Below are 62,083 nucleotides of genomic sequence, written 5' to 3'. Positions count from 1 at the left end.
GAAACGAGCTCCGTAGCTCGATTTGAAGTTGAATGCTCCATTTTCCCCTTTCTCTCATCTTCTCCATCTTTTTCTTTCTTTCTTTCTATTTCTTTTTAATTTTGAGAGAATGAGCTGAACATGGGACATTAATTCCTTGACTTAGCCTATAAGTTGTTGGCTAAAGTTTACTTAAGCCCTTAAAGTTGCCACCTCCTCATTTCTTAATCCATAACTTTTCCTTCGTCCAATTTAGTCCACTAATCCTTTAATCATTCGATTCTCGATAAATTCCGTATTATTTATTTTCCAAATAAATAACATTAGTCTCATACCTTAAAATATCACTTTCCAATAATGTATTTTGGCAATTTTGGCCAAAAACGCTCAAGTTTCCATTTTGAGCTAACTTGCACTTTTTCTCACTTTTTCGTCAAATTTTTCATTTTAATGACTATCGATAACAACTTTATCGATATTATTTTCTTATATTGAGAAAATAGAGTAAAACACAACTTCTTCCGGAAGTTTGTGGTTAAAAGTCCACTTTAGTCCTTAAAGTGGCTAATTTGCACTTTAACCCTTATTCTTAACTAATCGTCAAACTATCTTCTAAGACGCTTTCATATACTTACGAAACTTGACGATCGTTTATTAATAATATTTCACGGACCTTAGCGTGAATATTATTAGTTCGGGCTTTCCAACGTATTTTATTTTTATTCTACTTCCTTTCTTTCTAATTCCGTTCAAATCCAATTCATCGCATATTTATTTTCCAGTTAAAATTATTATTTTATGATAATTCCAATAGACCCTCTTCGGTCTAAGTCCTTATTATCCAATCCTAATCTGATTTTCTCGTTCTTAATGTTTACGATTATGCCTCGTGGCACTACACGTAATACCTCAAAAATTTAGGTTATTACAATCTTCCCCCCTTATAAAAATTCGTCCTCGAATTTTCATAATCTTCTAATATCACTTAACCAATCCTTGTTCAAACCTTATCATTCACTTCCTTCCACACTTCCGCTGCGATACTCTGATTAGTTATTCACTAACTGTTGACTTTACAATTAGGTTTATACGGTCATCTCGATATACTTATCGAGTAACTTCTTATGCTAACAATCCTAACCATCTTGTTACTTCTTGATTCATAACTATTATGAATCAATTCTCTTTATTCGACCTTTCTGAACAACATATGTTTGTTCGTAGGGTTCTTATCCCCTGACGTAACTAACTTCTATGTTTGATTTCCTCATCCTAGAGGTAAACGTTTTTCGAGTTTAAACGTGGCCGCTATCACTTTACATGTTTGTAAAGTAGCGTCGTTGTTTTTGTATTTAATATACAAGACCGCTTTAGAGATTTGCAATCCAAATCTCGATATATTGCGATTCGCATTACACTACTCGTCATTCTATATACTTGTCGTGTTACATACGTATGTCTTCATATAGGCCTAACAAGGTGATCAGTCTTGTTTTATGCCTCTATATACAGAGTCCCTGTCTGAGCTTACTTACGTTTGAAAACTCATCCGTTTAAAATCACGATACTTTTCATTTCTCAAATCATGTCATAATTGTGCACCGGTGTGATGACTTCTCTCATCACAAGAGTTGCAATGACACTCCTCTTTTTTTTTTACAGACATACACAATGTATATGATGCATGTTCTAATAATGAATGCAATATGGATGTAGTGATGCAATTCTATTCGTGTCAATGCGATGCTTTTATGATTCGTGTCCGGGCACAATTATGTCTTTTCAAAACATTTCATTTCGATCAAATGCTTTTCTTTTCACAAAATGGGTTTTACGTAAGTTTCTCTCGACATAAGACTCTGCACTATCTATCGATTATCGTTCTATCGTTAGCAATTTATATACATCTTTTGCATATGAAAAGATGTAGTTCTATTCGTCTGCTTCCGACGTCGTTCGAAGAGTACACCCTAAGCGTTCGCGTTTACACTAGACTAGCTTAAAAGGTCTGGTTGCTATTGAGCTTCTAGCGTTCGGACTTCACGATGTTCGCTTCGACTACGTAGTCTATCTGGTTGTATCTAACCAGAAACTATCACGAGAACTATGTCATTCAGGAGACACTTGATTCGTGTCATCCGTGGTATCCTATCACATGGGATGTTGCATCCCTCGTGTTTTGACTTTGTTCTCCTTACTGGCAACATACATCCGTCATTGCGAGTGTATGGAACTTGCAAAGTTGGAACTTCCTTGTTCCGACGACGAGCTAATAGTGCTAGCTGCATAGCCTTTCGGTCTTTTCATTTTTGTCATTCTTCTCGATCATCTCCTATTATATTCTTCGTATTAACTTTCATCATATCTTCTTGTCTATGTGATACACTTCGTTTACTCATTCTCGATGAGTTTCTCAATTCATTCAACTCTTCTTGTCATGTGCTGCCTTTGGCAATGTCTCTATTTCCACGCCTTTTACTTATCTTGATTAATGACTCTCGAGTCTGTTAACCAACTCTCTTCCATTTACTCTTGTCTATCTTCTTACTCATGCAGAGAAGTTTGCCAATTCTTATGGCACTTACTAACATCCTTTATAATATTCACGATATCATCATCATATTGATCACTATCTTGCTAGAATCCTCTTTGGCATCTCATAACTTATTTGCATAAATCTTCTTTAGACTTTGCTTCCCTTCTCACTGTATCCTTACTATTCGCAACAAGGGGAATTCGTCCTTTAGGTTACTATTAACTATTGCATGAACTCTTGGGTTATGCTTATCATTAACATCTTACTCATTTATCCAAACATGTGATAATCATACTTCATATATTTACTTCTTATTTGACCTTCTTCAGAATGGACTAGTGCATTTTTTTTTAATTGTATAACACTGTTGACAAGCTGAATAACTTCTCTCTATCAGTCTGTGTCAGTCTTTCCATAGATTGTGGTCCTAATCCTTCCACGATTCTTGTATAGACTCACACTTAATCTATCATTAAGTCGTGAGCGAATCCACTTAATCTATCAAACTCGATAACCTATCTTTAGACTGGTTTGTCTCCTCGAGTTAACGATATTTGCTTTTCTTGCTTGTCCTTAATCAAAGCAAACAGTAAAAAGAATTACCTAAATCGGGTCACTAACTCCATCCACACTGTTTGACCCTTTATCGGTCCAATTACTTATTGAAACCAATCTTTGGGACCTTTCATCGATATTCCTATCAATTTTACCGTTTTCCTTTCGTTTGCTTGAAGTCTACGAGCAATTTGCTCCGCTCTATCTAGAATATCTAGTGCATCGCTCGATCTATCAATCTCTTTTGGATACCACTTCATGTATGCCAATATTAAATCTCTATCTTGTTTTTTTTTCTTCTTCTTCATATAGATATTGTCCTTGTATCACCGTCTTATTATCACCTTTGCTACCAACAGATTAACATTGATGTTGGGTTGTTGCGACACTCCTGGTGCATGTACATTCCCAATTGACAAATTTTAGGTTTATCTTGACCTCTGCCTCGTCCGCGGTCTCTACTTGCCGAATGGACTGGGTTGTATTCACCTTCACTACTTATAGTCTTTTCTCGGGCTACACGCACTTGCTGTGAAACAGCACGCGCGTGAGTAGTTCTTTGTTCATAGTATGGCGGATATATAAAGGAATCACGATGAATTCCTTAAAACATAGCACATACTAGTCATCACAAATAACCGTCATCCGCGTAAGTTGGATCCTTAGGGATATCTCCTTCCTTTAGGCCTTCTATGGTTACGTCTCGTGTTATAGGTCTTATGAGTGTTCCACTCATTGTAGACTTAACAAAACATCAAGCATATACTCGTATCGTATATGTTTTATGCGTATTACTATCGTGGCTATAGTAATCTATGTTAACTGAATCCAAAGAAAATCGGTGTCCCCTAGATTTTCTTTGGTTACGTCACGTGTCTTAAGTCTTGCGAGCATTCCGCTCACCATAAACTTAGTAAAGCTTAAGTAGCGTTTAATCATAAGGCACAAATCCTATCTATAATAATCATTCACAATCATACATTTCACTTATCGCATAAATTATTACAGGATTACATACCTGTGAGCATATCACTCTCCTGAGTGAACGCACTGCAAAACAATTCATATCTTATTCAATAATATACTATCCAATCAATTAATTCAATCATAATCCATAACAATATTCTTATATCCTATGAGTCTTTAGAGTATATAACTCTTCGCAGACTATAGATACTCGAAAGCGTATTGCTTACTCGAGTAAACACAAAACGAAATTTGTGCTGATGCACACTCCTAACTCGACTCCTAATAGCACATATAGGAGGGGACGTCTTTATAAAACGTTTGAAAAATCGATGAAAAAGATGATAACGTTCAAAAGACATGACTGGAAATTCCTATAATCCGCAGTAGTTCCTACGAAGTAACTGACTTTTTCCTATACTCCAATCACAAAAGAACAATGGCCTAGGAACACTAAACCATTGCTCTGATACCAACTTTGTCACGACCCAAATTTATGAGTCGCGACCGGCGCTAGGGAATGGGAGTGGTAGCTCCGAAACCCGTAGCAAGCCTAAAAACCTGTATAAATTTTTCGCAAATCATATCATATTTTATATATCAAAATACATGTGACCCAATTTTACAAAAAACATCAGAGTTAAAACGCATTGTACAAATACATAGACAAAAACATCTAGACTACTGCGGACCGCTAGAATGAAAACCTTCTTTCACTTCTTGTGCAAATGACTTCCGAGAATTAAAACTTCGGAAGCTTGACTTTTCAAATCATATCATGCTATCCCTGAAAAATGGGAGGAGCAACGGGGTCAGTATAAAACTGAGTGAGTTCACCAAATTACACGCAATATCACATAAAAGGGTTAAAACATTTGAAAACCCATTTTATATATAGAAAATACTCTTTTGAGATCATATTGCATACTCTATTTACTTTCCTTCATAACTCTTTGTTTATTTCATAAACTTATAGTTTATACGTATTTGGCATCTTCGATTTCTTGTTATGGTGTTGATATTTTTCTTTCTCGTTTTGTTGCATTAGTTTTCAACAGAATCTTAATCTTAGTTTATATCATCATGATTCTAAGTCGAATTAAATCATTGGCAAGTCTCTTGTGACTTGATCCTTATGGTTGGGTCCCGAGATAGTTCAACCGAGTTACCTTCAACCATATGGTACAGTCCCGAGATAATTCAACCGAGTTACTTGTACCATTTCTCAATCCCAAACGATCGATAGGAGTCCCGAGATAATTCAACCGAGTTACTCCTTAGACACGGGTCCCGAGATAGTTCAACCGAGTTACCTTCGTGTCTACATTCGGACTCTGCACCCTGCAGGTCTTTTGAACTTAATTGTCGATTCATATGATTCCTATTGACATTTAATAGGAGTGTTTGTTCACATAGTGTCTCGATCTTGTTTCGTATTGATTCTCGATGTATCACACTTACTTTTTATTTCGTATGAGTTCCGAGGATTATCATCGAGAATGGATGAGATACAGGTCCCGGGATAATTCTACCGAATTCAACCTTGTATCTCAGTTCTTATTATTTTGTGTACCGTAGTACAATTCTCATTTCACGTTTTTGTATTTTTCGTTTTGTTATATTGATCCTTTATGGACCATGGCATGCACATTACAACTACAAGCATACATCTATAACACACGCACGTATGGGTATTTATTATGTTTGATAGTACATATCGGAATGTGCTATATTTCCTTATTCATATTTGATTCGATTCATGTCATTTTACTTTACCCATCCCCGGTGCCTTAACATTTATGTTATTATCAAAATAACACATTACGATAAAACATCATTTCCAAAGCATACATACGTATACATTTTAAAAACAAACATTTCAAATATATAAATATTCATATAGCTTTTCGTATTAAAATACGTAGCTTTATGAATATTAGCGAGTAATTTAAAGTGTACTCACCACTTGCTATCCATTTACTCTAATCAAGCAAAGCGTTAATCTCGATTCAAGAACTTTGAACTCCGTCGATAGTCGCCTCGTCGAATCTACGCAATTACGATAATAGCGCAATAAATAACAATTCTCATCTCCAATTTTCTATTTAAAGGTTGTTTTGTAGCTCACTTTGGCTATCAAAACGCTTATCTAAAATAATCCGACCTCTAAACAAAAGTGACATTCTTATAGTTTAGAACGTCGCCTACAACTTTTGTTTAGGTCTCGGACCATGAAATGCACTCGAAGGTGTCGAAAACAAGCTTCGAAGTTAAAACCTCAAGCTGTCCAGAATAACAGTTCAGACTGCACACAAAAATGTTTTGCCTCAGATGACCATCTTAGAGGCAGAATTAGAGAAATATTAAAACTAGACAATTGTAGTTAACATCCCAAAGTTTCCGTACCAGCAAACGGAACTTAGTTTGGAATCATACAGCCCGAGATATTGCCTTTGCAATATCGCTGTTTGCAAGACGTTTTATGCAAAACGTCAATTCAATTCGGAACTTAATACACAACAAGACTAACCTATTGATACCGAATTATAACCTCAACATAATTCAGACACCTCGATCAAGCCATCTCTTAACAAATTATTCAATTCATTTCAAACCATTTTTCTACTTGTCTATGCAAATATACGTATCGGCATAACCATCGTTGTGCATAGCACGGCTGCCTACACCGACTATAGCCAAAGATTTATTCAATTAACCTATCAAATGGCCATATTTTTCTCTGAAAATTTTATGTCACTTATATAACATATATTTCTAAGTGCATACCAAAAATTAGGCCAAACTAATGTGTTTAAGGTCCTCAAATAATTAACTTACAGCAGCAGCCTTACACAATTTACAAACAGAGCACTAGGTGCTATTTAATTTTTATCTCAATATCCAAATTATGAAAAATTCTGAAATTTTTTATACACCAACTTAACTCATATACTCAGAACATATAAAAATTCCAGCTCAAACAAACATTTCTAAGTGTTTCAAAAAATTCTAGTTGTAGACAGCATCAATTCAACACTAAACCAGAAAATCCAACTTTAAACTTAACCAAAACTCCACTCAATTCAATCAATTCATTACCACAAGTCTAAAATTATGAATTTATACCTTTGTTTGATGGTATAACCCTTTGGCTGAATGAATTCCTCCATGAACAACCATCAAAATTCCATAATCATAGCTCTTAATCATCATACACCATGATCTCCTAATTGCCGAAAATAACAGCCCACAATTCATCAAAATTCGTCCAAAATTAGCCATAAAAATCGTGAATTGATGCTTACCTTGAGTAAAGGCTTGAATCCCGAATCCATAGCCACCGAAATCATCAAATTTGGTCGAGAAACGAGCTCCGTAGCTCGATTTGAAGTTGAATGCTCCATTTTCCCCTTTCTCTCATCTTCTCCATCTTTTTCTTTCTTTCTTTCTATTTCTTTTTAATTTTGAGAGAATGAGCTGAACATGGGACATTAATTCCTTGACTTAGCCTATAAGTTGTTGGCTAAAGTTTACTTAAGCCCTTAAAGTTGCCACCTCCTCATTTCTTAATCCATAACTTTTCCTTCGTCCAATTTAGTCCACTAATCCTTTAATCATTCGATTCTCGATAAATTCCGTATTATTTATTTTCCAAATAAATAACATTAGTCTCATACCTTAAAATATCACTTTCCAATAATGTATTTTGGCAATTTTGGCCAAAAACGCTCAAGTTTCCATTTTGAGCTAACTTGCACTTTTTCTCACTTTTTCGTCAAATTTTTCATTTTAATGACTATCGATAACAACTTTATCGATATTATTTTCTTATATTGAGAAAATAGAGTAAAACACAACTTCTTCCGGAAGTTTGTGGTTAAAAGTCCACTTTAGTCCTTAAAGTGGCTAATTTGCACTTTAACCCTTATTCTTAACTAATCGTCAAACTATCTTCTAAGACGCTTTCATATACTTACGAAACTTGACGATCGTTTATTAATAATATTTCACGGACCTTAGCGTGAATATTATTAGTTCGGGCTTTCCAACGTATTTTATTTTTATTCTACTTCCTTTCTTTCTAATTCCGTTCAAATCCAATTCATCGCATATTTATTTTCCAGTTAAAATTATTATTTTATGATAATTCCAATAGACCCTCTTCGGTCTAAGTCCTTATTATCCAATCCTAATCTGATTTTCTCGTTCTTAATGTTTACGATTATGCCTCGTGGCACTACACGTAATACCTCAAAAATTTAGGTTATTACATCGGGTCTAGTACAATCAGTGGCATACCGAAGGCTGCCAATGATGCTCGCATAATCAGACTGTCGTACACTATCACCAGTGTTCTTAAAAAGTTTTACACTTGGATCATAAGGTGTACACGCAGGTTTACAGTCGAAGTAGTTATATTTCTTTAGAATCTTCTCAACATAGTGAGATTGATCTAAAGAAATTCCTTTTTCAGATCTAGTTATCTTTATGCCAAGAATGACATTCGCTTCACCTAGATCTTTCATATCAAAGTTGGCACCCAACATTGATTTCACAGCATTCACAACATGAATATTTGATCCAAAAATCAACAAGTCATCAACATATAAACATATGAAAGTACAAAGCTCATTCTCATATTTATAATATATACATTTGTCACTTTCATTCACTTTAAAGCCATTTGAGATGACAAGATTATCAAATTTCTCATGCCATTGCTTAGGTGCCTGTTTTAGACCATACAAGGATTTGTCTAACTTGCACACTTTCTGTTCCTGTCCATGTATCACAAAGCCTTCAGGTTGGTCCATGTAAATTTCTTCCTCCAATTCACCATTCAGAAAAGCAGTCTTAACATCCATTTGGTGTACTACCAAATCATAAAGTGCAGCGATCGAAATCAACACTCTAATGGATGTTATTCTAGTAACTGGCGAATAGGTATCAAAGAAATCAACGTTTTCACGTTGTCTATAACCCTTAGCAACGAGTCGAGCTTTATATTTATCAACTGTGCCATCAGGTTTCATTTTCTTTTTCAAAATCCACTTGCAACCTATGGTCTTGCAACCGGTGGGTAAATCAGTTAAATGCCAGGTCTTATTGGACTCCAAAGATTCCATCTCATCATTTATGGCTTCTTGCCAAAGATCAGCATCTAAAGAAGTTAGAGCTTCCTGGAGGTTTGCAGGATCCTCCTCTAAGGAATAGACTTGGAAATCAGGACCAAAATCTTTCGTGATTCTAGCTCTTTTACTCCTTCTGATCTCTGGTTCTATATCATCTGTAATCTCTTTATTCCTGACAACAGGAATATTAACAGATGATTCGCCCCCACTATTTCCTAATTTAAAAGGAAATTTCTGTTCATAAAAATCGGCATCCACGGATTCAATAATCACTCGTGCAGTCAAGTCATAAAATCTGTATGCCTTGCTATTGACTGCATACCCAATGAACACACATTCATAGGCTCTACTTGCTAATTTTATTCGTTTTGGATCAGGAATCCTAACATAGGCCAAACAACCCCATGTTCTCAAATAAGACAAATTTGGTTGTCTTTTCTTTAGGATCTCATATGGTGAGATCTTACTGTTTGATTTAGGAACTCTATTGAGTACATAACAAACAGTCAGTAGGATTTCGCCCCACCAATAAGAAGCAGCACCTGAATTCAATAAAATAGACATTACAGCTTCTGTTAGTGTTCTATTTTTTCTCTCGGCTTTACCGTTCATTTCAGGAGAATATGGCGCTGTTCTTTCATGTACTATGCCATGCGAGTTATAGAAGTCTATAAACAAGCTTGATTCATATTCAGTACCTCTATCACTGCGAAATCTTTTGATTTTCTTATTGAATTGATTTTCAATTTCTGTAACAAATAACTTGAACATGTCAAGTGCATCACTCTTATTTTTCATCAAGTACACTAAAGTAAAATCAGAACAATCATCGATAAAAGTGATAAAATAACGTTTGCCATTTCTGGTCAAGGTTCCATCAAGTTCGCATATATCAGAATGAATTAAATCTAAAGGCTCAGATTCTCTAATTACTGATTTATGTGATGTTTTTGTTATTTTAGCCTGACTGCAAAATTCACATTTTTCAAAATCATTTAAGGTCATTTTAGGAATTAATCCTAGGTTACTCATATTATTAATAATCCGTTTATTAACATGACAGAGTCTTGCATGCCAAACATTAAAATCACACAGTAAGTAAACTGAAGTAGAAACTTTATTAATGTCAACATTCATTTTGAACATATTCTCACAAGCATAACCCTTTCCCACAAAAGTACCATTTTTAGTGATGGTACACACATCACCCCCAATAGTCTGAAAAAACCCAGCCTTGTTGAGAAGATAGCCAGACACCAGATTCTTTCGCATCATAGGAGTGTGCATGACATCCTTCAATATTAGCGTCTTTCCCGAAGTGAACTTCAGTTCGACACTTCCAATTCCAGCAACAATAGTGGTGTGAGTGTCACCCAACAACACTTTCTTGTCTTCAACAGCAGAGTATGTCTTAAACATAGTACGGTCATGGCAGACATGGCGAGATGCACCAGTGTCTACCCACCACCCATCAGATCCACCAACAAGATTGATCTCAGACATCATCTCTGTGATCATAGCCACAAACGGCTCTTCAGTCAGGTTAGCCTGAGGGGCTGTGCCTGGTCTGTTCCGACACTTGCGTGCCATATGACCTGGTTTTCCACAGTTAAAACACAAAAACTGTGGCAGGTCATTTCTGACAGGTGGTTGCTGTCTCACATTCTGATTTCCATTCTGTTTAGCTTTGTTACTGTTCACAGATTGGTTTGAGTTCACATTGCGATTCTGATTCTTAAAATTTTTGCCTTTCGGCTTCAGAACCGCAGAACTGAACTTTCTAGTGCTGTTAGATACAACAAGCACTTCATCTTTCTGGTCCTGTTTTCTTGCCTCTTCTTCAATTCGAAGTCGAGTAATTAGACTTTCCAAAGAAAATTCCTTAGTTTTATGCCTTAGAGAATTCTTAAAATCCTTCCACGAAGGAGGCAACTTATCAATTAAAACAGCAACTTGAAATTGTTCGTCTAGTACCATACCTTCTGAAATGATCTCGTGAGCGATTTTCTGCACTTCATGAGATTGCGCCTCTACAGAATTATCATCCGTCATTTGATACTTGAGGTAGCGACTGACTGCATATTTTTTCGTCCCCGCTTCCTCGGTATCATACTTCTTTTGCAACGCTTCCCAAGTTTCCCTTGCAGATTTTCCATTATTGTAATAATCGTATAGATCATCACATAGAGCATTGAGTATGAAATTTTTGCACATGTAATCCATGTTCATCCAGTTTTGAATTTCTGCATTTTGTTTTTCTTTTTCTTCATCCGCAGCATCCTCATCAACCACTGGCATATCAGTGGTAAGCACAGCAGCAACTTTCTTCATTGTTAAGAAGAACTCAGTTTTTTGTCTCCACCGTTTGAAATGCAGACCTTCAAACCGGAATGGTTTGTTGGTATCAACGCCGGAGGAACCGAAGGCAGTGACCTCTTCAGAATTCATAGTAGCAATTGTTTAAGGGACACGTCTAAAAATTGTTGGAACAATTGCTGTTGAAACTTATAATTCTGAAAAGGCTGAGTCGCGGACTAGGTCGCTCTCTTTTAGACGTTTCGCGGCTCAGCTCGAAGGTGCAAAGCTGACGATCAACCACGTCGTCCCCAGGATAAAACAGCCGAACTACTGTCACCACTGCACTGTGATGACAGCTCAAAAACACTTATTCTGATTGCTCAAGATCGGAATTATAAACACTGATGTGTTTTTCTTTACTCAAGACTGAGCTCTGGTTTCTGGTGTATTTCACAAATGAGAGGACTGCCTCTATTTATAGGAAAGTTGAGGGGGACAAAACATTAAAAGCCATTAAAACTGAAATCTGTTTTAATTAAAATAAAATCAGTCAAATAAAATTAAATGTGAGGGAGCTGATTCAGGGATAATGTTTAGTTGCAAAAAATTCAAATAAAAACGTTACAAAAAATTAGTGCTCGAACCGAACCAACCAACCAAACCGAACCAAACCAGGCCGGCCGGCCGACCGGACGGACGGCGCGCGCGCGCGTGTGTGGTAAATCGGTAAGGATTTAACTCCTAACCCACTCACAAAACTGGGTACCCCTTGGGGCCCAAACCCAAGTGAGTAAACCACTCCATATAAACCCATGATAAGTCACACTCCTTACCAATGTGGGAATTAATGCACTTTCCTTATTTTGGATTTTTCACACTAAAGTGTGTTCACACACACTTATTTCAACAATCCCCCACTTGAAAAATTTTAAAATATCTCGAGCAATTTCTGTATCAATAAGATTGTGCATAAGCAAAAGTATCTTTCGATTTGAACTTTTGCGTAGTGAGTAGGATTCTGATTCAACAAGAGTGACTCGTAGTCTTGAACTCTATCTCAGACATCATACCACACACAACCTTTTCATTAAGTGTACTCAAATGCCCGTGCATTTATGGCCCTGCACGTCTATCCCAGTTTAGTGAACGCTCTAGAAATTTTTACCTAAAAAAACTTCATGGAAAGCGGCCCCACTTCCACATTCACAAAGGTGAAGCTATCAAGAGTACTCCTGTAGCTAGGTACTCCACTCCATATGGAGTATAGACTTCATTAAGAGATTCTATTAACTCATCCTCTAATCGCTTCAGGAATCAAGCTTCGATATTGCATGTTCTGGCTCATATCAATCATAACTTGTTATTACCCATTGAACCTATTTCTTGGGATCTCCAGTCAGTTAGGTCGGGTTACCATTATGAATGACTCATTCTATAGGCAATAGTCCCATTCCCTTGGAAGTTTTATGGACTTTCTCTCTAGCTAATCCTTTCGTCAAAGGATCTGCTAAGTTATCATCAGTGCGTACATGATCCACTCTAACAGCTCCTGTTGAGATAAATTCTCTAACAGTGCTGTGCTTACGACGTATCTGTCGTTTCTTACCGTTATAGTAACGGTTCTCAATTTTTGCAATAGCCGCGGTACTATCGCAATGGATCAACACAGCTGGTATCGGTCTTTCCCATAAAGGAATCTCAGCTAGCAGGCTTCTTAGCCATCCTGCTTCTTCACTAGCAGTAGCTAGTGCTATCATTTCTGACTCCATCGTAGATTGAGCCAAAATCGTCTGTTTCTTTGATTTCCAAGAAACAGCTCCACCAGCTATACTAAAGATATAGCCGCTCGTAGCTTTGGAATCATCTGACAATGTATTCCAATCTGCATCACTGTACCCTTCAAGTACAGCAGGATGCTTCTGATAATGTATTCCAAGATTCATAGTTCTCTTAAGGTATCTCATAACCCTTTCGATAGCATTCCAATGCTCAATACTTGGTCTACTAGTAAACCTGCACAGTAATCCAACGACATATGCTATGTCGGGTCTAGTACAATCAGTGGCATACCGAAGGCTGCCAATGATGCTCGCATAATCAGACTGTCGTACACTATCACCAGTGTTCTTAAAAAGTTTTACACTTGGATCATAAGGTGTACACGCAGGTTTACAGTCGAAGTAGTTATATTTCTTTAGAATCTTCTCAACATAGTGAGATTGATCTAAAGAAATTCCTTTTTCAGATCTAGTTATCTTTATGCCAAGAATGACATTCGCTTCACCTAGATCTTTCATATCAAAGTTGGCACCCAACATTGATTTCACAGCATTCACAACATGAATATTTGATCCAAAAATCAACAAGTCATCAACATATAAACATATGAAAGTACAAAGCTCATTCTCATATTTATAATATATACATTTGTCACTTTCATTCACTTTAAAGCCATTTGAGATGACAAGATTATCAAATTTCTCATGCCATTGCTTAGGTGCCTGTTTTAGACCATACAAGGATTTGTCTAACTTGCACACTTTCTGTTCCTGTCCATGTATCACAAAGCCTTCAGGTTGGTCCATGTAAATTTCTTCCTCCAATTCACCATTCAGAAAAGCAGTCTTAACATCCATTTGGTGTACTACCAAATCATAAAGTGCAGCGATCGAAATCAACACTCTAATGGATGTTATTCTAGTAACTGGCGAATAGGTATCAAAGAAATCAACGTTTTCACGTTGTCTATAACCCTTAGCAACGAGTCGAGCTTTATATTTATCAACTGTGCCATCAGGTTTCATTTTCTTTTTCAAAATCCACTTGCAACCTATGGTCTTGCAACCGGGGGGTAAATCAGTTAAATGCCAGGTCTTATTGGACTCCAAAGATTCCATCTCATCATTTATGGCTTCTTGCCAAAGATCAGCATCTAAAGAAGTTAGAGCTTCCTGGAGGTTTGCAGGATCCTCCTCTAAGGAATAGACTTGGAAATCAGGACCAAAATCTTTCGTGATTCTAGCTCTTTTACTCCTTCTGATCTCTGGTTCTATATCATCTGTAATCTCTTTATTCCTGACAACAGGAATATTAACAGATGATTCGCCCCCACTATTTCCTAATTTAAAAGGAAATTTCTATTCATAAAAATCGGCATCCACGGATTCAATAATCACTCGTGCAGTCAAGTCATAAAATCTGTATGCCTTGCTATTGACTGCATACCCAATGAACACACATTCATAGGCTCTACTTGCTAATTTTATTCGTTTTGGATCAGGAATCCTAACATAGGCCAAACAACCCCATGTTCTCAAATAAGACAAATTTGGTTGTCTTTTCTTTAGGATCTCATATGGTGAGATCTTACTGTTTGATTTAGGAACTCTATTGAGTACATAACAAACAGTCAGTAGGATTTCGCCCCACCAATAAGAAGCAGCACCTGAATTCAATAAAATAGACACTACAGCTTCTGTTAGTGTTCTATTTTTTCTCTCGGCTTTACCGTTCATTTCAGGAGAATATGGCGCTGTTCTTTCATGTACTATGCCATGCGAGTTATAGAAGTCTATAAACAAGCTTGATTCATATTCAGTACCTCTATCACTGCGAAATCTTTTGATTTTCTTATTGAATTGATTTTCAATTTCTGTAACAAATAACTTGAACATGTCAAGTGCATCACTCTTATTTTTCATCAAGTACACTAAAGTAAAATCAGAACAATCATCGATAAAAGTGATAAAATAACGTTTGCCATTTCTGGTCAAGGTTCCATCAAGTTCGCATATATCAGAATGAATTAAATCTAAAGGCTCAGATTCTCTAATTACTGATTTATGTGATGTTTTTGTTATTTTAGCCTGACTGCAAAATTCACATTTTTCAAAATCATTTAAGGTCATTTTAGGAATTAATCCTAGGTTACTCATATTATTAATAATCCGTTTATTAACATGACAGAGTCTTGCATGCCAAACATTAAAATCACACAGTAAGTAAACTGAAGTAGAAACTTTATTAATGTCAACATTCATTTTGAACATATTCTCACAAGCATAACCCTTTCCCACAAAAGTACCATTTTTAGTGATGGTACACACATCACCCCCAATAGTCTGAAAAAACCCAGCCTTGTTGAGAAGATAGCCAGACACCAGATTCTTTCGCATCATAGGAGTGTGCATGACATCCTTCAATATTAGCGTCTTTCCCGAAGTGAACTTCAGTTCGACACTTCCAATTCCAGCAACAATAGTGGTGTGAGTGTCACCCAACAACACTTTCTTGTCTTCAACAGCAGAGTATGTCTTAAACATAGTACGGTCATGGCAGACATGGCGAGATGCACCAGTGTCTACCCACCACCCATCAGATCCACCAACAAGATTGATCTCAGACATCATCTCTGTGATCATAGCCACAAACGGCTCTTCAGTCAGGTTAGCCTGAGGGGCTGTGCCTGGTCTGTTCCGACACTTGCGTGCCATATGACCTGGTTTTCCACAGTTAAAACACAAAAACTGTGGCAGGTCATTTCTGACAGGTGGTTGCTGTCTCACATTCTGATTTCCATTCTGTTTAGCTTTGTTACTGTTCACAGATTGGTTTGAGTTCACATTGCGATTCTGATTCTTAAAATTTTTGCCTTTCGGCTTCAGAACCGCAGAACTGAACTTTCTAGTGCTGTTAGATACAACAAGCACTTCATCTTTCTGGTCCTGTTTTCTTGCCTCTTCTTCAATTCGAAGTCGAGTAATTAGACTTTCCAAAGAAAATTCCTTAGTTTTATGCCTTAGAGAATTCTTAAAATCCTTCCACGAAGGAGGCAACTTATCAATTAAAACAGCAACTTGAAATTGTTCGTCTAGTACCATACCTTCTGAAATGATCTCGTGAGCGATTTTCTGCACTTCATGAGATTGCGCCTCTACAGAATTATCATCCGTCATTTGATACTTGAGGTAGCGACTGACTGCATATTTTTTCGTCCCCGCTTCCTCGGTATCATACTTCTTTTGCAACGCTTCCCAAGTTTCCCTTGCAGATTTTCCATTATTGTAATAATCGTATAGATCATCACATAGAGCATTGAGTATGAAATTTTTGCACATGTAATCCATGTTCATCCAGTTTTGAATTTCTGCATTTTGTTTTTCTTTTTCTTCATCCGCAGCATCCTCATCAACCACTGGCATATCAGTGGTAAGCACAGCAGCAACTTTCTTCATTGTTAAGAAGAACTCAGTTTTTTGTCTCCACCGTTTGAAATGCAGACCTTCAAACCGGAATGGTTTGTTGGTATCAACGCCGGAGGAACCGAAGGCAGTGACCTCTTCAGAATTCATAGTAGCAATTGTTTAAGGGACACGTCTAAAAATTGTTGGAACAATTGCTGTTGAAACTTATAATTCTGAAAAGGCTGAGTCGCGGACTAGGTCGCTCTCTTTTAGACGTTTCGCGGCTCAGCTCGAAGGTGCAAAGCTGACGATCAACCACGTCGTCCCCAGGATAAAACAGCCGAACTACTGTCACCACTGCACTGTGATGACAGCTCAAAAACACTTATTCTGATTGCTCAAGATCGGAATTATAAACACTGATGTGTTTTTCTTTACTCAAGACTGAGCTCTGGTTTCTGGTGTATTTCACAAATGAGAGGACTGCCTCTATTTATAGGAAAGTTGAGGGGGACAAAACATTAAAAGCCATTAAAACTGAAATCTGTTTTAATTAAAATAAAATTAAATGTGAGGGAGCCGAACCAACCAACCAACCAAACCAGGCCAGGCCGGCCGACCGGCGGACGGCGCGCGCGCGCGTGTGGTAAATCGGTAAGGATTTAGAGAAAATTAGGATAGATACTCCATTTTTATAAATAATTTGATTTCCTACCTCAACAAGAAAAAGATAGAGAAAATACCTCATTATTTTAGTGCTTTTATTTTTTTACTCTAAAGTACGTTTATATTATAATTATACCTATTTTTTATTAACTTTTTACTCTAAGTATATATTTTTTTACTCTTATTGTAAGACAACTGTCATTTTTTTTTATTTGTCTCTCTTTCTATTTCTCTCTCCTCTCTCCTCTTTTCTTCTTCTTGTTCTTCTTCTTCTTCTTTTTCTTCTTCCTCTCTGTTTTTTTTTTCCGTCAATTTTCTTATTCTTCTTTATTTCTTCTTTTCTTCTCCATTTTTTTTCTTTTCTTCGTCGTTCATTCATCGCTGTGCCGCCGTCTTCATCGCTCCACTGTTCTTTCATATTTTATTTTAGCGAACTTTTCTTTAATTCATGGCGATTATTGCAATTTTTTAACATTCAGATCTAAATAAATTACTCTTGAATTTCTTTTCAGTTGTAGATCTAATGCATGAAAAACGATGTTATGATGAAAAAAACAATTTTCTGCACAAAAAACGATTTCTGCAAAAAAACAGCATCTGATTATCATATGATTATCATAACACTGCAGAAAAATGATTTTTTTTATAAAAAAACAGCCTCTGATTATTATATAAGTATCACTGTATTATCATGTTGTTATCATAACACTGAATAAAAAAATATACAAAAAAAAATTGATTACCATGTTGTTATCGCTGTATTATCATCTCGTTATCATTGTATAATTATATGATACCGAGATGATAATATTTTATAGTACCTAAATGATAATGTTATGACAATGAAATGATAATATCTATGATAATGTTATGATAAAACAGTTTTTGATTATCATGTCAGTATCACTATATTATCATGTCATTATCATAACACTATAGTGTGATAATGTTATGATAATGAAGTATGATAAGTTTATGATAACGTACGTACAAAAAAATATAAGGATTTCATGATAACATAATGATAATGTTATGATAACTAAATCAGTTTCTGATTATCATGTCAGTATCACTATAATAATGTATGATAAAATAGTGTCTGATTAGCATGTTAATATCACTACATTATCATGTAGTTATCATAACACTACAATATGATAACTAGATGATAATGTTATGATAATTGAATGATAACGTACGTGAAAATATAATTACAAAAAGAATTATGATACCAGTTATAACCAGATGATAATAAAATAATAAAGTAATGATAATAGTATGATAATATATACCTATATGAAAAAATTACATAAAAGTTACGATAACGAGATGATAATGTGAAAATAATAGTATGATAAGGTTTTATGATAATAAAATGATAATAATATGCTTGCATGAAAAAGAATTACAGAAAAATTATGATAACGAGATGATATTGTGAAGATAATAGTATGATAAGGTTTTATGATAATACAATGATAATAGTATGATAACTGTTATGAGAAAAAATTATGATAATGAGATGATAATGTGAAGATAATAGTATGATAAAATTTTATGATAATAATATGATAATATGATACATGCATGAAAAACAAATTACAGATATAATTATTATATAAAAATATTAAATATTTTTTATTCTAAATATATTCAAATATTTTATAATTTTTTTTATTATTAACATCCTTTTTAGTAATATATTCAGTTCATATAAATTTTTAAATTTGCTATTCATATAATAAAATATTAAAGTGATAATATATATTTTAAAATTAATTAATAAATTTAATAATATTTGAGCAAATAAAAAAGAAAAAGTCAAATTTAATGATAATTTCTTATATATATATTTGTCATTAATTTAAAAATGAAGAAAAAAAAGAATAAAAAAATAGTGAACAATTAAAAAGTTAGTAAGTAAGAAATTGTTAGTAATTGGTTTGTTAATAAGTTGAACAAGAGTGTCAGGTGACACAGATTGTGTCAGGAGAGAGAAAAGAGAGGGAAAAGGAGAGGGAGAAAGAGAAAGGTGGTTGTCAGAGTAAAATTCTAATATATTATGACACGGGGAGTAAAATTACAAAAAGTTTAAAACAATGATGTATTTTTAAGGATTTTTCCGGATTGAGGTAAAATTTATAAATATTATTTTATTTTAGGTAAATAAGTAAATCTCCCAAGGATTTAACTCCTAACCCACTCACAAAACTGGGTACCCCTTGGGGCCCAAACCCAAGTGAGTAAACCACTCCATATAAACCCATGATAAGTCACACTCCTTACCAATGTGGGAATTAATGCACTTTCCTTATTTTGGATTTTTCACACTAAAGTGTGTTCACACACACTTATTTCAACATATATAAACTAATCGCATATCGTCTCATGCACCTAGGGGAAATTCCATGACTGATTGAGCGATAGAACCAGCGTTTAGTTATATGATTATATGTTTATGTTGTAAACTTTTTGAATCTTGAAACATTTAACTTTGGGGTTTGAAAAAACTATTTTTTTTTATCAAAACTCTATATTTACTATATATTTTTATAAAATAATTGTTACGTTTAATTTTAAGCTTTTCGTCTATTTTGGTGCTATATATCCTTGCTAAGTAGCACAGACAGAGACATGAACAAATTGAACATCTGAATTTGAATACGGTAAAATGGTATCATTCAAGATTTTTTAAGTTTAAAATGAAATTTTATTTTAATTCAAGCCTTTAACACATTTACAAAATGAAAAACATTAATTGAATGAATTGCAGCACCTAGCTAGTCTACAGGCCGGTGATGCCATAAAATGTCATTAAAGGTTAAAACAAAATTATATGAAATTATGCACACTTTGACTTACAAGTTTCAGAAATTTAATTCTCTTTTTTGTAGTTTTCTTCATTTTAAATGTTTCACTTCCCCACCAAAAGGGAGCACCATTCAATACCAAACTTGCACAAAAACTAGTTAAATTGTTACAGTTCTCAGAGAAGTTTTTAGGCAGTAATTCAGTTCTAATAGAGAGAGATGGCTGAAGAAAGAACTTTAGAAACAACACCAACATGGGCCGTAGCAACTGTTTGCTTCATTTTGATCTTGTTATCAGTTACAATGGAGCATTTGCTTCATCTTTTGGCTAAGGTAAACAAATAGTATTGACGGCCCCAGTGGCGGAATCAGGGTGGGGCCGCCCCATCCCGATTCTAATAAATTTGAGATTTATGAATATAGAATATTTTTTCTAAAAAAAATTCAGTCAAATGACATATTATATGGTTCGAAAGATAATTAAATAATATGTTGTTTGGTTTAAAAAAAATAGTCAAATGGCATATAATTCATCTGAAAGAAAAAAATTATACCCCACTTTGAATAATTTTTCTGGTTCCGGCACTGATGGTCCATTGAAATGCATGCATGATCAATTTGTTTTTTTTTTTTTTTTTTTTGAAACTCATAAAATTTCATTAATCAAAAAGCCATTTGATCGGCCAGAACATGATTTGAAACTTTTGGAGGACATAATCCTTCCAAACACTGCTCTTAACAATGGTTGCTAAAGCCTCTCTAGCTAAATAATGAACAAGCATATTCGTACTCCTATTACAATAAGAAATATTAATACATTTTTCACTACTAACCGGACTTGATCAATTTGTTTCTGTCTTTGTAGTATTTCACTCAAAGAAAAAAGAGCGCACTCATTAAGGCTTTGAATAAGATCAAATCAGGTAAAATTAAATATGCAAGAAATCTTTATCAATTCTAATACAAACTTGGAGTCACTATAAGTATAGTATAGTAACCAATTTATTAATTTTTTAAATTCGGAATCGAAACTGCAAATAGAAAAAAGTACGCCAACCCCCGAATCAATTACCCCGGTTTCTCACTATTGTGGCTCAATTTTTTTTAATTGTAGAATTAATGCTGCTGGGTTTTATCTCATTGTTGCTGACTGTGAGTGAAAAGGCAATTGCAAATATTTGCATACCAAAGAGCATAGGAGAAACTTTTCTTCCTTGTGGTAGAGTCAATTTTATTGAAAGTGAAGAAGTGGCCAAATGTGCAGAGCAGGTTTAATTTGTTTTCAAATTAATTCTTTTTTTTAATTAATAGCAATGCTAATTAATTTTTTTAATATTGTGACCATATGATTTTTGAACAGGGAAAGCTTTCTTTGTTATCTAGATCAGGTGTGAGGGAGCTTCAGTTCTTGATTTTTGTGTTGGCTTCGTTCCATTCTTTGTCTAGCATACTCATATTTGGGCTTGGCATGGCCAAGGTAAATATATTATTTTTGCTGAATGTTCTTGTCTATAGGCCTGCCAAAGGCCAATTTGGGCCCGACAGCGCCACAATCAGGAAAAGACAGGCCCAAAACCAGGGGCCAACCGGTTTCAAGCGATTAGAAAAACTGAAACCGTAATAGACAATTTTGAATGGGAACTCGAGGTTCCGATTCTAATTAACCTTAGAACAGCCGGTTCACGAATTGTAGCCAGAACTAACTCTCTAGCTAGATATGTTGCATAAAAATTTATCGTGTCCTGCAATTTGATATTTTGTTTTTGTTTTTGTTTACGGAATAACTTTGAAATTGCAAACTTTATTTTACAACATAGTCTTATAAAAAAATATCTTTTTGTATTTTTTTTCGTTTTAAAGTATCTGTTTACGTGCTACAAACTGCTTGTATGTTCTTTTCTTTTTCACTCTTTGATTTCTTTATACTTTCTAGAGACTATTGTTAGTTTTTGTTTTGTAAATACAAATGGATTGAAGTCAAAGTAAAAGAAAAAGGATTCTGAATTGAAAGCAAAGCTGTAGAGGAAATATGGCTAATAATCACTCACAGTCCCTCACTTTTGGACCTTCGTTCCACAAACCCTTTAAATTTTAATTTCGATCAGTAGACCTTTTGAATTTTGATTTGAAGGTCGGTTAATTCATTTCGTCCATTTGAAGTCTAACGCCGTCTCATGTCTATTAACTCGTCACTTCAGACATGACAACAATTAACTCTTGAAAAATACTCTCTAGTTATGAACATTAACAAACAAAATTGTTCAAATTAAAGAACCTTTTAAATGGAAAAGGAAAATAATTTCTCTTTTAACTCTAAACTGTTTCAGATGAGACGATGGGAGTCTTGGGAGGCAGAAACAAGAACCCTAGAATATCAATTTGCAAAAGGTATTTGTTGTGCACTACAAATGTTACACGTAAACTTTTCGAATTCTACATTTGATTTCCGTTTTCAGAACACTTATAAAACTTAAAATCTATTTTGATAACTTAATTCTATAAAAAAACATATATTATATTTTTATTTTTTATTCGAACATTTTCCGTTTCATCATTTCCGTTTTCGTAGATCCAAGGAGGTTTCAGCTCACTCATCAAACATCATTTGGCAAAAGGCACTTGAGGTACTGGAGTGAACACAGCATTCTTCGATGGCCGGTAGGTTAGTTCATCTAGTAGAACATTTTTATATACTTAATCTTGATTTATAAGTCTTATTATGTGCTGTTTTTTCCACCCACAGACATGTTTCTTGCGGCAATTTTATGGATCCGTCTCCAAAGTTGATTATCTCACACTTCGACACGGATTTGTCATGGTACAATAAGTACTTTAGTTAAACGGTTAATTACTATTACGCTCCCTTATAAATTTCTAAAAATTATTATTTTCCCCTCATATTTTGATTTTTTTTAACTACCATCCCTTTTAATAAGGGGTTTTGGTTAAATAATCATAAAAATTAAGGGGGAAATTATGACTTTTCAAAATTGAGGGGAAAACAGTAGTTCGGGTATAAATTAATGGGGTAATATAAATTAACCATCAACTAAAACATTTACATTTTCATTAACCTTTAAGGTTTTCTTGACATTTTTGTTCATCTAATGCTTGATCACACAGGCACATTTTACACAAGGAAGCAACTTTGATTTTCAAAAATACATCAAAAGAGCTTTGGAAATTGACTTTGGAGTGGTGGTGGGAATAAGGTAGATTTGTAAGGATTACTATAGATAGTGACTTAATTCACTTTGTTGTTTTTATTCTTTGTTTTAACTTATTTCTGGTTTAATTTGCAGCGTTTGGATATGGATCTTCTCTGTTTTTTACATATTCTTCAATGCACATAGTAAGCTAACAACAAACATGCTTCTATATATCAAATCTATGGTTTGAAAAAATCAAATCGATAAATTTAATTCAAAAAAAATTGGTTTTACGGTTCAGCATTGTTTTGGACATAGATTTTATAAAAGAATAAAGAAATATTAAAAGAGTAAATATTCGCTCGCGAAATTTTTTAGACAAGCAGAAAGCTGACTGAAAACCGACTGGTGGTTCAATTTTATAAAAGAGGCGAATTTTGATTCAGTTTAATTTGAATCATATGCACACCCATATCAAATCCAATAAAGATGCATTTCATCCTTCCAAGTTCCAACTTGGCATAAAAGATGAAAAATGTTCAAGTTCATGATTTTCCTTTTTTACAATGTTAATTGAATTCATCATTTTCTTACTACAGAATTTTACAGTTATCTATGGCTTCCATTCATTCCATTGGTGGTAAGAAATTACTTACTTTTTACCTTTGGATCAGTAATAATTTTGCTTCATAAAAAAAGTGCATAAGAGAGGAAAAATGTGTTGTAGATGGTGCTGTTGGTTGGTACTAAATTGCAAGGAATTATAACTTCAATGTGCTTAGATAGCCATGAAAAATCTCAAATTGTTAGAGGAACTTTGCTGGTTAGGCCTAGTGACCATTTCTTTTGGTTTGGTTGCCCTAAGTTGCTGCTTCATCTCATTCACTTCATTTTATTTCAGGTAATTACTTTCTTCCATAAAACACAATCCTTCTATTATGTAATTTTTTGGAATTTCAAAGCGTTTCCGGAAATAAAAACGAAACGCCAAATTAAGGGTTTTAAATTAGGGTTTTGGTTGTTTTTTCATTATTTTTAGGGGCTAAAATGATGTTGTTTTGATCCTTTTTAATTTATTTTTAAACTAAACCGGCGTCATTTTAATATAAGCTAAACCGACATGGTTTTGACTAAGGCAGAGGAAATAGTCAACAAACCAATGTATTCTTAAAACATGACAGCCTCCAATTTTTTTCTTCACAGTCCCAAAACTTAACCAAAACCCTAAATTTTTTACATATCTTAATTATCTCTTAAAAATTAACAATTATTCAAAATAATTTCAAATTTTAGAGATACCAATTTCTTTTTTCATTTGGTATAAAATAATAAAATATATATCAAACGGTGTAACATTTGATCTAAAAATTTAAAGAAAAAAACAGCAATTACCGACCAAATAAATTTTTGCCTCTAGAATAAAATTTCCGATTCCGGCCACTGATATTTAGTGAGTATGGTCCATGGAAATTAAGAATGTTTCAATTTTTTTTTTTTTTATTCTGTCTATTTCTGAACTTATATATTTCTTGTAATTTTGGCAGAACTCTTTTCAGCTAGCATTCTTCACCTGGACTTGGGTAATTAACAATTTTATTGAGTTAAATTGTGTTGCTCTGTAGAAATACATTTAATACTAATTTTGCCTCTAAACACAGTTCAAATTCGGTCTAAAATCATGCTTCCACAGAGAAACAGAGGATATTGTAATAAGACTAGCCATGGGAGTGTTGGTGCACTTCCTCTGTGGCTATGTTACTCTGCCATTATATGCTTTAGTCACACAGGTAACAGCAACTATATTTTTTTATTTATTATTAAAATTTAAATTTCGTCTTGTTAAATGTTTTTTTATTGAAAGAAAAGTTGGACCATAAATGAAAAAGGTACAAAAATTAACTTTCTTTTAATAAATACGTCTAGTTGGTTCTTCAATATGCTTATTATAATTAAGTCAAAATTATTACTTTTAAAAAGTTACGATTTAAATAATAAAAGTCAAAAAAAAAATTAGTGATTAGACCGATTAATAATGAACTAAATTATATTATTGTCATCATTAATATGATGTGTTAAATGTGATACTTTGTCCGCAGATAATGTGGTGGATGGAGTCTATCTAACAATTTTTCTTAACCAACATGACCGTGACAAGTGTAAAATACTTTCAAGAGTTTGATCATGATCTTATTTATTTATTATATGATTTTGATGATTTTCAGATGGGCACATCAATGAATAAAGCTGTATTTACAGAAAATGTGGTTATAGGACTTAAAAGATGGCGAGCCAAGGCTAGGAAAAACCTTAAAAAATCATTCCCGGTTAACCCTTTGATTGATGGTTCGGTTTCTTTGGATTCTTCAGCTTCTTTTAGCTTTGATGCTGCACATTTAGCCATTCAATTTGATAATGGGAAAAATATTGAAGGAAATCAGAATCGGCCTCACAAAATAATAAATTCATCTGATGGATTTCTTCCAAATTTGATGAGTGCAACATTAGTATCAGAAAAAGTATAGCAGTTTTTTCTTTTTGGGTATTGGAGAATATTGTAATGAGTTTTTCAGACCATGCGAACTAAATTCGGGAGTTCGGATTGCGTGAACTAACATCCGAAGAAATTAGCCCAGCAACCGACCATCGGAGCCTCCCCCTTGAATAGGCTATAACAATTAACTCTAAAATATCATGGAAGTTTATTGTAGAGATGAAAATACCGACAATGAGTTATGCAAGTTCAAATAGTATAAACATTAGGAGCATCTTGTAAAGTCGTGAGTTCAATTTCTCTCACAAACACTTTTCTTTCTCAGTTATAAAAAAATTAGAAATTTGAAGACTTTTTGATATATAACTAATTGATATTATTATAATAATAATAATTATTATTATTATTTAAAAGAACTGAAAAAAAAAAAGACATTTAGTTTTTTGGTTGAAATTAACTACTTAAGAGCATTCATCAAAAATTAACCAAGAGCTATTAATAATGCATTACATAATATAGCACGGCATAGTTTCATATTCCAGAATTCTTTGGAGCAATGATTAATTTTCTACAAAGATAAAGTAGGGCGCAATGCTCATGTTTATGCAAGTGTAGATAAATTCTCATTTTTCAATTTTTGTTTTCTTCTGTGAAATATATTATATGGCATATGTAATCATTTTAAAAAAATATAATAGCAACAAAATAGACTTTGGATGGGGTCAAATGCTTACAAGTTCTTATATTAACTTTGTTATGATTTGAAAATATTGAATTAATAGTGTCTGATTTTTTAACATCTGCGATTACCGTTTTTTATCTGTTTTTTTATTACCGGTATGCTGAAAATATAAAAATAGTCTCTAAATTTACTTAACTTGTAATAGTGTAAATGATATACTTGCATATGTGAAATCGAAATGATAGATTATATCAATACATTTTAAATTTATTTGTAGCTTTGTTAGACTTTCGGTAATTGAAAGTACTATTATAACATACGTATAAAAATTCAGATAACATCACTAACGAGTCACGACTGATATAATTTTTTTTTTTAACTGCATTTGAGCTATTAAATCTAACTTAGATATTTTATGATAAAATCATTTTCTTACGTTAGGAGGAATGACCTGTTCCTTTTACTATTTGAATGATCTGTTTTTTATTACATTAACATAAAGAAGACCTGCGGGTGAACTTAATTTTCAAAGTAAACCCTCTCAGTTTATTTCATTACGACATGTAATTTAAATTTAATTCCTTTTTAGTATTATTTTTTTAATTTAAAAAGTAAGCTGCTGGATGGACTTGTAAGCTGCTGAATGGACTTTGTGCCATTAAGAAACAAACAAATTTATATAGTTGAATAATTATGTAATGGACCCAAATCTTTAAAAAATTGCATTAATATAGCTACATGTAAAACCATAAATAAATGGAAGTTTGTATCTCAATTTTCATCATTGTTTAGGTCAGCCAAATTGAATAAATCATAATGTTTATACATATACACACATTGTTTAACCTTCATAATCTAAGAGCAAATTATATGTTATCTAAATTTGTAATATAAATAGTGGGGACATTATTTTCAGATGAAATGGGTGATTTAATATTTTAAAAACTAATAATATAAAGAAGATAATACTTGAAAGATGTTGGAGCTTTATGGCTATGATCACTAGTTTTTTTTAAGCCTTCAAATCTTTTTGACTTTTTCAAAAATACATTCAAAACTTTCAAGATTATAAATTCAGATTTCTATGAATCATTTACTGCACTTCAAAACAGCTCACAGACCTGTTAAGATAGTTATATTATACTTATGTAAAGGTAGTATAGTCCCTTGTTATTATTGTTTAGGCTTTTTATTCAAATATAAGACTTGAAATGGGAGCCAAATATATTTTCTCATTAAATTAGTTAGCCTCTCTCTCTCTCTCTCTCTCTCTCTATATATATATATATATATATATATATATATATATATATATATATATATATATACCCTTATTTTTTAGGGATTAAAACTTTTTCTTCTAATGTTAACCTCCATATTCTCTTTTCTCTTATCAATGGTATTTGCTATTTATCTCATTATTTTTATCATGGTATCAGAGCCAATTTCTCGCACTTGGCATTGATTTATCTTTCTGGTTAGCGATTGCTCAACTCGTCTTTTGGATTTGTTCTCTCTAATTAGTTGATTTAGTTTGTTGTTGATTTTATTGATATGGCTGAAACTAGAGATGATTCACTTCAAGCGGTTAGTGTTCATATAGATGGTAAAAATTATGCATATTGGAGCTATGTGATGAAAAAATTTCAAAAGAGTAAACAAAAATGAGGTTATGTTTCAGATGCCTTTATTAAGTCTGAAGATAGTGCAACTGCTGATTATGTGACTTTGTTAGATTAATGAGACGTGGATAATTCCAAGATCACTACTTGAATTAATAATTCTATTAAGCACTCGATTGATACCCAGTTAGCAAAATATGATACTGATAGGGGTAGAAATACCCCAAGTTACAGGTCGTTTTCGGAGTCAATATTTGCATAATACTTATTGTTTTTGAGTTTATTAGTGGCTTATTGTCATTTTGAGTGTTTCAGGAGAAAAATGCAAATATGGCGACTTTTGGAGCGTTTTTGGTGTTTTCTAGAAGTCCCGAGTGAAAGAGCGCTATTGAGCGGGATTTGGAATTGAAGAATTTCATTTTTGGGTTAAGTCAAAAGCTACCCGCTCGCACACTCCATGACAGATCAGTGTGCAAGCAAAAATTGGGTCAATTCAGTAGCCAAATGCCAAGATTGAAGAAATGTGAGAAATTGGCTAAGTCTGGAGGTGTGCGTTCGCACACCCCAGTACCTGTTCGCACACCAACCTGCTCGCACACCTAATGTTGAAGTGGTGTGCAAGCAAAATGGAGGAGTTACAGTAGCTTCAAGAGAAAAGTGGAAAATTGGCCAAGTAAGGGAGTGTGCGTTCACCCGTTCGCACACTCCCTGCAGGTTTTCACAGATTGGACAAAAATACCCATGAATGACTTCTGAAAGCCGCAAAAACACGAGGGCACTTCTGGGTTTTCACCAACTTCGACCTAATATCAGATTTTAGAGTCGGGAGCCGTATAAATACTAATTTGTAACATTGAATAAGGGTTCGCTCAATTTTGTATTAGACATAAACCCTAGATTAGAGTTTTCTTATCTTTTCATTATCGAATTATTCAGTTCTTCATTATTCTATTGTCGATTATCATTAGTTTACTTTCGAACAAGGTACGATTATTATCAATTTCATATTTAGTGTTTTCTTTACTCTTAGTATGAATTCTTTAATGATTGCTTTTAGTATTTTTATTATTATGTCTAGCTAAACCCTTCGTTGGGGATTATTAATCAAATTATGTATGTTTAGTTAAATCGGAATTATGGGTTTTTGTTCTTGATATGTTCTTAATTATTGTACTTAATGCCTAGCCTGAATTGATCACTTAGTCTTTGCCATTTGTTTTAATTTTAACTCGAGAGAGTAAAATTGGAATAGAACAATATAATTAGGAACGTAGGAGTTAATTGCGCGAGAGTGAATTAACGAATGCGTGTTCTTAGGATTCACTTCATAATCATTCAATTAATCAGTAATTAGGTTAATCATTGTGCGAGAGTGAGTAATTAACCTATTATTCATTAGTTTAATGCTTTTGCCTGTAATTGCTCGAGAGAGAATTTTAGGTGCTTCCGATTAGTCCGAACCATATCAGAACAATACAATCCATAACCCGAATTAAATAATCAGCATAACAAAGATTAATAATCCCTGCTTTTCTCATTATTGTTAAACACCAATTTAATTACAGCTTTAGTTTACTCTAAGTTACAATTGTTAATTTCTGTATTTTAATTACACAACAAACAAAAATTGTCTTTTCGGCTATTCGAATCGAGTTTCTTAACTGGTTGTCTTTAGAGCTTTCTCTATGGGTACGATATCTGGACTTCGCAGTCTATATTACAAGTTGGCTACGTACGCTTGCGTATCTTTACCAACAAGTTAGCAAAATATGATACTGCTAAGGAGGTTTGGGATCATCTAACTAGACTATACACACATTCTAATTTTGCAAAACAATATCAGTTGGAATCTGATAGTCGTGCTCTGCAGCAGAAAAGCATGAGTATTCAAGAATTTTATGATGTTATGACAGATTTGTGGGATCAACTAGCTCTCACAGAATCTGCTGAATTACGCGCCTTTGGGGCTTATATTGCACGAAGAGAGGAGCAAAGATTAGTACAGTTTTTAATGGCTATTCAGGATGAGTTTGAAGGACTTTGAGGGTCCATTTTGCATCGTCATCCGCTGCCTTTTGTTGATCCTGTTGTGAGTAAACTTTTGGCTGAAGAAATTCGTCTTAAGCCTTCTGTTGTTAAGGAAGTTTCTACGGCCTCTAATCCATCAGTCTTTGCCATGCCTCCGCGACCGAATTTTAATTCTCAATTCAGGCCTTTTTGAACTGTTATGGAATTGTTGCTCAGGATGAATGTGATTTTTGTAAATAGAAAGGTCATTGGAAATCACAATGTCCAAAGTTGGGTAAAGGAAAGCAGCAGTATGCTCAGCAACATCCCCACCAGCAGTCTCATCAGTGGAGTTACCGACCACTGGCTCCTCATAATAGACTTCTTATTTTTCCTCATCCTCACAATGCAATGACAACCACTTCTTTAGATCCATCAATGATTGATCAATTTCAGCAGTTCCTTGCATCTCAGCCACATGCTATGTCAGCTTCATCTCAAATAGGTTTGTCTTCTAGTTCGTCAGGTATATCTTCTTCCTCTTGGATTTTAGATTCTAGTGCTTCAAATCACATGTCACCTAATTTGTCATCTTTTACTTCTCTAACTCCTAAAGTTTCAGTTCCTGTTATGAGTGCTAGTGGTACACCGATGCCCTTGCAATGTGTTGGTTCGGTTGTTACACGTTCTTTGTCCGTATCTAATGTTTATCACATACCGAGTCTTATTTTAAATCTTGCTTCTGTTGGTCAGCTTTGTGATAATGGTTTCTTAGTTTCCTTTACTTTTCTGCTTGTTATGTTCAGGATCTAGAGTCTCAGAAAATGATTGGGATCGACCATAGGGAAGGAGGACTTTATATAGCGGATCAGCTTAAAACTCCTAAAATTGCGGCTTATGTTCTTGATGTGGATATAACATCTTTTCGTTAAAGTCCTTCTTCGTCTGTCTTTTACTTGTGGCATTCTCGCCTTGGTCATGTCTCTAGGTCTCGTTTGCAATTTTTAGCTTCTACTGGAGTTTTAGGAAACTTAAAAACTCATGACATTTCTGATTACAGTGGTTGTAAACAAGCAAATTTTTTTGCTTTGCCTTTTCCTAAAAGTAATACTATATATGTTGCACCTTTTGATCTTATTCATTCTGATGTTTGGGGACCCACTCCTGTTTCTACAAAAGGGGGTTCTCGTTATTATGTCTCTTTTATTGATAATTGCACTCGTTATTGTTGAATTTATCTTATGAAACGTCGCTCAGACTTCTTAGGCATTTATAATGAGTTTCAATCTCTTGTGAAAATTCAACATGCAGCTGTTATTAAATGCTTTAGATGTGATTTAGGAGGGGGGGATATACTTCTAATGCTTTTAAGGAACTTCTTGCTTTAGATGATACTATTTACCAAACTTCTTGCACTGATACTCCTGAGCAAAATGGAGTTGCAGAAAGAAAACATAGGCATATTCTTGAGACTGCCCTATCACTTTTATTGTCTACTAGTGTTCCTAGTGAATTTTGAGGGGAGGCAGCTCTTACTTTTATTTATTTGATTAATATAATTCCTACTTCTCATAATTCTAGCTTATCCCCCTATGAAAGATTTTATGGTAATCCCCCAGATTATTCTTCTCTTTGTGTTTTTGGTTCTACATGATTTGTTCTTCTTTCTCATGTTGAACGGAGCAAATTAACTTCTCGGTCTACTATATGTGTCTTTCTTGGTTATGGTGCAGGATAAAAAGGGTATCGTTGTCTTGATCCAATCAATCATAAGTTATATGTTTCTCTTCATGTAGTCTTTCTTAAACATATTCCTTATTTTACGATTCCTGGCCGTTCCCACAATATGTCTATGCCTGATCTTGTTTGCATTGATCCTTTTACTGCTGCTGATGATGAGCTACCTCATGTTGGCAATTATAACACTCCTACTGGCCCCTCAACTACAATCTCTACTCAATCATCTTTTGAGACGGCGGATACTACTGAACATCGATATCCTGTTCGAAATTGTAAGTTTACTAGACAACCTGATTTTGATTATTCTTGTCTTTCAAGTTCATTTGTTTCCTATCTTGCTTCTATTCATTGTCTCTCTGAGCCTTCATGTTTCAAAGAAGCAATTCTTGATCCTCTTTGGCAGCGTGCTATGGTGAGGAGCTAACTGCTCTTCATCAAACCCATACTTGGGATTTAGTGTCTCTTCTTGTAGGAAAAAGTGATATTAGTTCTCGTTGGGTCTATAAGATTAAAACAAAGTCTGATGGGTCTATTGAAAGATATAAAGCTCGTTTGGTGGCTAAGGGTTATTCTCATGAATATGGTATGGATTATTAGGAGACTGTTGCTCATGTTGCTAAAATGACTACAGTTCGAACTCTTATTGTTGTTGCTTCTGTACGTCATTGGGATATAACCCAAATGGATGTTAAAAATGTGTTTCTGAATGGTAACCTTCATGAAGAAGCCTATATGATTCCTCCTCCTGGTTTTGATCATCATCCTGATGAAGTTTGCAAACTTAGGAAGGCTCTGTATGGTTTCAAACAGGCTCCCCGTGCCTGGTTTGAGAAATTTTCTACAGTCATTACTTCTCTTGGTTTTCGTCCAAGTAACCATGATTCTGCTTTGTTTGTCAAGTGTACTTCGGCTACAGTCATTACTTTCATCTACTTCAGCTTTAGAGTTATGTGCTTACTCTGATGCTAATTGGGCGGGCGATCCCACTGATCACAAATCCACTACCGGCTTCTGTATTTTTCTAGGCGATTCTCTTATCTCTTGGAAAAGTAAGAAGCATGATGTTATATATATCTCGGTCTTCAACTGATGTCGAATATCGTGTTATGGCTTCTACCACTTGTGAAATAGTTTGGTTGCGATGGTTGCTTGCTGATATGGGTGTTTTTTGCGGCGACCAACTCCTTTGCACTGTGATAATAAGAGTGCTATTCAGATTGCTCATAACTCGGTTTTTCATGAAAGAACCAAGCATATTGATTATCATATTACTCGCCATCATCTTCAGAATGGCACATTGACGTTTCCCTTTATCTCTTCTTCCTTACAGCTTGTAGATTTGTTTACCAAATCATTATCCTCTTCGCGCTTTCATTTCTTGACCGACAAACTCTCGATGCTTATTGTTGTCGCATCATGAGTTTGAGGGGGATGTTATGATAGTTATATTATGCTTATGTAAGGGTAGTATAGTCTTTTCTATTATTGTTTAGGCTTCTTATTCGAGTATAAGACTTGTAGCAGTGGCCAAGTATAAGATTTGGAGTAGTGGCCAAGTATAAGACTTAGAGTAGTGGTCAAGTATACTTTCTCATTAAGTTAGTTAGTCTATATATATATATATATATATATATATATATATATATAGAGAGAGAGAGAGAGAGAGAGAGATGTACCTCTGTTTTAGGGATTAAGGCTTTCTCTTCTAATGTTAGCCTTCATCTTCTCTTTTCTCTTATCAATGGTATTTGCTATTTCTCTCATTATTCTTATCAAGGCCCACCTCGTTCCTTTTGTAGCAGATATGGAAGGAGATCCTTCCGCCTCAGATTCAATTTTACGTATGATTATTATCTAGAGATCGCACATTGGTCAAGAAAGGGATTTTACACTATGATGATTATTTTTGTTCTGTTTGTTCAGAGGAGGAATCGAGTATCCATATTGTTTTGCATTGTCATTTTACTTGGCGATTTTGGTCTATTTTATTATCAAAATGCAATGTGACTTGGGTTTCTCCGGGGTCTCTTGATGATTTTTTCACTCATTGGAACTCGTTATCAACCGGTAGACATCGCAAGCTATGGAAGCTGATTTGATTTTTTGGAGTTTGGCACTTATGGAAGGCTAGAAATAAACGGGTTTTTGAGGAGGAGTCGTTGGATGTTATTTCTTTGCTTTTCTTAACGGTTTGTAAGGCATTTGATTTTCACAAGGCGTACAATCTAGGATTCTCATACACTGACAATGATGTTTTTAGAAGTATAAAGTTATTCAATAATTTTTTGACTTATTCACTTAAAAATACCAAACGTTTGCATTTTGTGTCAATCATAGCCAAACCTTTCCAACTCACCAGATTTAGCCAATTTTCATATATCATGTTTCTTTTTTAGCCTTTTGCGAATCAAACCGAATTTCTTGCCACTTTGTCATCCTTGTCAGCTCCAATTCACCAAATTAGTGACATGGCAACTTTCCTTTAATCCAACTTAACCAAACCAAAAGACGAACCAAAATTAAATCCAACTTTTAGATTAAATAAATAAATAATTAATTATATTACTAAAAATCATATATATAAAATTTATTAAGTCTAGGTTATACTTGATTTGACCGGTGGGAGGATTGAATTAGTGACTTTTAAGAAATGGAGGCCTCGATGAAATGAAAACTCGTCAATTAGAAATGTAAATTCATTGTCTGGAGATGTAAATTAGGGTTAGATTCAAGAAATGATCTAATCAAAACTCAAAAATTTATTAAGTCTAGGTTATATTTGATTTGATTAAATTAATTATAATTTTAAATTAGTTTTAATTAATATTAGTTACAATTAATTAGAAAATATAAATTTTCTAAATATGTATGTATGCTTTTTAGTAATATAACTAATTATTTATTTAATTTAAAAGTTGGATTTAATTTTTTGTTTGAACCATTATGTGGTTCATCATTTGGCTTGATTAAATTGGGTTAGAGGGAAGTTGTCATGTCATCTAATTTGGTGAGCTGGAGTTGACAGAGATGACAAGTTGACAAAAAATTCGGTTTGATTCACAAAAGGCTAAAAAAGAAACATAATATGTGAAAATTGGCTAAATCTGGTGAGTTGGAAAGGTTTGACTATAACTGACACAAAACGCAAAGGTTTGGTATTTTTACGTAAATAAGCCTAATTTTTTTTAGCCTCGTTTTGTTTTTGACTTCCTTGGTCATCCACAATTGTGGATGAGCTAATTCATTAATCGTTTATCCAAAAAAAAAATTATAAATTCAAATTTGGCAAATTTGTTATAAATCTATTCATTTTTTTTTTTTCAAAATTGATTTAACTAATACCTATAATAATGATTGAATGCGTGAAGTTTTTTTAAGGTTTAAATGCACAAAAAATCATCAACTTTCGCGTATTTTTTATATTTAACATAATTGTTTTATTTTGGCAAACAAATACATGAACTTTCAAAATTTTGCAATTAAAGATACCGGCACCGTTTTGGATGTAAACGGCACCGTTTTGGATGTAAAATGACACTATTTTTTACAGGAAACACACACGTGGTTTTAATTGCAAAAAAAAAATGAAAAAATCATGTTAAATATGTCAAAGTTAAAAGATTTTTTTAAATACCAAAAATACGCAAAAGTTTGAGATATTCGGTTCATTTAAGCCTTTTTTAAACTTAAAAATAAATTGTCAATTGGTATGACACATGATTTCGGATAAGTCAATTTTAAAAAATTGGCTATATTTTTCACAAATGGTATAAATTGGAATAGATTTTTAACTTTTAAAAGATTTGAATAGATTTTCGGAAGAGGCAAAACGATTTGCCCTTTTTAATACCATTAAACCCTTTTTTTCTTTCAAAAAAAACCTCTTTTTTCGATTGACTGGTTTTTTTTATGTTTATTGTGTTTTCTTTAATGAAAATCTATAGAGGATATATACAATTAATTTTTGGGTTTTATTATATACCGCCCTATTTACTAGGTACTGCCCCTCAAAATTACCTCCTTACCCTTTTAATTAAAATATAATAATTTTTTTTCAATCTCATTCTAATCCCGAAATTGTAATGGTTAATTACACTTTTAATTTTTTGAAAAACGAATATTAAAACTCCAAAAAATCTTCTGAAGTAATATTTTTTTAATGATTTTTTTAGGTGGAACGCATCTAGATTGTTAGTGAGGCGTTTCCTGGGAACGTCCCACCTTATGGTGGGATGCATCCGGAGGTCGTCCCACCCACCATAAGGTGGGACGCAATACCAAGACGTTCCATATGAAAAAAGTGAAAAAAAATATAAAAATTACACGAAAAATTTACCGTGCTATCTTGTTTTTTTTCTCGGTTAGATTTTGATATTTTAATCCTAAATTTATGTTTTTTTTTTGTATTTGAATGTGAGTTGAGACAATTGGAATGTGAATTTTTTAAGAAAATAGAAAAAGGTAGGAAAATAGTATTTAGATAAAAAAAAGTGACGATACCTAATAATTTAAAGGCGGAAATGATATTCCACTTAATTTTCTTTTAAGATTAGAACAGGTTATCATCTAATTTACTCTTGATCTTGATGTATAGATTATGCGACTTTTATTTCGATTTTTCATAAAAATTCATTTAGGAAACAGTAGAGTTTTTATTTCCTTTTTAATTATTTTGATCTTGCGAAAAAATGTCCTTTTCGTCATTTAAGGATGTGTAAATTGGCTGGAGATTGGTACAAAGTCAATTTTCTTGAAAAAAGAAAACATAAATGTGAGAAAAATTAAGTTCCTTTTTTCTCATAATAAAATATAAATTCAATGAAAAATTGACAAAATTAAATAAATTTAAAAAGATATTTACAATAAAACTATATAATTAAAATATATTTATGAACTTTAATTTTTTTGGATAATTGTTTTAATCAAAAAACTTCTGCCATTGTTTAAAATTTGGCCCTTCGACTAATTTGAATGTGCTAAAGGTTAAATCTTTGGTTTCTAAATATTTTATATTTTCAGCTATCCGCGAATAGAAATTTAAAAATTTAAAATATAATTTTTATAACTAAAAATTCATGTTGAAAATTAAACAGACAAATTTATATTAAGGCATACTATAATATTTAAAAAAAATCTAAAAGCTACAAATAATATTTTTCTCTATTAAAGTGTTTTATTTTTTTAATTGATTTTTAATTTCGTTGATTTTTCTGGTGCTCAAAATGTTTCATATTTTCAAATTTACCATCTGCAAAACTTCCACATTCCAATATTCTAGCCATCATAAAAAAAACATTCTCAAGGCACTTTCATAAACTACTTTGAGTTGTAAGTTGCCGCTATCAATTTTTCTGTATTCTACTAACCTAAACTATATTTTAGTTTGACAAAAAAAAAAAAACTATATTTTAGGCTTCTAGAATTTTGGACTTATGAACTTTTAGAGTTTTGGGTTTCTTTAAACTTTGATATAAAATATTAATTATTATTTACATTAAATGAATTATTAAAATAAAATTAATTATAGTTTACATCAAATAAATGTATATATATGCTTCCTCCGTCTCAATAGAGTTATCCACTTTACTTTTATCACACAATTTAAAAAAAGCAATTATTGTTTATGGATTTATAAAATTTTCCTTACTTTTCTTGTCATATCCCTATTTAATATAGGGTACACTTGCAATTTACTTTCAATTTACTCATTAGTGAATTTTAAATAGGGATAATAAAGAAAAATTAAATGTAAAAATTAGTTACTTTTTGAAAGTGGACAAGAATTTTAGGACTAAAAAAGTTTTCAAATTGGACAACTCTATTAGAACGGAGGGAGTATAAAATAAATTTTACAATCAAATAGAACCAACCATTCTCTCAAGCAAACAATGCTAGAGAGAGAAACATTTCTCCTCTAGTTTTTCCGTTTCTTCAACAGCAGGTTGCTTGGGTTGGGGAAACGGTAATTTCTTTTCTTATACCGGAATTTTACCGTTTCTTTATCCATTTTTTATAAATTTTTTATTTATTTTTTGTATTTTGAATAAATTTTCTCTATTAGATCTAGAGATGAGTGTTTGGATGTAAATTTGTGGTCTTCTTTTTCTGTTGGTGTTGATATTTTCTGAATTTGATATAGATCCTTTTATTATCAGCGATGTTCCGATTCTTTATTAATTTTTTTTATTTGCAGTGTTTCTTTATCTATTCAAATATTCTTGTGATGGATTTGTCTATTGTCGACTCTTGTTTCAATATTTTTGACGATATTTCAAGCTTGTTTGCTATGAGTTTTTTGAAGAATCAAAACTCCATCATAGTTATATAATTTACTCCTCTTTAAGGTTTGTAAGGTGATATGCAATTAAGAAAATTATGTTGTAGCATAGGCTTATTGTTCTAAGTCAAGTTATCTGAATTTTTTGAAACTTACATATGTAACTGCTATTGTTATGAGCTAATACGACGGTTTCCATGTTGATTTAAAAAAAATAAATCAAATAAAAGGTAAATTATAATAAGAAATTTATTATTTAAAAAAGTAGTTTTTATTTACTAACGTAATAATTCAAAAAAAATCAAACAATTTCGTGATTCTAACCAAATTAACTACTTAACTTTATCATTAATATTTTAATTGAATTATTTCATTTCAATTGCAGTCGTGTCGTTTCAATGGATAAATTATAAATACTTTATTTACATGATAAATATGTTTTTATTTGATGACGAGCACTCACTCCTTTGAGCTGAAATCCAGGATCACTATCAAATTTCGGGCTATACCGTCCGCAAGCCCACCGATCTGGCAAATATGACTATATAATGGTTAGCGGGCCAATCTCGCCACTTTATTTTGGATAATTGATTCTGACCATCACTGAACTTTTCAATTTTTTCATTTAAGTCATTAAACTATTTTTTGCTTTCATTTTAGTATTTCCGGCCACAAATACTTAGGTTACAGCTGGAAATTGACATGTGGCAACCGGACTTTGCTAGTTTTACTTTGAAAATTATCATATATACATAATTTCACTTTAAAAATGAGTTTTTAAGTCAAATTATGCATATATGGCAAGTTTTCAGGTAAAAAAATAATTTCGGCTGCCACCTAAACATTTTTGGCCGGAAATTATCAAAATGAAAAACATTGAAAGTTCAGTAATAAAAAAAATAGTTTAGCGACTGAAATAAAAAAATTCGAAAGTTCAGTGATCTTCGGAATCAATTACCCTTTTATTTTTTTAAAAAGTCGTAATCGAAATTTGAACTCGCGACTTTAGTGTACGGATGGCTGAGCCTTAAACCACTAGATCAAATTCGTGTGTGCCATGACATCTATATTAAATGATTGTATTTTTTGTATTTGTCTTTCTATGACTTGATTATCATTCAACAAATCGAATTATGCTTAATTTATTTAATTATAAGAATAAGAAATAATTAAAATAAAAAAAATTAGATCATGTTCAAATTCGGAAAAATAATTAAAATTATAGAAATTAAGTTTTTTTGTTAAATCATTAAGCCTTATTTTTTATTGAAAGAAAGGTCTACTTTTATTAGCCTGCATAACTTTTTAGCCAGTTTCACAGAAACTGTGCACAATTTTCGTAAATATAAGAAAAATAAAATCAGCAATTTTACATTTTTAATTAATTTAAAATGTACGTAAAAATCATCTTATTATGACTTCACAAAACTTGGAAAGGGTCATGGGTCCATTTAGGGTGAGATGTAGCAACAAGTTAGGAATCAGTCCACTAAGCGGTGACGTTAAACCACGTCACCCACAGTCCCCGTGACGTGAAACATGCGTAACAGCAGTTGACGTTAGAGTCTCCCCTTTTCTCTTCTATTAAAATGCCATTTCTCTCAACATTAATCTCCCCCCTCCTCTCCTAACTTTACAATAAAATTCAATGCAAGAAGCAATTCCATTTAGAGCATACCTCCCGGCCACCGCAACAAGCGGCAGCAACCGGCAGTTTCCGCCACGAGACGGCGGAAATGTACTAGTACTCGGCACCAATATTGGAGAAAACTATGTGCATAAATTAGTGCTAGAAAATTCTGTTATTGTATTTGGTAAACGTGGATGTTGCATGTGCCATGTTGTGAAGCGGCTGTTATTAGGGTTAGGTGTTAACCCCGCCGTGTTTGAGGTGGACGAGAAGGAAGAAGCCGCCGTGATCGACGAGCTATCGAACGTTAACGGTGGTAGAAAGAGAGAAGACGGTGGAAAGGTGCAGTTTCCGGTGGTTTTTGTAGGTGGAAAATTGTTTGGTGGATTAGAACGAGTTATGGCGACTCATATTTCCGGTGAGTTGGTGCCTATCTTGAAAGATGTTGGAGCTTTGTGGCTATAATCACTAGATTATTTTAGAATTTTCTGATTTTAATTTATGTTATATATTGTGTTCTTTCTCTAATTAAAATCTTGAGAGAGGAAATATACAAGAATTTTTTTCTCTTTTTGGATTGAAGACTGATAGCATGGACACCGTTTTAAAAATATTTGGAAAATTTGATGTTTCGAATACGAAATTTTATTATTACATAAAAATCTTAAAACTAACGTTGTGTTTCGTGTTTTTGCGTGTCCGTAATATCTACATTAAAAATTTAGATTAAGCTTGTGTAGCTAGCTAGCTAGCTAGTAGTTGCATATCATCATCTAATTTACGTTTGATATTGATGTAGATTAATAGAGTTTTTTTTTTCTTTTAGAATTATTTTGCTCTCATGCAAAAATGTCCTTTTCATTATTTATGGATGTGTAAATTGGCTGGAGATTGGTACAAGGTCAATTTTCTTGAAAAAAAAAACTTAGATATGAGAAAAATTATATAAATCCCTTGATTCAAATGAAAAATGCATGTTTTAATTAAGACCACAAAACATAGACCGCCGTCCACAAATATTGACGATAAAGCATGATTTAAATTCGCGTATCATCTTAAAACTAAGTGTGAATTATTATGCATAATTCCTAATATTATGTTAAGTTTTGGTAAATTATAACAAATATTCCTAGTCATTTCTAGACTTTTAGATATAAAATAGCTGAAATTTCCTTACGGGCAAATTTTAATTATAAAAAATAATTAAAATATTATAAGAAAATTTAAATAATTGTAATTTTGATCTAAACTTAAGAAAAATAGTAATTAATTTAAAACAATTATTATTAAATTTTGTTTATTTATTTCTTTGCACTATCATTCAATTTAATTCAAGTTGGTGTATCTTTATATTTTTTTTAATCTCTCCGTTATAGCTAATTTACCTAAATTTAAGCAAACAAATATCTGCAAAATTGAATCAAATAAAATAGTGGTCAGCCAAACTACAGTAATAATGCTAAACAAAAAGCTGATTTAATGGAGCAAATAAGAAATTTTTAGTGATAATTAACTAACACTTAGGTCATCATGGTGATGTAAGTGTGGGACATGGCATGTTATAAAGAATCCAAATTTGGGTTATATAATAAAAAAAAAAGGTGGAATAAGAAAAGATATAGGGATGATTGTTATCGTGGCATTGTGGTAGCGTTGTTGTCGGCCAAAATCAGCATAAAACTCTAATAGTCATTGCATATGTCACATAGTGGAGTTGAAAATTAAAATCACTATTCACTCCACTATATTAACAGGTCAACTCATTTTACTTCAATCTCTTCATTATATATGCACCAGTTTTTTTTTTTGTTTTTTTTATTAACGATAAAAATCGACTCTTTTAAATTTCAATTGTTAGTTTGTTAGTTACGGAGACGTGATTCGAATCCACAACATCTTGATGCATTTAGAGATACCTTAGCCATTCAAATTAGACCCACATTAGCCACCAATTTTATAGGCTTTTAGTTATTTCGTTTGTTGAAAATTACTATTTATATAAAAGTGTGAGTTGTTTTTTTCATAGGAAAAACGTTTGTTTTTAGCTTCTAATGTTTATTCGAAGGTCTGTATTTATCTTTACATTTGATTTTAGCTAAAATACACTCCTAATGTTTTAAAATTAGTCTATCTATATTCTTATTTTTGACGGGATTTAAATAAATTAAATTTTCCATCATCTCTTTTCTATGTGGATGATGACATGACTGGTACATCTAAACACAAGTTCATTTATACCTTTAATGTTTACTTCAAGCCCCGAATATACTCTTAAATTAAACATTTTTAAAAAAATTACATTTCATAACTTCGACGATTTTATCATATATATAAACTCGAGTTTTTCATCTTTGAGGATATACTTTGCTGGAGTTCATTCTCAAAGAAGTTGAACTCAGCTCTTCAACATCCGGTTCATCTTTGGAGAGGATGAACCGAAATTTGGGTTGATCCTCAGATCTGGGTTCATCCTCATAGAAAATGAACTTCGGCAAGACCATCCTCTTTGAAAATGAAGTCGAGGAGCATCAACTCCTCGTTTGCCGCCCCACAGTGGCTCGTTTGGTGGGTACAGATTTTAAATTTTTTCAAAAAAGTCTCAATTATTTTTCTGATGAACTTGCCGAAGTTACGAAGTGTAATTTTTTTTAAAAAAAAAAGTTCTTCAATTTTTATCGAAAAAATAATTTAAATTAGTATTTCTAAGGACCTTGTGATAAACATTAGGAGCATAAACAAACCTCTGCTTAGGTGTACCAGCCATGTCATCATCCATGCAAAAAAAAATGACGAAAATCTTTGAATTATTTGACCATGTTAAAAAAGGGCATAAGTAGGGCAATTTTAAAAATTTAAGAGTGTATTTCAGCCAAAATCAGACTTAGGGTAAATCCGGATTTTCGGGTAAATATCACAACATAAATAAACCTTTTCTCCTTTTACATATCTCTCACATATGTAATTATATACTTCCTCCGTCCCAATAGAGTTGTCCACTTTGAGAAATTTTTTTGTTCCAAAATTTTTATCCACTTTCAAAAAATAACTAATTTTTACACTTAATTTTTCTATATTATCCCTATTTAAAATCCACCAATAAAAATAAATTACAAGTTGACCCTATATTAAATAGGGGTATAACAAGAAAAGTAAGAATTTTTTTACAAAAACCACAAATAATAATTGATTTGTTTAAACTGTGTGATAAAGGAAAAGTTGACAACTCTATTGGGACTGAGGGAGTATATTTTTTTTGATAATCGAAAAGAAAAGAATGTTCCACGATCTATTATTTTATTGCCTTACGCTTATACTATTTTTTTAAAATTCAAATAATATATTTTTTATTACTTTCGAGTATTTTATTTTTTTATTCAGTTTTGATAATAGTCAATTAAATTAAAAAAATTAATTTTAATTTAATCCTTAAATTTATATATTTACCATATATATGACGCTTTTGCTGACTTTAAATAATTTGTTAATATTTATTAATTTCATTTAAAAAGACTTATTCACTTAAAAATATCAAACATTTGGGACTTATGTCAGCTATAGACAATTTTTTTTAAGTCACCAAATTTAACAATTTTGGACATATTCCGTTTTTTCTGTAGTTAAAGACTAACCAAACCGGATTTATTGTCGGCTTAGATCCTCGTCAGCCTTTAGTTGCCAAAATGTTGTCGAATTGAGGATGGTATAACATAATTTGTTGAGTTGAAAAGGTTTAACTATAAATGACACAAGTCGTAAACATTTAGTATTTATAGGTGAATAGGCTATTCTTAAATTAAATAACTAGTTAATCAATTATGTTATTTATAAAATTCATGTATGTTTAAAAATAATTAATAGTGTTATTTAACACTAATTTAAATTATTATTATTCTACTAAATCTACTTAATCTAATAATTTTTATGACAAATTTAATGAGTATATAATTAATTTAAATTTTATTAAAAAAATCGAAAACTGTCATATTCATTTTATATTTTCAAATTTTTAGCCGTCGGTCCTCTGACACCGCCGCCGCCTCAAACCCAGCTGTTCGTCCTAACGAACAGCCTGGTTTTCTCTTCCTCAAATAAAGATGTCAGGTTTGCAAAACTAAAACTATTAATTAAATTTGCGAAACTTTGTAAAGAATTTGATTGTATCGTTCTAAAAGGTTAATGCTCTCCACCAGCTTTACCTTTTAGGTGCAAATCAGATTTTTTTGCTCTTTTGATATTTTGATAATTTAATATATATATATATTTTTAATAAATTAAGAAAGAAAAACGCTTATAAAAAGAAGTGAACCCACAACCTAACAGTATATTATCGGAAATTTATATTATTGTTCACCGATTTCATTTCAATTTAATTGATATCTTTTTGGAGTGTCCCATTGTAATTAATAATTTAATTTGATTACTTTATTTTTATTTTTTCCTACTCCCTTTAATTAATATTTTTAGTGATGCGTTAAATATATTTTGGCGAAACAATCCACTATTTTTTTTATTTTTATTTTTTGAAAGAATCCACTATTTATTTTGAAAATACGAAATAATACACTTCAATTTCACATTTATTGCATATTCATAAATATGTGTAACCGATCATCCATATTAGCATATTTTTCCTTAAGTGACAAATATTGGAATTTCGTAAAGCCAGTATAACTACGATGACATGCCTTATCCATTTGCAGCAAAAATGTCACTCTCATATCTGATGCCAGAAAATGAAACCTTAACAAATAAATTAGAATTTCAATAAACACGTGTGACGCCATGGTTAACTTCATAATCCAGCACATATCCATAATTTGGGAAAAGAAATAAGTACATAATTTTTTATAATTATATTCATAAAATAAATATAATTGTACGATTGGAAAAATATATAATTAAAATGTTATAGCTGGAAAATTTGATCGGATCCAAATTGTATTGCTATAGTATAATTTTAAATTAAAAAAATAATTCAATCGCTCTTTTTCTTAAAAGATTCTAATACGCATACAAAAATTTTAATACTAAATTTAAATATAAAACTTATAATCGACGACTTTTCTCATACCTATCAGTATCACGATAGAATTTATAATAGAAACATCTTTTTAAAGAATTTTTCATTCGATCAGCGCGGATGTTCAATTCTATCTGTCGGTAGTTCCACTATTAATACTTTATATTTGTTATTTCTAGATTATTTTTTTCAAGAAATTAATATTTTAGATATTTATTTACTTTATTTATATATTGTAAGATATCATGGCATAATAGGTGTATGGAATAATTTTCATAATTTAGAGTTCAATTATAGACCAAAGAAGTGGCTTATGTAGTAGGCTTAAATTAGCCTTTGATATCTATTTTGTTACATTATCTAATTTGATTTCGTTGGACAGACCTAATCCTCCTAGGTTTTAATTAATTAAAGAAACTTGGATTCAGAAAACAAACTTAATTTCTCTTTTAAATATCCCTAAGTCAAATTACACTATCATTGGAATAGTAAATTAGCTCAATGGTGATGATACTGATGATGCAAAAACATTTTAGTATTATAGTTTTTGAAGGTCCTTTTAGTATTGACCATTCAATTTTTGTCTTGATATTTCTTGGAATATTTTGCCAACCCCATTAATCTAGATTTAGTGTCCATCAAAAACAAAACTCCAAAATTAGGTTTATAGACTTTTTAGCCTCGTGTTAGTGTTCAATTCTACTTATGCAAATCTGATATGAGCTGTAAAATATTATAGAAAATGCAGAGATATTTTAAATTAAATTTAAACTTAGGAAAAAGATTATGACCATAGCAATAGGCTTGCAAATCATGGCCATGGATGACCATGAGTTATATATGAAGGTGACTCATTGTTGCAACCATTAAACAAGATAATCAACAAACCAATTAAAAGTTTGTATCTATAAAGCATAAAATTCTAAATGATTTATTGTGACAGTTTAAATTATGAAATCAACCCCAAGGCGTAGATGAGTTGGTAAGGCGCTCTTCTAACTTAAGTGAGGTCGCGGGTTCGAACCGTACTCATGTATGCAGCCGTTTAAAACTTGGGGCCAGAGCTTTGCCTCCCGCAAGGGACCTACCCGGCTCGAGTGGGGATTAGTCTGAATGTGGAAGGCTTAAAGGTGCCGTTTCATAGTTGGAACCCGTTCGGAACACCTCATGATCAGATCAAAAAAAAAAATTATGAAATCTATTTGAAAAAAATATTACCACAAACAACACCATATAAAATGTGAAAACCGTAATAGAGTTAGAAATCTATTCTTTTAGATCACAGAGGATTGAAGTGAAGCTGCATATTAAAAGGTTATCATATATCACATAACGGGGTAATCGTGATGAACCACTGGAAACACAATTTCTGGTATGACTTTGTGCAAACCGTGCAGATAAAAAAATACCACCATAAACATTATAATCATGGTACGTGACGAAAAGTGGTGGATTTAGGAGTTATATATGGGGGCTCCTTACAAATTTACCTCAAAAACAAGAATAATAGGATAATTGATGGAGTCTGCCTTCTGAACCGGTGAGTGAACCTGCAAAACAGGGTAGAAGCTAACCGGACGGTGGTTGTCCGATTAACTCTCCGATGCTAAAGTCAGTCTAGAGCTTTGAGCAGCGTTTTGAGTATATGAATGTAATTGTGATTCTAGGCATACCTCGTGCTCCTTTTATAGTAGTCGAATATACCTAGTAGAGTTGTATTAGGCAGGTGAATCCTACTTTATAGGGATTCGGCCATATCGTAGAGATTCTCCTGATTTGTCGGGATCTACCTTAATCTGATAAGTCCTATTTAGGAACGTTTTCCTAAATAGTCTTATCTTCCTAAAGTAGAGCTTATCCTTCCATATGTAGTGTTTGTGTCCGAATAGGACAACACTTCCATAATTAGTCGATTATCCGAATCCCGGACCTGACGCGTATTCGGCGGATCATGGGGGATTCGGTCTTTATTAGCATATCACCGAATCTTAAGCGATTCGGCATTTCCTTCACATCTTCGGATCTTCAGGGGGAGTCCGGTATCACCTGAGAGTGGATCTCCTGTAACTCGGCTCCATTATACTTACAGTAGGATTCGGTATCCATCATTAGCCCCCCCGCAAGTGAGCTGAAGTAGTTTGGCATTTATGCCTTAGTGGATTTTAGCTCTTTTGGAGCTGAGTTCTTTTATACGGGCGAGTTGTTTTGTATTCCGGGCGAGTCGTTTCATATGTTTGTGGGCGACGTTTCATCTTTAGTAAGATTCTGCGTTGCCACGTGTTGTCCATCAGTAGAGGGTTATGACTGGATGAATGACAAGTGTCTTCGTGCGCTATTAGTTGGTCCTTATTTGTAATTATGGGATCTCGTCTTTTCAGTTTCTTTGGTTCAGGCTATATAATTGCTCATTTTCTTTCATTTTCTTTCTTCTTCAACCTTTGCTTTCTCTGCAACTGCTAACCTTTGATTTCTTCAAGCTTTCTGTGGGTTTCCTTCTTCTGCTGTCAAGATTCCTCGTTTTCAAGTTGCTCCTTACCTTTCTTTTGATCCTGCGTATTTGCTTGCGAGGTATTTTACCTTTTCTCTAATTTAATTTCTTGGTAGTTTTTCAGTTTTGATTTTATTCCTTCTGTTCTTCTTGTTCTTCGTCTTGTTCTTCGTCTTTTCCTTTCTTTTGATCTTTTAGAGTTTTAATTTCATCATCATTCCGTGTTTCCCCCCCATTTTAAAAATTTTAAAATGTCAGAAGTAACTGAGGGGGCGAAGGGTGCTCGTGACGAGCTAGAATATACCCGGAGCTCCTTGTCAAGAGAGCAGATACTTGGTTATGCCGAGGAATTTAACTTTCCTGAGTCGTATGTTATTCTGAGACCGGCAAAATCGTATCGGGCGAATTATAGCACCGATTCGCCTTCCAAGATAGTAATTTTTCATGAACAGCTTTTAGCGGGTCTTAGGTTTCCCTTAGAGTCTTTAATCGTAGAGGTCTGTCATAATTTAGGTGTTCCTTTGGGTCAACTGCATCCGAACGCGATTCGCCTTCTTTGTTCTTTTATGGAATCGTGTAGGGTTCGGATGCAGGAGCCTTCGCTTGCTCTTTTTAATTATTTTTATGTTTTCTCCCGCCGAAAGGGTGAGGAATTTATTTTTGCTGGTGGTCGACCGAATCGATCTCTTTTTAGTCTTCCTTCTTCTTTGAAGGGTTGGACCCCTAAATTTTTCTTGGTTCAGCACTCTTCTTTCTCCTCTTTTTCGCGGAGTTTTACTTCTAGTAAGGTTTCGCTTACTAATGTACCTGGTCTGGATGATGGGGAGAAGGACTTCGCCCTGTCTTTGCTGTCGGATTGTCGTTTTGATAAGCCCAAGTACAGCGTTCTTTTAGAACAATATTTGAGTCGTCGTGAAATACTTTTGGTGGGTCTTCCTTTAGAAGGTATTTTTCTAATCTTTTGTTGTTATGTTTTTGTTTTGTAGGATGTCGACTTCTCTTGAACATTTGCTTGACAATTTTCATGTCGATATGACTGTAGATATGGGCGAGGTCACCAGTGGCGTTCCTAATCCTTCTACGATCGCCGTACCAGATCCAACGCCTGATTCGGTGGATCTTGGTCCTGCTTCCGGCGATCAAGTTCCTGCTGCGACTCCTGAGTCGCCTTTGCTTCCTTCGAAGGAATCAGCTCCTTCTCTGATGGGGTTGCCTACCGGCGGTCAGAAACGTCCTGCTGAGGACCAGGCTGGAGCTTCTGCCAAGCGTCCCAAGAAGAAAAAATCTTCTGGGGTGTCTATCGAGGAGGCACCTCGGTTTGCGGCTTGGGCGGACGCACAAGATCCGCCTCGACTTTCAAATGTCGCCATTCTTCATGCTTGCATGGAGAATATTATGATAAAAGAGGACGTTGAGTCCATTGATCGCGAACATGGCGATAATTTGGCTGAGTTCGCCTGTCTCGGCGGTTTTTCGGTATGCTTTTTTTTTTCTTTTGTTTTATATTATGATTTGCTTCTCCTTTTTTCTTATTTGTTGCTTTCTTTCTCAGGTGGTCCAGTCCATCGCTGTTTTGGAGCGCCGCCGAAGGGATGCGGTGGATCAACTGAAGAAGCTTCAGAAGGATTCCGAATCCTGGCTCTCCGAGAGACAGAAGATGGAGGAGGAGGCTGGCGAGGCGACTGGTCTGATCCAGCAGCTGAGGTCTTCCGTATCTGCCAAGACTCGGGAGATTTCCGCTTTAGAGGCTCGGGTTCGAACTTTGTCCGAGGAAGTCGAGTCTCTACAGTCTTCTTCAGGTGCTCTCACTAAGGAGAGGGATGATCTGAAGAAAGAAGAGGGGCGTCTCCGCCGGCGATTGGGTGACTCTGGGAGCTTTTATTCCCAAGTCATGACTCAGTACCGGTTGGCGATCGGGGCAAAGCTGCGGGAGCAGAATCCTGGCGTCGATCTTTCTGGAGTCAATCAGTTGGATCCTGCTTCTTTGGCGAAGGAGGTGAAGGCGAAGCTTGATAAGCAGAAGCAAGATGCTCTGAATAAGGCTTAGTTTTTATTTTCTCTTTTTTTTATATTTTTTGCTTCTGTTAATATAATGATCTTTTGACCATTGCTCTTCTTTAGTTGTAGAGTTAATCTAAACTCGTTTGTTATTTTGAGAAGTTAATCTAAACTTCTGCTGGTGTAATTTATTTGTAGGTCCGAATGGATCCTTTTATTTATTTGACTCGGACGAGTCTAAATTATTTTTTAACTAAGATTCAAACGACTCTTGTTAAATTGTATTTATTAGGTCTTGAGCGAGCCTATAAAATTTTGCTTCTTATCGCCAAATCGCATTTTTATTTCAAAAATGGAAATAAGTACATGCCATGAATTAATTTATTGATAATACTTTCTCAGGTGTTCTACATTCCAATATCTGGGTACCATGGACCCAGTTATTGTCTTTAGTCTATATGCGCCTTTGCCAGTAGCTTCTTCTATGATGAAGGGGCCTTCCCAATTAGCCTGCATTTTCTTTACTCCTGCGTTTCCTCTGCCAACTTCCGCGTTTCGTAAGACAAGATCGCCTCTTTGAAATTCTCTAAAGTTCATTCTTTTGTTATGGTATCTTGCAGCTTGCTTCTTGTATGTAGCGGCTCGGGCTGCCGCTTCATCCCTTCTCTCCTCTAGTAGGTCTAGACATAGTCTTGTTCTAGCCTCATTAGTTTCTTCTTCTAGATAGTTTACTATGATACTGGGTATACCAATTTCTACTGGAATTACTGCTTCAGTGCCGTAGGCAAGCCTGAAAGGTGTTTCGCCAGTTCTTTTTCTAGGAGTTGTTCTGTATGCCCATAGAACGCTGTATAATTCTTCTGCCCAGTTCTCCTTATACTGAGAAAGTCTCTTTTTTATCCTTGTGCTATGGTTCGGTTGGTGACTTCTGTCATTCCGTTTGTCTGAGGGTGCGCCACCGAAGTAAATTTCAAATTGATCATTAGTCCTTTGCAAAATGCCTTGAACCGCTTGCAATTGAATTGTTTGCCGTTGTCTGCTATTACAGTGTGGGGTATGCCGAATCGGCATATTACTTCGTTCTTGAAGAATTCCTCTACTTTGGCTGCGGTGATGGTTGCGACAGGCGCTACCTCTACCCATTTTGTGAAGTGCTCTATTGCGACGATTAGGAATTTCACTTGATGTTTTCCCGTTTCGAACGGTCCAACTATGTCAATCCCCCAAGTGGCGAACGGCCATGGGCTTTCCATTGATCCTTGAGGCACTGCTGGTACACGACTGACGTTGTCGTGTCTTTGGCATTTATCACATTTCTTGACTAATGCTTTTGCGTCTTCTTTGATGGTCGGCCAGTAGTATCCCTGGAGTATTGTTTTTCTTGCTATGGTGACTGCTCCTTCGTGCGCGCCGCATATTCCTTCGTGGATTTCCTTTAAGATGGATTCTCCTGTCTGAGGCGAGACGCATCTAGACCATGGATGAGTTAATGAGGTTCGGTAAAGAACTCCGTTGTGAAAAGAGTAGTTGGCAGATTTTCTGATGGTGCGAATGGCTTCGACTTTGTCTGTTGGTAACTCGCCGCGGTCTAGATATTTGATCAATGGAGTCATCCAGGAGTCGGCTTCCTCGATTGCCATGACTTCTGTTTTTCTGGTGCTTGGTGATTCGAGAATTTCCTTTAACTGCATTTTAGCGAATATATCTCCGAGTTCTGACGCTGATTTGGCGATGGCGTCGGCTTCGGTGTTTTCCTCTCTCGGGATTTGAATGATTTCCCATTGTCCTCCTTGTGCTTCCAGCTGTTGGAGCTGTGTTTTGACTTGACTCAGGTATTCGATCATCCCTGTTTCTTTGGCTTGATATTCTCCCTTGACCTGATTTACCACCAGCTGGGAGTCGCTATAGATCTTTAGGATTTCCGTTCTTATTTCTAATGCGAGGCCGAGGCCTGCGATTAGGGCTTCATACTCAGCTACATTGTTGCTGGCGGCGAATTGGATGTTTACTCCATATTCGATTCTGATTTTTTCGGGTCCTCTGAGGATGGCTCCTGCTACAGCTCCTTTTTCATTTGACGCTCCATCTACGTGGAGTTCCCATACCAAGGCTGGTTTGGGTTGGCCAGTCTCGGTTGGAGTTATTTCTGCTACGAAGTCCGCCAAAGCTTGTGCTTTTAGAGTCGGACGAGGTTCGTATCTTATGTCGTGTTCGCTGAGTTGGATGGACCAGTGGACTAATCTTCCGGAAGTTTCTGGTCGTTGGATCGCCTTTCGCAATGGTTGATTTGTTCTTACCACAACGTTGTGACTTTGGAAGTAGTATCTTAGCTTTTTAGCTGTGTTCAATACGACAAGTGCCATTTTCTCGATCTCGGGGTATCGTGTCTCCGCGCCCTTCAGGACTCGACTAATGTAGTAGATTGGCTTCATCTCGTTATCTTCTTCCCTTACCAGCACTGTCCCGATGGTCTCGTGCGTGGTGCTGATGTATAGGTATAGTGTCTCCCCTTTCAGCGGTCTGCTTAGCAATGGAGGGGTGACGAGGAACTTCTTTATTTCTTCAAAAGCGTTCTCGCAGTCTTCATTCCATTCAAATTTTTGTGTTCCTTTGAGGGCTTTGAAGAAAGGCAAGCATCTTTTTGCTGAGCAAGACATGAATCTACCGAGTGCTGTGATTCGCCCGTTGAGTTTTTGAACTTCATTTATGCTTCTTGGTGCCTTCATGTCCATAATTGCTTTGATCTTTTCGGGGTTCGCCTCTATTCCTCTTTGAGATATCATAAATCCCAGGAATTTCCCGCCTTGTACGCCGAACGTGCATTTGTCAGGGTTCAGCTTCATTCCAAACTTATTCAGTATGTTGAATGTTTCTTCAAGATCTTTTGCATGGGTTTCTTCTTTCTCGCTCTTGATGATTAGGTCGTCTACATACACCTGGACTCGTTTTCCTATCTCGTCTTTGAACATGAAATTCATAAGTCTTTGGTATGTTGCTCCAGCATTTTTCAAGCCGAAAGGCATTGCCGTGTAGCAGTAAGTTCCTCCCTCCGTGATGAATGAAGTTTTTTCCTGATCTTGCTCCTTCATCTGAATTTGGTGGTAGCCTTGAGCTGCGTCGGCTGGGCTATACATCGCGTGTCCAGCAGTAGAGTCCACGAGTTGATCGATATCTGGGAGAGGGTAGCTATCTTTAGGACATGCTTTGTTTAGATCGGTGTAATCCACACACATTCTATTTTTTCCGTTGGCTTTCTTTACGATAACTACGTTAGCTACCCATTCGGGGTAGTTGACTTCTCGTATGAATCCTGCTTTCTCCAGTTTTTCTACTTCTTCAGCGATTATTTTCTGTTTTTCTTCCGAGAACTTCCTTTTCTTTTGCTTCACTGGGTTCGCCGCTTCTGCTACATTTAGATCATGAGTAATGACTTGGGGGTCTATTCCGACTATTTCTGATGCGTTAGCAGCGAAGGTTTTGACGTTGTTTTTCAGCATGGCCGTGATTTCGCTTTCGATCTTTGGGTTCATGTTTGCGCCGAGATTTACTCTTTTCTCCTTGTCGAGTTGGAGTTTCTTTGTTTCGCCTTCGGGTGCTGTTTCTTTTTCTTCGATGTCGTGATTAAGGATTTCTTCTATTGCCATTGCTTCGCCTGATTCTTTTATTGCTTGCTCGTAGCACTTTTTCGCCTCGGCTCGGTTTCCTTGTATCGTGATAATTCCTTGTTTCGTCGGTATCTTCATGGTTAGTGCCTTTATGCTTGTCACGGCAGCTGAGTCGTGGAGGAATGGTCTCCCCAGTATTGCGTTGTATGGCAGGTCGATTTCTACGACGCTAAACCGTGTAGGTAATTCCTCGCTTTTCCTTGTCCTTCCTAGTTTGACGTCGAGAGTAATTGTTCCGTTGGGCTTAATTGGCAAGCCTCCAAATCCTACCACAGGCGTGGCATTTCTTTTTAGTTCCGCTAGGTCTCCTCCTAGGCTTTCGTAGGCCTTTTTTGTTATTAGGTTTATTGCGCTTCCTTCATCGATCAGGATTCTCTCAACGTTCCAGTGTTCGATGATCATGGCCACTACCAGAGCTTCGTTGTGCTCTTCAGCTATTCTCCCGAAGTCCTCCCCGTCAAAAGTTACTGGAGGAGGAGTTGAGAGTTCTGTTGCTTTTCGTTTTCTCTGTGACGTTTGATCCTTCAGGTTTACTCTTTCAGAAGTCATCTTCTTCAATGAGATTTGTTTTTGAGTTCAGAAAAGCTCCTTCTTTTGAAGTTTAGTTAAGCTTTTCCCACAGACGACGCCAATTGATGGAGTCTGCCTTCTGAACCGGTGAGTGAACCTGCAAAACAGGGTAGAAGCTAACCGGACGGTGGTTGTCCGATTAACTCTCCGATGCTAAAGTCAGTCTAGAGCTTTGAGCAGCGTTTTGAGTATATGAATGTAATTGTGATTCTAGGCATACCTCGTGCTCCTTTTATAGTAGTCGAATATACCTAGTAGAGTTGTATTAGGCAGGTGAATCCTACTTTATAGGGATTCGGCCATATCGTAGAGATTCTCCTGATTTGTCGGGATCTACCTTAATCTGATAAGTCCTATTTAGGAACGTCTTCCTAAATAGTCTTATCTTCCTAAAGTAGAGCTTATCCTTCCATATGTAGTGTTTGTGTCCGAATAGGACAACACTTCCATAATTAGTCGATTATCTGAATCCCGGACCTGACGCGTATTCGGCGGATCATGGGGGATTCGGTCTTTATTAGCATATCACCGAATCTTAAGCGATTCGGCATTTCCTTCACATCTTCGGATCTTCAGGGGGAGTCCGGTATCACCTGAGAGTGGATCTCCTGTAACTCGGCTCCATTATACTTACAGTAGGATTCGGTATCCATCAATAATATACTTCACTACGGAAAAGTTATGAAAAATACATCATAATTTTTTAAATATTGTAGTTTTACTCTACGTGGCAAAAGGTTAATGATTTTACTCTAACATATAGAATGCATGACCTGACACTTTCTTTCTTTTCTATATTTCTATCTCTTTCCACTTTTTTTCCTTTTCTCTCTCTCTTCTTCCACTTTTCTTCTTTTTCTTTCTTCCTTTTTTTTCCCTGCATTTTTCACTTTCACTTTTTTTTAATTTTCTGTCATCTTCAATCTTGCAATTTTATTTTAAAAATTTCCAATTATTTACGTATCATTATTTTTTATCTCGCAATCTGATCTTTCAGATATAGATCTAAAAAAGCAGCAGTGATATTAGCATATCGGTACCACAATTTTTTTCATAATATTATCATAAAAGCAGCAGTGATATTATCATCTCGGTATCATAATGTTTCTGTAAAAAAATTATTTTTCCTACGTTATCATACTATTATCGTTAACTTTGTCATACTATTATCATCTGTTTTTATAAAAATTATCATATAACATTATCATAATATACTTTATCATAACAGTATCATAAAAATATTATCATAATATTATCATGACGTACTTTATCATAGCTGTATCGTAACCTTTTATCATTAACCTTATCATACTATTATCATAACATTATCACAACAAACGTTATCATAAGAATATCATAAAATATTATCATAACATTATCATAACGTACTTTATCATAACTATATCATACTATTATCATAAACCTTGTCATACTATTATCATAATCGTATAATATTATGATACTGATATGATAACGTTATGATACAGACATGCTAACGTTAATGATACCGATATGATAATCAAATACTTTTCTTGACAGAAAATCGTTTTTCTCTACAGTGTTATGATAATGATATGATAACATTATAGTGATAACGATACGATAATCAGACGCTGTTTTCTGCAAAAAAATCGTTTTTTCTGCAGAAAATCGTTTTTAATGCAGATTTTCAGATCTCAAACTGAAAAAATTCAAGAACAATTTTTTAGATCTGAGAGTTAAAATAAATCGTAATAATCACCACGAGTTAAGAAAAAAATCGCTAAAATATAGAAGAACGATGAATCGACGGCGGAGCGAAGATGAAGCGAAGGCGGATCGTTGAAGGAACGATGACGGCGTGATAAAGAAAGAAAAAAAATAAAGAAGAAGAAGAAAATAAAGAAGAAGAAAAATGGAGAAGAAGAAGAAGAAACACACACATACACACACACACACAGAGAGAGAGAGAGAGAGAGAGAGAAGTAAATCTGAGAAAAAAAAAAGATATATATGTTAGAGTAAAAACAAAATATTTAGAGTAAAAAATAATAAAAAATAAGTATTATTATAATAAAAAAAGACTATAGAGTAAAAAAATAAAAGTGTTAAAAATGTGAGGTATTTTCTCTATGTTTTCCTTGTTGATGTATAATTTACTATTATTTTAGAAAATAGAGTGTTTTACCTAATTTTCTCTATATATGGTGGGGTTCATATATATTAAAAATTTAACTTGTAAATATAATTATATGTTAATTAATTCATTAGATAGTATAAACTATAAACTATAAAAATCATTTTAATATAATTGTCTCGATGAATTTTTATATTCTAAAATATTAAATAATTATTATTCAATATACATGCTATTAAATAATTTTTTTAATTTAATTTTAAATTTCCAGCCGTTTTTTAAAATAATCCAGAAAAATCTCCTTTTTTTTATCGTAATGATGGTATATTGCATAAATAAGCAAAATTATACAATCAAAAACAATAGAACTGAAAAGAAACTAAAAAGAAATTAGTTTTATATTATTTTTTTACTGTTTTTTTTAAATAAGAGTATTCATGTGTCGAGTCCAACAATTGAAAACTGATAAATTATTTGATTAATTGCAAATGATTATTTATTTTTATAATATCTCCATAAATGACCAATTCTCTAAAAAAACACAAATGACTAATATTTATATAAATCTTCAATTAGTAATTTGATTTATATTTAATAATTTAAAATTACAATATTAACACTATCTATTTTTAATGTTGAATTTGCATTATCGGTTAGTGTCTTGACAATCTGATTTTTTTTATTAAAATGGGCTAATTTAATTAAGACTTAAAAGAGATATACTTTATTTTAGCAAAGAGTTTATTGTTTTTGGTAAGACATACAGTGACCAATGCATATATATCAGTGTATCACATATACTAGCATATAGATAATTTTCTTTCTTAATAGAGTCCATGGACCCCACCCTCATACTTATGCATCCGCCTCTAGTGACGAACCCCGTAAATCTTTCTATTAACTTTTATTTTTTCATATCATTTGTTTAATTGATAAATTATCAGTTACATATGTACTTAATGATTTTTCTTCAATTGCTTAATCAATTTGGTCATTAAAACGGATACTAGAGTTAATTTGAATTTTAGACTTAATTTTAAATTTGTAATCATGATTATGAACAAAAATATATTGTTTGAAGAATTGGGGCAATACATGTTTTTTGGAAATATTATTTGATTTAAGAAAAACTCATAGCTTTATGTTAAAGAAGGATTTGAAAGGAGTTACGATCATAAAGCTGTGGCCTAAGTTGGATTTTTGGGCTGGCCCAACCCTTCAAGCCCGCTGATGAACAAAATTAAGACAGAATGAGATATTTTGAAAAAATTACACTGTATAGCTCAAAAACTGAAAAAATTATGTTAATCACTCAGTTTTTTTTTTTCATTTCAACAATCCTTCAATTTTAAAATTATGTTTTCACGTGTAACTCTTTATTTTTCCCTTTCCTATTTTATCCTTAGACTTTATGTCCATTATTGTATGTGTATTACACACAATTATTTCCCCTGCCCCTCACTTCCTTCTTCTCCGCCTTATCTTTATTGTTCCCTACTTTTTTTTGGATGTACAGGTAGGTACAAGTGGTCGGACTTTTATGGTTGGTACCCGGAATGCTAAATTTGTGGTGGTTGGTAGCCGGACCGCCGGACCTTTATATGCTAAATTATTATGAGATTAATTTATGTGTGAGGAAAACGGGTGAAAATTATTGTTTTTTGATTTTGGATGAGGCGGACATATATAAATTGTCCCTCATTAATTTTTTTATGGTTTTTGGTTCGGCGGGATGTTTGAGCAGTATTATTGTAACTATGTGGGCAAGAAACAGAGTATGCAATCCACCAAACTAAACTAAAATTGATTTTTTTTTATTTTTTTAATTCAATTGATTAAGTATTTGAAGTGACAAATATAAAATGTCCTAATTATTATTTTGTATTTTTATATATACAATATTTTAAAATACTTTTTAGTTTTCTAACGTCTTTTTGTTATTTTTGGTTTATTTTTTACTTTTAAGTGTATATTTAGGTATGAAACATGAATTTGCGTAAAATGTATTCGACAATCTATAAAACCGAAAATTAATCTGATGTTAACTGGATGTGAACCAATATCAATTGACCTATCTTAATCCAATTTTTAATAAAAGCTGCCTTCCTGCTCTTTACAATCTCAAATGACATTTTATATAGAGAGAATTTTAAAATTTGGTGTAATCATAAATTAAATATCTCTTTTAATTGAAAGAAATTTGGCAGTTTATAAAACCGAAAATTAACTTGATGTGAATTAGATGTGAACCTATATCAACCGAACTACTCTAATTCAATTTTTAATAAAATTTGTCCTGGTGTTATTTACAATCTTAAATGACATTTAATATATAGAGAATTTTAAAATTTGGTGTAATCACAAATTAAATATCTCTTTAAGTGAAATATATTTGACAGTCTATAATATCAAAAATCAACGTGATGTGAACCGGATGTGAACCTATATCAACTGAACTATCTTAATTCAATTTTTAATAAAATTTATCTTTTTATTTTTTACAATCTTAAATGACATTTTATATAGAGATGATTTTGACATTTAGTGTAATCAGAAATTGAATATCTCTTTTAAGTGAAATATATTTGACAATCTATAAAACCGTAAATCAACCTGTTGTGAAACAGATGTGAACTTATATCAACTGAACTATCTTAATTCAATTTACATTGAATTTTATAAAGTGAATTTACACTAATAATCAAATTAATTTTATATATCTAAAATTAACTTACTCTAACCAAAGTAAATCGATTAGTAAATTATTATAATTTTAAAAATTGACTCAATATCAACTTAATGTAAACTTAATATTAATTCAACGTCGACTTAATGTCAACTCAATGTAAATATAATATAAAATAAATGTCAATCCATAATTTTTTTAATAAATTATTATTATTTTAAAAATTAACTTATTTTAATCAAATTAGTTAATATAAAATAAATTATTAATAAACTAATTATAAATATAACATTAATTTATTTTAATCAAATTGATTAAAATAAGAGAAAAACTTAAATTTTAATAAGGAAAACTAAATTATATATAATTAAAATAATAAACAACAAACAATAGTTATATTTTCAAGTATCTTAAAAATAATAAGACAAACAATGCAATTGGAATAGTCAGTTTGCCCCAAATTCATCAAATTTTTTTCTTCAAATGGGTATCAACCTCTTTCTTAAAAGCTTGCCCCCAAATTCACCTGTTTTTTATCTTTTCAATTTCGTACTATAAACCCCCTTTCAGTTTCAAAGCTTATCTTCTTTTTCATTTTTGTCAGAGCTTACTCCACATATATATCGCCGTGACATAAGAAAATGAAGCAACTTCTACATCGACGGCGTTGCAACCATCTGTTTACGGTTTCCATTAATTACTGCAATAATCAAAATGCTTCTCTTAAGATGTTGGACCACCGGTGATTTGGTAGCAAGACCTACGTCTGACCGTCGCTGGTGGTTGGTTGCGAGATTTATCGGACCGCCGTCGGTGGCCGATGGTTGAAGATTCTGACTTTAATGTTAGCAGATTTAGTGGAAGGTTATAATTGTCCTATTTTTTTCCTAGTTTATTTTAGGCATAAGGTACAAAAAAACTTTCAAGGTCCCCAAAAGTATAGATCAACCCTTTTTGATTTCTAGGGCACGATTAAGCCCTTGTGGTTTTTTAAATTGAACAAAAAAACCCTCTAAATTTTTTTATTGAACAAATAAACCTTTCCGTTAAATATGAGAGTTAACAGCGTCAAATGTCTTTAGGAAAAAAAATTAAAACTGTCCTTAATGTTTACAATATATTTCAATTTACTCCTTCAAAGGACTTATATTGATAAACAATATAAATTAGGGACCTGAATGACAGTTTTTTTTTTAATTTTTTTTTTAAAAGAACAACCTCCGGGCCAGAGGTTTGGCTACCTGAGTACAAATCAGGTCGTTCTCATGTGAGAATAACCGCCGGTCTGTTCTCAGGTCTGAGAACAGAACACCATGTCTGTTCTCACCTGAGAATAGAGGGGTTTGTTCTCACTTCTGAGAGCAGCTGACAGTCTACTCTCAGATTTGAGAACAAATCCTCGTCTGTTCTCACTTTTGAGAATAGACCGTCGTCTGTTTTCACTTCTGAGAGCAGACGACGGTCTGCTTTCAGTTCTAAGAACAGACGATGGTTGTTCTCAGTTCTGAGAACAGACCCGTCTGTTCTCAGGTGAGAATAGACATATGAGAACAGACCGGCATAGGTCTGTTCTCAAATCTGACGCCGGCGGTAGTTTTCAGAGTGACGATAATTTTGGGTCGGCGATGGTTTCGGGATCGATGATGGTTTCAAGATCGGCGACGGTGGTTTTTGAAAAAGGCGGGCGATTTTCGAAATAGGTTCTAATTAAATTAATTTGGGTTAATTATTTTTATTTGATTTAATTGGATTTTTATCAATTTTATAAGATTCAATTAATTGGGTTTGATTAATTTAATCCTATTTTGATTAGTTCAGTTGTGTTTTATTAAATGAGTTTTGATTGATTAAATTAGATTTTAATAAAAACTTTAATTATTTAAAGTTAATTAGAACAGACGACGACCTCCGGCCAGTTGAAATCGTTTTTATTTTTTTTAGTTTTTATAATTTTTAATTAAAAGGAAAAAAAATATCAATTCTATGTGTAGGCAGTCATTTTTTAAATATATTCTAATTGATTTTAATAAAAAAATTATTTAGAGTTAATTAAAAAGAAGAGGGTGAAATAATGTTAAAATAGGCATAAATATAAAATTGGTAAATATTTTAAACATTAAGGACCTTTTTGATAATGTGAAAATTTTTATAAATATAAAATTAGTAAATATTTTAAACATTAAGTATGTTTTTGAACTTTTTTCCTACCGCCACGTCATCAGTTAACTGCAATATGGACGGAAAGGTTTTTTTGTTCAATTTAAAAAAACCAAAAGGGCTTAAATGTGCCCGAAAAATCGAAAAGGGTTGATCTGTATTTTTAGGGAAGCCTCGAGGTTTTGTTTTGTACCTTTTGTCTTTATTTTATGTTATGAGAGAATTGTGAAAACAGAATCAATTTAATTGAAAGATTATTGCCAAAATAAAAAAATTAAGGTAAAAATATAAGATAAGACTATTTTTGGAGGATTTGTATAGATTATCCAAAAAATTTATAAGAATACTTTTTGTGTGAAAAGTACCAAGTGATCACTACATGAAAAGATACAACTTTTATTAAAACATTTAAAAAAATTAATAATTTTTTTATAAGATAGATGATTTGAAATTTTTTACTTATGTAGTTGATAAAGCTTATGTGTTTGTCTATATTGTTTTTTATTTGACAGAATGTGTCTATCTACGCTGTATTTCAAAGATAAAAATGAGAAATAAGAAAAATTATAATATTTAATTGTTTTTAATATGTGTGAAAATAAAAATGGCAAATAAAATGATACGAAATAAAAAATAATTATCAATTAATAATAAGTCGAGTTAATTTAAGTGTAAATGACAAAACTATTCAAAAAACGGAAGAAAGCTACAAAAATGCTAATTTTGCTGAAACTTTATATTTAATACCTACTCAATGAGAATGCAACACATGCCACACACAAAATAAATAAAAATAAAGGTCAAAACGCGTCAGAATAGGTCAAAAACACGTCAGAGACGCGACTGACATGCGTCTGACACGCGCGTCAGAACCGTGCGTCAGCCACGCAACATTTTGTCAAAACTAGGCTTAATCACTCAAAAGCCTCCCACCTTTAAAGTTTTTTGCAATTGCACCCTGACGTAGGAAAATCCTTTCAGAACCCTCCCACCTTTAAATTCTTTTTCAATTGTACCCCAAAGTATTAAATTGACATCTTTTCACATGAAAAAAAAATTATAATAATCTTTTACTTTTAATCTATATTCTAATTAAACACTAATATTATTAATAATTTAAAAAATCATTCTTACTAAAATTATATCCACTAACTTTTTAAAAATCAAACTATAAAAATTTCCAATTTAGGGTACAATTGGAAAAAAATCTAAAGGTGGAGGGATTTTGAGAGGATTTTCCTACGTCAATGTGCAATTGGAATGAAATTTAAAGGTGGGAGGGGTTTGAGAGAGTTTTTCAACATCAGGGTGCAATTGAAAAAAAGTTTAAAGGTAGAGGGCTTTTGAGTGATTAGGTCTCAAAACTATTCAAACATGTATCATTTATGTATATGTTATGTATCAGATACATATCAAGAACATATCTGATTATTATTTTTTCATATTTCTAAAACAAAAATAAATAAATAAATAAATAAATATATTATTAATATATATTATTTATGTGTGTTTAAGGTGCATGTATAATATATTTTAAATTAAAAGATATATGTATCACGTGCTTTAATTAAAATTCACGCATCAAATAATATCAATAACATTTTGATATGTTGCTATTCATTATAAATTGAAGCATGAAAATAATAAGTTATGATTTTTT

At 33.4% G+C, this 62,083-nt stretch overlaps 2 protein-coding genes and 2 long non-coding RNA genes across 7 annotated transcripts in view; 2 read left to right on the top strand and 2 right to left on the bottom strand.

The window, feature by feature from the left end:
• The window catches only part of LOC126666099 (uncharacterized), a 3,202-nt gene extending 2,800 nt beyond the window's left edge, over window positions 1-402 (bottom strand). Inside the window, exon 1 of one of the 2 annotated variants that reach the window (XR_007637759.2) lies at window positions 1-402. This exon is cut by the window's left edge and continues 58 nt beyond it. This is a non-coding gene — a long non-coding RNA (uncharacterized LOC126666099). The other variant, XR_007637758.2, reaches the window with a different exon arrangement.
• A 4,127-nt stretch (window positions 403-4,529) lies between these two features.
• Window positions 4,530-7,801, bottom strand: LOC126666100 (uncharacterized). Of its 2 annotated transcripts, XR_007637761.2 has the most exons (4): window positions 7,342-7,801; window positions 7,163-7,262; window positions 6,000-6,085; window positions 4,530-4,823 (listed from the first exon to the last, which is right to left on the bottom strand). It is a non-coding gene; the product is annotated as an uncharacterized LOC126666100 (long non-coding RNA). The 2 variants fall into 2 exon arrangements; XR_007637760.2 differs by lacking the exon at window positions 7,163-7,262 and having other exon boundaries at window positions 7,342-7,789.
• Window positions 7,802-20,206: 12,405 nt separating this feature from the next.
• On the top strand, window positions 20,207-26,105 carry LOC126664760 (MLO-like protein 12). Of its 2 annotated transcripts, none has more exons than XM_050357304.2 (14): window positions 20,207-20,458; window positions 20,991-21,048; window positions 21,240-21,394; window positions 21,486-21,602; window positions 22,453-22,513; window positions 22,695-22,783; window positions 22,869-22,943; window positions 23,249-23,337; window positions 23,428-23,477; window positions 23,874-23,914; window positions 24,002-24,175; window positions 24,819-24,854; window positions 24,965-25,061; window positions 25,497-25,629. In XM_050357304.2, exons 1-14 carry the CDS (start codon window positions 20,345-20,347, stop codon window positions 25,514-25,516), a joined length of 1,176 nt encoding a protein of 391 aa, XP_050213261.1. In that variant the 5' UTR covers window positions 20,207-20,344; the 3' UTR covers window positions 25,517-25,629. The 2 variants fall into 2 exon arrangements, with proteins under 2 accessions (XP_050213261.1, XP_050213260.1); XM_050357303.2 differs by having other exon boundaries at window positions 20,211-20,458; window positions 24,933-25,061; window positions 25,497-26,105.
• Window positions 26,106-39,663: 13,558 nt separating this feature from the next.
• Window positions 39,664-40,292, top strand: LOC126664591 (glutaredoxin-C9). The gene has a single exon (XM_050357064.2). The coding sequence runs from the start codon at window positions 39,742-39,744 to the stop codon at window positions 40,186-40,188; it is 447 nt and encodes a 148-aa protein (XP_050213021.1). The 5' UTR covers window positions 39,664-39,741; the 3' UTR covers window positions 40,189-40,292.
• The last annotated feature ends 21,791 nt before the right edge of the window (window positions 40,293-62,083 follow it).

Source organism: Mercurialis annua, linkage group LG1-X, assembly GCF_937616625.2.
Source record: "Mercurialis annua linkage group LG1-X, ddMerAnnu1.2, whole genome shotgun sequence".
NCBI lineage: Eukaryota > Viridiplantae > Streptophyta > Magnoliopsida > Malpighiales > Euphorbiaceae > Mercurialis > Mercurialis annua.
Note: the sequence above shows the minus strand (reverse complement) of the source record. Positions and strands in the feature narration are given on the sequence as shown.

What these genes read in the sequence shown, in the direction of transcription:
- LOC126664760 (XM_050357303.2), top strand. Translation starts at nt 20,345, where the DNA reads ATGGCTGAAGAAAGAACTTTAGAAACAACACCAACATGGGCCGTAGCA. An exon ending in TTTGAATAAGATCAAATCAG is followed by an intron (nt 21,049 to 21,239) that starts GTAAAATTAAAT and finishes TTTTAATTGTAG; the next exon opens with AATTAATGCTGCTGGGTTTT. An exon ending in TTGGGCTTGGCATGGCCAAG is followed by an intron (nt 21,603 to 22,452) that starts GTAAATATATTA and finishes AAACTGTTTCAG; the next exon opens with ATGAGACGATGGGAGTCTTG.
- LOC126664591 (XM_050357064.2), top strand. Translation starts at nt 39,742, where the DNA reads ATGCAAGAAGCAATTCCATTTAGAGCATACCTCCCGGCCACCGCAACA.